Genomic DNA, 72,089 nt, shown 5'->3' with positions numbered 1-72,089 from the left:
TAAAGTCTAAAACGGGTTGCATTTCATAAAAAATCATTATTTTAGTGGGTGGTGTGTAAGTACTTCATCTCTTGATTTGATTACAAGTAGCAAACCAAGATCCTAACTTATCATTAGGTCAGCGCTATCTTAGATGGACCATACGACCAGGATGGCACCATTGAGAAACCCTAATCATTCTATTAGAGAAGACTGAAAATTGATGGCTAAAAGTATCAGAGTTGAATAATTCCTCCGACCAGTTTAGTTATGATTTTCAGTTCAGTATGATTTTCCCAAGTATTTCCTACCTGATGATCGGTTCAGATATGGGACATGTACTCTACGTGTGAAAATAATTAGCCGTTGGTAAGTTAAGAAAAATTAAGGGACGAATAATTGAGGTTTTCACCATATTTTAAGAGAGATGCTCCTGTGCTCTCAGAGCAAAATAAGTTATAGTACTCCTATTTGCATCAAAACACTTGGACAATCTATTCAATCGATCTAAACTGTCCATTAAGTCCGGAACACATTTAATAGGGTATCACAAAAAAATATTTCTGATTGAATGATCTAATCCGTCTTTGATTAATTTGGCTTTATTATCCACATCCATCGATCAATTTCTGAAGCCTTGGAGGGATGGTTACAATTGCCAAACAAAAGTGATTCTTTAGAATGGTAAGCAATTCATGACATCGCCTAACAAATAGATGGTTCGACTTGTCAAATGGACTTATTTTTGTGTAAATTATCTTGACCGTCCCCGTCCATCAAGTACGATGCCCCATGTAAGCCTTGTAACCTAAAAATCATCCAGAGATCAGGTAGGACATACCCTTGCAAAAAATTGGGACGGGACTCCCTGCACCATTGGTTTTGTACAGGGCCCACCGTGATTTTTATATGCCATCCAATCCTTTTACCCGATATGCCTCATCAGACTAAAAAATAGCCCAAAAATAACAGTATTTCAAAATCCAGGTAGGCTATGGATTTAAAGGCTTTTTAGTGCATTTTATGGGGTGGCTCATTTGAGTTTTGAATCAGCCTAATTTTTTAGATCAAGACCAACAAGCGGTGATGTGCCCGTTTAATTAATGGCGTGGATTTTATGCCCATTAAATCGTTTACCTAAGCTACCAACGTCAGTGGATCACTACTAATGGCTTATTGGTGGCCTCACAGGAGTTTCAACTCTAAGTTCTTCAGTTCGAATACCCATTGTGGTGCGTGTGTGTGTGCGGGTCTGATTGTGTAAGCGTAAGATTTTAAAAAATGTCCGCAATGGATCAGGTCCAGTGCGAAAAGGTTTATTTAGGGCGCGGCTTCAGTGACCATGGGACCCTGTGATATATGTTCCTTATATCCATGCTGTCCATCCCTCTTAAAAACTCATTTTAGTTAATTCCAAAAACGAAGCATATCCAAATCTCAAGTGGACCACAATACAGGAAACTATGGTAATCAATCATTAAAAAACTTATCATGGGCCATAAAAGTTTTGAATCGAACTGATATTCGTGTGGGCTGTTAATATAGATCTTTTTGACCTTATCAACATGTTGGATGGAAAATAAACATTCCAATAGCCCTCATGAAGTTTTCAATGGTGGGGATTCCATCACAATTGTTTCTTGTGGTATGGTCCACCTGAGATTTGGGTCCGCTTCATTTCTTATGATAATAACTTAAAATGAACTGTCAAAATAAACTAAAGTTGGGGATGTAAGTCAAGTACATCACAATGACCCATAGTTAGAGATGAGGATACCGACTACTGTTGGTCGCACATGCCTTGCATGCAGACGGAATTTTCTATTAGCGTGATGTAATGCCAGATGAGATATAGCACCTGCTGCAAGCAATCCTCACCCATTAGAATAAGTCCAATCAATGTGTATCCCCATCTGGTTGGACCTACGGTTATGATCCACCTAGTCGAATACTTACAACCTTTTAAGCCAATGCCATATCCAACCCTTTTAATAGGTTGGCCCCACAAGAAAGAACACCTAGTACAAAAATTATCTCCATCTACTCATAAGGAGGGTAATACCATATAAAACAATGTCTAGACATTGATAATTAACAAGATACAAACGTGGTCCACTCAATGAGTGGATGTGGCTGATTTTTGCAGAGGGCAACCTTATGGGGGGACCAACCTACTGGACGGATTGGATGTTGCAGGCACATGAAATTCTAGCAGATAACTTCCAATTTTTCTTGTGCTTGTAATATCCATTCTATATAATAAGTTGGTCCTATCGTAATAATTTCCTTATACAAAAATCACTGAGCATGTGACCGTTCTATATATTAATTTTGCTATTTTTTGGTGGTTACACATTATATTAAATTTACGTGTGACCCAAGGAAGAATAGACCGGGATTATTTTTGCATTGGGTAATTCTCATGGCGGGCTCCACCTATTTGAAGGATTGGGTTTCAGATTTACTTATATATATATATATATATATATATATATATATATATATATATATATATATATATATATATATATATATATATATAGGTTGTTAATTATTCACTGGACGGACAATAAGTTGTGGGTCAACTTGTTGTGGACCATAAGCAAAGTGATTCATGGGTTAGGTGGGCCCACTGTGATATATTTCCAAAATTTATGCCGACAATCAGATGTCAGCTTTTGGCCCAAAAATGAGCCATATCCATGATTGAGGTGGATGACACAAGTAGAAATAGTGTGCAGGGGTATATTTACACTCCAAATTTTCTCTTTGTGTGGCCACTTAAATCATGAATGGGCTTAATCACAATGGCCCTTGAGTCAGATAATGGTTGAAGTGGATTGAACATAATCATCATGATGGGCTTATAAAAAATTAAGGGTGGACGTCTCTCCCAACTATTTCCTTGGATGCGGCCCACTTGAATCACATGTCAACCTGATTCTTGGGTACTAGGCCTAATGACGGATGGAAAAACTTCCGGTCAAAGTGGATTTTATGTAATCATCATCACCGTGGGCCCCATAAAAATCCAGGTTGGGCATCCCCTCCCAACTGTTTCCTCAGTGCTGTCGAACTGAATTACCAATCTGGCTGGATTTTGTTCCGTAGGCCTAAAATGCAATAACTTACTACAATTATTTTTAAATATTTTATTTTCCGCTAGATATTCACAATAAAAATGTCAAAATTTGAAAATCTCCTAAAAATTTTCCATAAACCAGTTCTGAAACCATGCCTCTAGATAGAGCTGGGTAGAATTATCCAACTCGATTCGATCCGATCCGAACCGAAGGCCAGGATCGGTTCGAATCGAGTAGGCCCACTCAGATCCGACCGTACATCAAGTCGAGTTCTGATCAATGGCCAATTCGGATGAATCTGATCCAGGATTCGATCCGATCCGATCCGTACAATGTTCATTCAACACTGTTTTCTGTAATGTTGTCTGCTTGAGATTGGGATATACCTCATTTTTTGGTTTAATACCATAAAATGATCTAGAAAAATAGATGAATAGTATGGATGAAATAAATACATCATAGTGGGGTCCACAGAGCACCGACCACCAGCCATTAGTTAGTGGTAGGGGGGGTAGCCAATCCATCCTCTCAAGTCTCAACTCATAGCTCAAGGGGCATTGAGCAAGCATCTTTGCACAAGAAAAGGGACGTGGATTTCTAAGTTCTTGTATGGCATGCTAGGTGGGTCCCACATTGATGTTTGTGATAAATCCACACCGTCCATCTGTTTTGGGAGCTCATTTTAGGACATGCGGCCAAAAATGAAGTGTATCCAAAAATCAAGTAGCCCTTACAAGAGGAAATAGTGTAGATTCAATGACCACTGTTAGAAACATTCGCATGGCCACAGAGTTTAATATCAGAATAAGTTTTTGGTGTTTTCACTTTATTGGAGTGAGAATAACCTTATAAATAGTTTGGATGGCATATAAATATCAAGGTAGATAACAGGAAGGTTTCAATGGTAGGAAACTCTTTTCTCGGTTTTCCCTCTCATCCGGCACACTTGAGCTTTGGATCCACCTATTTTTTGGTATCATGTCCTAAAATGAGCTCCCACAACTGATGGACGGTATAGATTTCTTACAAATATCACTGTGGGCCCCACATAATAAAATAAGAATTAAAATTATAAAGAACAATTAAAAGATATTCGAAAGCAAATCAAGGTGTGGTTGAAAGGTGTCTAAAAGCAAACCAACTAGATAAGAGGTGTTTATAAGTAGACAAAACTTGGTCAAGAAAAGAGGAATAGCCGATAAGAAGAAATGCAATAAAAAGAATAACCTAGAAAAAAAAATCAATGGCTATAATTGTTGAACTAATGGAATAAGCATTTAGGAGAATAAGCTACGAGAGAAATCTACTAATAGCAAAAGAGAGTGTCAAAACAAGAATCCAATCCAACACAATCAAGTCACAACAAATCTATCTTTTATCTTTATTTATCTTATGAGCAACGATAATTCTAAGCTGATTGTCTTAGTTGCAATCCACATCTAAGCTCATTCGTTGGATTTATCTCATATTCAATATCACACAATTCTTTCAAGAAATGTGTTCTTGCAGTCGCTCTTAATGATTGATTGTGAGTTTTTCCTTTTGTTTAATTACACTGGTATTTTGAAAAATTCTTTCTTATGAAAGGACATACACAACTAACTTTTAGAGGAAGAACCTAACCCTTTAATTATTGCCTGATGATTACAAAATTCTACAAGCAATTGTTGAGTAAGCAACTAATCTACCCAAAATCTAGTCATATACGCTACATCAGTTGTATTTGCCTTCATCTAGGTGATCCTTGGGTGCTATAAAAGTTTTTAACCAAGCTAATCTTTGTTTTTCCCTTCATCTAGGTCTGTATGACCTAATAAACAGATTGGATGTCAAATAAACAGTACATTGGGCCTCAGGAGGATTTTAATGGTGGATGTCCAATCCCTCTAATTTTTGGTATAAAGCCCTAAAGTGATCTGTAAAAATGGATGAACATCGCGGATGAAACACATATATCATGGTGGGGCCCATGGAGCACCGACCACCAGCCACCGGGCTAGTGGCAGGGGTCGTAAAAACTATATCGCCTGCAGAACTTGGATATCAATCATCAGAGAGAGAGAGAGAGAGAGAGAGAGAGAGAGAGAGAGAGAGAGAGAGAGAGAGAGAGAGATGGGGTTCGTAGATGGGAAGATCGTGGAGGAGTTTTTCGAGGGAAAGGTCTTCCCAAAGACGCTCCTCCCCCGTAACACGTGCGATCTAGTTGAGATGGTGCGAAGTGACCGTGAGTGGCTCTCAGATCTACTGCAGCAGCACGGAGCAATCCTCTTCAGGGGCTTTAAGGTATCATCCGCCCAAGATTTCGCACGTGTGGTTGAAGCGTTCAAGTGGGACGACATGCCTTACATGGGCATCGCCTCCCGTGTAAAGGTGGACGACAGGATCTACACCGCCAATGAAGCCCCACTCCATCATTTCCTCAACTTTCATCACGAGATGTCCCTGGTCTCTCTCTCTCTCTCTCTCTCTCTCTCTCTCTCTCTCTCTCTCAAATCACCTTTAATCCCATGTTCGAGTTCAAGACTCGAAAGAACTCAAGGGAATTCCTTACTAGACTGAGTCTAGTTTCCGAGTTTTAAAACCTTGGTATACATGATCTAATTGCAGACCATCATCTTAGGTGGACCCCACTCGCAACTACTATCTCATCCTTATCCGACTCTGATATCGGCACCACCACACTGTGCCACGAATTCTATTACCAAAATCTGTTCACATGTTTTCCAAATTTTCATTCATGCAGTTAAAAGAGTTCCCTTCGAAAATCTTCTTCTGTTGTTTGGAACCATCGCCGGAAGGTGGTGAGACGTCGATATTGCCAAGCCACATTATAGTAGAGAAGATGGAGGAGCTTATGCCAGATTTCGTAGCGAAATTATCCCAGGTCGGGTTCATTTTCCGTATTAGAACTGCAACTGATGCGGATTCCGGCGACAAGGTCATTAGCAAGACATGGAAAGAGGTGCTAAAAACTAACGACCAAGTGGAAGCTGAAAAGAGGTACAAGGAATTTTTCATAAATATTATAGATCTGATCATGGGTCCCACTTTAGATGGGCCATAGGCCAATAATTACAATGAACTGGTGTTCTTCTAGTCGCTGATTGGTGGATAACTAATGGACAGCTAAAAATGAAAAAGTAGCCGTCTGCCAGAGTATCAAGTAATTCTTTAAGGAGGATTTATAAGATGCGTGGACAGCATCTTTGCATTGGATGAAGCCAAAGGATCCACCAATCAAATGATAGGGCCAACCATTTTCAACACATAGGTTCCCAATCGAAATTGGGTGGGACCCATCACTTCATCCAGTGGGGTTACAGAGTTTAAAAACTGATCACCTACAGGCAAGGTACCACAACTTGAGGTACCGTACCATTTTTCCCGCCAACGTGCCACTTTTGTAGGACATCAATACCATGAAAACAGTAGGATCCATCATGAAGATCATCTTAAACAAAAATCACACTGGTTTGATCATCAGATGGACCACAGCACTGGAGTGAATGGACAAAAATCTGATTCTACATATAGGCGTGGCCCAGATAGTGTTCAGATCAGCCTGAATTTTGAGAATGAATATCCTCATGGTGGGGACTATCGTTTTCATGGTACTGATTTCATACAAAAGTTGCATGCTGGCAGGAAAAATGATATTGAAGGTGTTAAGTTCAGAACCTCCCCTTGAACATTGTGCTGGAAAGCTGAGTTATATCGTATACTGTTTTGTAGGGCACTAGAGAAGCTGGCATGCGACTCCGTGGAATTCCACGCTGATGGAAGTGCCGAGTTCATATTCGGGCCGATGGACCCTATAAGGGAGTTGGGAGGAAGGAGAGTTTGGTTCAAGCCAATGTTGGGCTACACCAGCAATGATAAAGATGTTAAAATCAGCTTCGGCGATGGAAGTCCTTTCCCTCGGGAGGCTATCGAAGCCTACAAGAAAATCTTGGACAAGAACTACGTGGATCTGAGCTGGCAAAAGGGTGATGTCTTATTGGTCGATAATCTTAGCATCCAACATGCGAGGCGGCCTGGGAAGCCGCCGCGTGTAGTGTTGGTGTCAATATGTAAATGAATTGAGATGTGCGTATGGTCTTGTATTTCATCAAGTTTATAAGAAGTTTATGCTCTTTTTAGAAATGGTGTTGTACGTTCCAATCGATATCAGTCCGTTTTGAACTGCATACAACCGTGACAGCCAATTGATACTTCCGCTCTAAGAAAATTATAGTTGTTGTCAACGACGGGAAGATAAGATATACTAATTGTCTTGATGTTATAAAATGTAGAAGATAAAGAGAATCGACCGTATAGGTTCCTGCCCATGAGACAACGCCACGAGTTCGATTGTGGTTTGCGCATGGTTGCACCGAATATAATACGTCCGTCCCTCTCTCCACCGTTTGCCGTTCGATCTCTCACTTGAATAACGGTCCACACTGACTTTTGGTTCCTACGGTTAAAATTAGGTTATGCATCCGGTGATTTGGAGGGTTTCATTTAAAAATTACGATAGGGCCCACTATTTCTTGAAGTCAAATTTTAGATAATTTTCTTGCAAAAGTTACTACTTCAACACAATCATGCATGAATAGTTCTCACACATGCCAATTACAACGTTTATGTAAAATCCATCCCAACCACAGGTACACCGCTCCATTTCAATTGTATGGCCCAAAAATTAGCTCAGCTCGTGATTCAAGCATGTCATACAATTGGAAATAATACAGGGGCAGTTCTCTCCCAACTATTTCCCTTTGCATGGCTCATTGAATCATGGATTAATTGAACTGAATTTTTTGGTCCTTGGGGTGGATTTCACTTAAATATTATAGTGGGGTCCACTAATTCTTGAAGTCAAATTCAGGCCATTTTAATACAGAAATCCATTATCATAAACACACGTACATAAGCACACTTAAAAAAATTCTCACATATGGCCCACCATGATAGCTATGTAAAACTCACCCTGATTACTAGGTCCATCACACCATTTTAGCCATAGGGCCAAAAATTAACCCAACCCATGATTCAGATGAGCCATATTAAAAAATAAATAAATAAATAATTTTAAAAAAAAAATAGTAACACTTGCCCTCCAAACTGTCTGCTTTTGTGTGGCCTACCTGAATCAAGGATCGGCCTGAATTTTTGTTCTAAGATCTAAATTTCAGTATTGCATCTAATGGTTGAAGTGAATTTCAAATGATCATCAGTGAGCCCTGAAAATTCAAGATTGGGCATCCGTCTCTCGAGTCATTTTCCTTCATATGGCCCATTTAATGATATTCATTTTCCTTCATATGGCCCATTTAATTATATACCGGGCTGTTTGGTTTTTTTTTTTTTTTGTAGCCCTACAATTAAAATGGCCAACGTGCTGGTGATCGCGGTGGATTTCACTTAAACATTACAGTAAGGTCCACCAATATTTTAAGTCAAACATACTTGATTTTCATGCGACATGCATGGTGGTAATTGGGTGGCAGCGTGTCAAGTCTTGAAATCACCCCTTTAACTCAAGGATTTTAAAACAGGTGAATCAGTGACACCATTCAAGATGCCCCTGCTTTTTAGCTTAGCACTGGTCACCACCATTTCCATGCTGCCAAATGACTTAGGATGATCCAAAGATGGCAGTGTCCAGTTTATAACCATCCATGGTGGGTCCACTAAATGAACATTTTAGATTCCAGATCAATGAACATGGGCTTATTTGAACAAAAGTAGTGATGTAGAGTGGGTCGCGGACTGTTTCATGGCAAGATGGATCAGAGAAGGCCCAATCGGAGGCGGAAGTGATCCGGACCATCAAGGCCATCTCACAAACCGGAATGAGTTATCCGACGTGCCATATATGATTTTGGGGTAGGACGATCTACTTTAGGCACCCAACCCAGCACACGCTGAATCTGCGAAATACCATCAGATTGATGGTTGAATTATTGTTTAATTTCTGTTTCTACTATTTATAGTAAGTTTTAGTTAGGTAATTATAACTCTTCATCGGTTGGGCTTTAGGAGTTGCGCCCAACATGAAAAGTGCTTAGAATGATTAGGAGAACATCGTGGTAAAGACAAATAGGACACTTACTAGTTTTGGCTAAAGACCATGCACATTAATAGGAATCACCACCTTCTATAAATAGTAAGTTTACTATTTATAGTAAGTCTTCTATTTTCTTACTTTTTTCTCGTGGTTTTGAGAAGTCTATGTGAAGAGTTTAGAAAAGCTTTGTGGATTCGAAGCAGTTATCCTTGAGGAAGACAGAGATCGACCTCATCACGTCCATCCCTGCATCAAGTAGGAGTCAAGATACTATTTGCCTCGTGATGTTGAAGTTGACCTTATCATTTTTTTCAAGGAGTTTTTTAATACCATGGTAGAGTAAGACGATGGTTAATTTCTCAGGCGCTAAGAAATTGTGCAAGTGGATATATAAACTCAAATAAAAATGACTAAACTATGGATCCCACTATTACTAAGCCAAAGTTCCCCCAAATCAAATAGGTTGAACGACCATATCCTAAGATTCGTTAGCACTATTACCCATGCGAATACCAATATGATATGAGCCCAACCGGCCCATGGCCCAACCTGAGTCCATGGCCAAACGCACACGAAGCATAGGATTCAATCATTGGTTTGATTGCAGCTTATTTAACTAATGAACAAACAAACAAGCTACATAGAACGTTTACTGCCTTTTCTTAGCCATGGCCCATCCACGGTGTTGGCCCACTTGATCAGAAAGCCTCTTAAAACAGCACCAATGATCAGGTGCACAAAAACGTGAAATTTTTTTGCCTTGAAAAGAAAAGAAGATAATCACTTGATAAAACATGACCACATTTCAATGCGAATCAAAATCAATAGCTTCTCCTCCAGAGTAAGATTAGCCGAAATACCAACAATTCCATTTTTTTTATTCTTTCGGTTCTGTTTTATATTCTCAGATTTGAAAATCTTCTCCTCTGACAAGCACTTCTAAGGCAAGTATCACAAGCTAGGGCAACAGGAGTGTGTGCACGTGTAAAATGAAATGACCAGACTGCAATCTTCTTCCATGCACCAGTGATCCAGTGTATATTCTTTTCCATCACTTAAAAATTGTGGGCCCGGCTATAGATTAACCACAATCCAAAATGACAGCCGATCTGTAGATATTTAATTTATCATCATTATCTAAGCCTTATCTTAGTTAATTGAGGTAAGCTACATGAATCCTTTTTTGCGACTCCACTTTATTTGTGGCCATGACTTTAGTTAGACCATAAGTCATCAAGTCTCTTCTTACATCCACTCATGTTCATTTGAGCCTTTTCTTTACACTTTTAAAACCTTCAACCCATACTAACTCATAATGGTCTTCATTACACATGACCAACCATCTATCAATGGATAGATGATCAACAGTTAAAATAAAACACAATCAATAGTCCATATTTAACGGACCAATACCCATCTGATTGCACAATTCAATCAAACACAAGGCCGCAGTGTGATTAAGGGCATGTATTCGCTTTACATGACTGATTAGGAAGTAAGGGCGTGCCAAAGTTGTATTTGACTTAATATTTGATTGAACACAGGTGAACCTCGTGTTGAAATGGTTGAGTAAGACTGGATTCGGAAATCCAACTATCGAGCCAATCACAGGTTGTAATTAGCGATCAGGCAATTTACGAAAGAGTATGGGTGAGTCTTTCCTAATGGATTTTTTTTACCTTGTGTTTAAGGACTTGTTCTTTCACTAGTAATCATAGTCAATATATTACTTAAAAGAATAAAGAAAAATAAATAAATAAAAGAAAGCTAAAACAATAACAAGTTTATTAATATTTCAGTAAAGCTTATTACAATTGATAGAATGTCAAAATAAACTTAAGAAATAAACAAAACGATAGATAAATACATGATCCGTCTGTAAGAATATATGATCGAGGTAAGTGGTCAATAGAATATGACCAGAAAGATGATAATCCAAGTAAGAACTCAATTAATCAAGATCCAGCAACTTAGGGCTGTAGATATTTAATCTGATTCTATAATAATATAGCGATGGGGCTGGATAGTAGCGATCTATGCTAAGACTAAGTATAAGAAGATAAATGTAAAATAAATAAATAAATTTAAATTTAAAAAAAAAAAAAAAGATTGTAAGTCTGTGTGTAAGTCTCACCTCTGTCATCATCTTGTTGCAAACGTGTAAGGGTCATACATGTTGAGAATGCGTGTGCCCAGTGATCACACGACATTGGCGATGCTGATGGGCGTTGATCATGCGGTCAGGATCATTCAGGTGTGGGAGAGTGGTCCCTAGACACTTGTATCACTACTCCGTAAATGAATCTGCCTCATGCTCGAGTTTAGAGATATGAAAGAGAATGTATTGTTTCTCTTCTTATAAATATAATGGAATGTTAGCTTGATATTATCTTTTTTTCTTATTTGATCTAAATGAAGATTCATTAGCACTTTATAGCACCTTTTCATGCACTTGCTGAAGGACTCCGATCTAATGGTTAGGATTGATGGCTCATCATACGTTTTTTGCTATGCTCCATCTACAGTGGGTCCCAGAATTTGGATGTTAAAGGTTGTGTAAATGCATGCCAAAAACTGTAGTTGTGCGCATGAATGCAATCAGACGGTCAGGATTTTCCTTAAGAGGGTTTTGCGCGCTGATAACGTTGTTCTGGCAAATGATTACCACTGACCAGAGGCATGCCGCAAATGTGGTGGAGATTGGAGCATCAAACATTTGGAGTGCGTTCATTTTAACTGTTGGAGTGTGACCCCTCGGCCCAAAGAGCCTGACCCGGCTATCGACCTGTCAGCTTGGCCCATGGGCCGGTATGGGCCTAACTTGTATGGCCCGATCAATTCTCAAGCTGAGATTGGGCTCAAGACTTCATACGTACACATGTCGATATTATCTTTAATACAGACCATTTGTTTCATCCATCTTAAGTGTACTTGTTTGTGCATGTGTGGCCCACTTGATCAATAGATATGTCAGGAGCATTTAAGTGGGAAATAAGGATTTCATCAATAGAAGCATAAAAGAGATAACCGTGATTTTAACAATGTGAAGCCGGCAACGTATCTGATTGGCAAGACCGGCCACATACGGTGGGAATTAACGATTGGAAATACCAGTAACATATCAGATAGGCGAAGCTGGCTACGTACGGTGGGAATTATCAGAGAAGGTGGATCAGTGGATGGGATTGATGGTACGTGCAGCCAACACGGTGGCCAATGCTCCAATGCTTTGAGAGAGAAAGTTATGGTGCTCTTACTTGCATCGGGTCACTTGAACAGTCTAATTCATACGATGTGAACTGTCCATTAGAACACATTTCATAAGTAATCATACTTAAAAATAAATAAATAATGCATTTGGAATTATTTTTGGAGCCATGCCTTTTCTAAGACATGGATGTGATGGTTAGGAATGCCTTACAAAATTGACTCTTTTGGAATCATAACCAACCATGGTGGGCCCTTTCAACTAGATGGATCAAATTGCTGATTGTACCATTTTTGTGTAAATGATCTTCACCGTCCATATTAAAGTTTGTTGATCATATGGAAACAAAAATTTGAAGAAATGATATCCGTTTCCTGCCATGTAAGCCTCAATGCCTGTGTGCCTGTGTAAGCCTTACAGCGGCTTGCAAGGACCAAAGAAGACCATCTGTTGATCACATGACAAATTCTTTATATAAAGGTCAATTTCTACTATAAAGAAAGAAATTCACCAGGAGAAAACATATGAAAGATATATATATGAATTGAGCAGATAAAAGAGAGAAAAGAGAGGGTCAAAACAATGGGTCGTCCATGGGCTCCAAAAACATAATCAAAATCACTAATCATATTTAGTGGGCCATCCCAATTGTGGATCAAAGAGGTGGATTAGTTTCAACTCACTCACATAGTGTCTGGGCGGACTGCTAAACGACATCCATCTTCGGCTTTAAAAAGTCTATACAAATCATGTACATGCTCTTATTTCTTGTGGGCCCACCCATCCGGCCTTCGAGTAAATACTTATGGAAAACTAACAAAATACTTAAGAAATCGCAAATGCGGATTTGAAACATAGTTCTAGCACTTAGCTTGGACTTTAGAATTTGATTTTTCATAGAAATATTAAAAAGTTCATTTAAGCAGACACATGCCCTCCACATAGACCCCAGGTGGTATTTGCTGCACTTTTTTTTTATACATGCACTCATGAACCTGATTCCCTAAACCTAAACCTATGACCTAAACCTATAACGTAAACCTAAACCTATGACCTAAACCTAAACCTATAACTTATAACCTAAAACTAAAACTAAACCTAAACCCTAAACCTATAACCTAAACCTATAGCCTAAACCTAAACCTATGACCTAAACCTATAACCTAAACCTAAAACCTAAACCTACACCTTAACGTAAACCCGATTGTAAACCCGAACCCAATTTCCTAAACCTAAACCTTAACGTATTCTCAAATCCCTAAACCTAAACCTACACCTAATTCTAATCTCAAATCCCTAAACCTAAACTTACACCTAATCCTAATCTCAACCCCCTAACCTAAACCTAAACCTAAACTTGAAAACCCAAACCTTAACCCGATCTCGAACCCGAACCCTATTTCCTAAACTTAAACCTTAACCTATTCTCAATTCCTTAAAGCTATAACCTATAACCTAAACCTAAACTTATAACATTAACCTAAACCTATAACCTATAACCTATAACCTAACCTATAACTTAAACCTAACATAAACCTTAACCTATAACCTAACCTTATAACCTTAACCTAAACCTATTCTCAAATCCCAAAACCTATACTTATAACCTAAACATAAACCTAAACTTATAACCTAACCTAAACTTATAACCTTAACCTAAACCTATTCTCAAATCTCAAAACCTATACTTATAACATAAACCTAAACATATGCTTATAACCTAAACTTAAACTTATAACCTTAACCTAAACCTATTTTCAAATCCCAAAACCTATACTTATAACCTAAACCTATACTTATAACCTTAACCTAAACCTATTTTCAAATCCCAAAACCTATACTTATAACCTAAACCTGAACCTTAACTTATATAACCTAAACCTATACTTATAACCCAAACCTAAACTCGAACCCGATTTCCTAAACATAAACCTACACCTATTCTCAATGCCCTAAACCTTAACCTATAACCTAACCTTATAACCTTAACTTAAACCTATTCTCAAATTCCAAAACCTATACTTATAACTTAAACCTATTCTCAAATCCTAAAACCTATACTTATAACCTAAACCTAAACATTTACTTATAACCTAAACCTAAACTTATAATCTTAACCTAAACATATTCTCAAATCCCAAAACCTATACTTATAACCTAATCCTAATCTCAACTCCTTAACCTAAACCTAAACTTGAAAATCCAAACCTAAACCCGATCCCGAACCCGAAACCGATTTCCTAAACCTAAACCTTAACCTATTCTCAATTCCCTAAAGCTATAACCAAACCTATAACCTAAACCTAAACCTATAACCTAAATGTATTCTCAAATCCCTAAACCTATAACCTATAACCTAAATGTATTCTCAAATCCCTAAACCTAAACCTATAACCTAAACCTTAACCTATAACCTAAATCTATAACCTACAACATTAACTTAAACTTATAACCTACAACATTAACCTCATACTTATAACCTAAACTTATACTCAAATCCCAAAACCTATAACCTAAACCTATAACCTAAACTTAAACCTATAACCTAAACCTAAACCTATAACCATAACCTAAACCTAAAACCTAAATGTATTCTCAAATCCCTAAACCTAAACCTACACCTAATCCTAATCTCAACTCCCAAACCTAAACTTAAACCTAAACTTGAAAATCCAAACCTAAACCCGATCCCAAACCCGATTTCCTAAACCTAAACCTTAACCTATTCTCAATTCTCTAAAGCTATAACCTATAACTTAAACCTAAACCTATAACCTAAACCTATAACCTTAACCTAAACCTAAACCTAAAACGTAAATGTATTCTCAAATCCTTAAACCTAAACATACACCTAATCCTAATCTCAACTCCTTAACCTAAACCTAAATCTAAACCTAAATTTGAAAACACAAACCTAAACCTGATCCCGAACCCAAATTCGATTTCCTAAACTTAAACCTTAACCTATTATTAATTCTGTAAATCTATAACCTATAACCTATTCTCAATTCCCTAAAGCTATAACCTATAACCTAAACCTAAACCTATAACTTTAACCTAAACCTAAAACCTAAACCTAAACCTAAAACCTAAATGTATTCTCAGATCCCTAAACCTACACCTAATCACTATCTCAACTCCTTAATATAAACCTAAACTTGAAAACCCAACCCTAAACCCGAACCCGAACCCGATTTCCTAAACCTAAACTTATAACCTTAACCTAAACATATTCTCAATTCCCTAAACCTTAACCTACACCTAATCATAATCTCAACTCCCTAACCTAAACTTAAACCTAAACTTGAAAACTCAAACCTAAACCCGATCCTGAACCCGAACTCGATTTCCTAAACCTAAACTTATAACCTTCACCTAAACCTATTCTCAATTCCCAAAACCTATAACCTAAACTAAAACCTAAACCTAAACCTTAACTTATAACCTAAACTTAAAACCTAAACTCAATTCCCTAAACCTTAACTTATAACCTAAACATATCACCTACACTTATAACCTAAACCTAAACATATAAGTTAAACCTATAACCTTAACCTAAACATAAAACCTAAACTTAAACCTATACTTATAACCTAAACCTATTCCTATAACCTAAATCTATTCTCAAATCCCAAAACCTATAACCTAAACCTAAACCTTTAACCGAATGCCTATAACCTAAACATAAACCTACACTTATAACCTATAACCTAAACCTAAACTTAAAACCCAAACGTAAACTCGATCTCGAACCCGAACCCGATTTTCTAAACCTAAACCTTAACCTATTCTCAATTCCCTAAACCTTAACCTACACCTAATCCTAATCTCAATTCCCTAACCTAAACCTAAACCTAAACTTGAAAACCCAAACATAAACCCGATCCCGAACCCGAACCTGATTTTCTAAACATAAACTTATAACCTTCACCTAAACCTATTCTCAAATCCCAAAACCAACCTAAACTTAAGCCTAAACCTTAACCTAAACCTAAACCTTAACCTATAATGTACACCTATAACCTAAACTCAATTCCCTAAACCTTAACATATAATCTAACCTAAACCTAAACCTATAACCTACACTTATAACCTAAACCTAAACATATAACTTAAACCTATAACCTTAACCTAAACCTAAACCTAAACCTATACTTATAACCTAAACCTATTCTTATAACCAAAACCTATATTTATAACCTAAACATATTCTCAAATCCCAAAACCTATAACCTAAACCTAAACCTAAAACCTAAACCTAAGCCTACACTTATAACCTATAACCTAAACCTAAACCTAAAACCCAAACATAAACCCGATCTCAAATCCCATTCTCAATTCCCTAAACATAAACCTAAATCTTAACCTATAACCTAAACCTTAACCTATAACCTATAACCTAAATTTAATTCCCTAAACCTTAACCTATAACTTAACCTAAACCTAAACCTATAACCTATACTTATAACCTAAAACCTAAACCTAAACCTAAACCTGTAACCTTCACCTAAATGTAAAACCTAAACCTAAACCTAAACCTAAAACGTAAATGTATTCTAAAATCCCTAAACCTAAACCTATAACCTACAACATTAACATAAACTTATAACCTATAACATAAACATAAACCTATGCTTATAACCTAAACCTATTCTCAAATCCCAAAACTTATAACCTAACCCTAAACCTTTAACCTAAACCTAAACCTATAACCTAAACATAAACATTCACCTATAACGTATAACCTATAACCTAAAACCTAAACTCAATTCCCTAAACCTTAACCTATAACCTAACTTAAACCTAAAGTCAATTCCCTAAACCTTGACCTATAACATAACCTAAACCTAAACCTATAACTTATACTCATTTCATTGGATGCTTTTTCTTTTCTTTTTCCTCTTTCCTTTTCTTTCTATTAATAAACTCAAATTCATAACTGAAAATCAATGTGCATCATGCTTTCCTTATGATAACTCTTTTTAGTTTTACCTTTTTATTCCGCTTATTTTGGGTCTTCCAAGAGGCTCAACAGTTCATCCCAGCTCAACTACACATGCTTTTGACTGAGATTTGACAAGTAGGGATATCCTAACAGTTTTTTCACATATTATGCACATGTTTCACTTGGAGAAGATTTTCCATGTTAGTATTTTTAGAGTCTTTTACAGGAACTATGCAAGTTTAGAACTGCTCTAAATTAATCCTAATAAAGGATAGTTAGCTTCTATAGTCTTTGTACTAAGATTAGAGATAGATGGATTTTGGCTCAATGGATTGAGGTGATTTGTTAGAAAAGATCTACATTAGCTCACCAAAGTCAATCTACAACACGTGATTTGGATGAAGTATGATCATGAGCTATGCAGGTTCATTAAAATTGTGGCTTTGAGTGTGGCGGATCATTTTCAGATACAACGTATGTGCAGGGTCAAAGATTTAGCCAATACCTTCAAACCATAGCTTTTGGATCAAGGGATTGAGGGTGCTTCACTATACATTATCTACACTGGGCTCTAAACATGATTCATCTGTCATTTGGAGCATTTTTTTTCAAGAAAATAAAAAATAGAGCCAACAAAATATCAAGTTATGTTGGACAAAATGGACAGTCCAATCAACTTTTGAATAATTTTTTATATTTTATTTATGATGTTAAACTTATATGTATTTATGTGTGGATGAATGTGATGTGGATAAGATTGTTTGTGTTTGGATGGATGTAGTTTATGTTTGGATGGATTTACATAGTTTGGGTTTAGATGGATGTAAATGTGAATATGATGAAATATATTATATAACAGGTGTATATCAGGAAGAATATCTGTGAAATTTATTGTAACAGGTGTATATCAGGAATTTGTGCAGAATTTTGTGCTAGAATATATTTTTTTTTTTTTTTAAAAAGAGACTTTTACCTACGAAAATATTCGTCGCTAAAAGTTTTACGTGCTAAAAGTTTTGTAATTATTTTTAGCGAGCTTTCTAATTATTTTTAGCTACGAAAAAAATTCATCGCTAAAAGTTTAACACTTATTTTTTAGCGGCGAAAATATTCGTCGCTAAAAGTTTTCTAATTATTTTTAGAACAAAAAAATTCGTTGCTAAAAGTTTAACACTTATTTTTTAGCTACGAAAATATTCGTCGCTAAAAGTTTTCTAATTATTTTTAGCGACAAATATATTCCTCGCTAAAGTTTTTTAGCGATGAAAATTTTTATCGCTAAAAAGCTTACCTTTGGCAACAATTCAAATTTTTCGTTGTTAAAAAGTTTTTGCGTCGGTCTTTTAGCGGCGAAAATTTTCGTCGCTAAAAGTAGGATTTCTTGTAGTATTAATCAAGGATGAGTACGAAATTCTTACCATAAGCTTATAATTTTAAGTGAAAATTAATGCTTGGAGTGAATTATTGTAGCCAATAAAAATCAAATGGTGGAAGTCTCTCTCTCAACTTTTTATTTCAATGAAAATAGATTAGAAGCATTCTTCTTCTACCTAATATATATGCCACGAAAGATCTAATGATATGAGTGGATCTTACACAAGTATTATGGTGGGCCCCGTTAAAAATAAGAGGGCCCATCATAATTTGTATGCAAAATTCACTCTAACAATTAAATGTGTAATCTCAATTTAGGGACCATGTCAAAATAATAATTATTATTATTATGATAGGGCAGACTTATTGTAACGCTCATGAAATTTCAAATTTAATAATAATAAAGATTTTTATCTTATCTAATTTTTATCTATCTTATTTATTTATTTTTATCTTATCTTATCTAATTTTTATTTTTATCTTATCCATATCTTATAGTCTTATCTCTATCTTATCTTACCATTATCTTACCCATATCTCTAACTATTATCCCTTATATATACCCTTAACCATTTCATGTATCTCTCAAGTTTCAATCACTAAGTTAGTTTTCCTTTTCCTGAGTGTGTAAGAGTAATTTCACTTCAACAGAGAAATGAAGAAATGAAATTTTGGATAACTTAGAGCAGGTATGTATATTGTCATTCTTTTAGTATTTTTATACATTTAATGTAATTTGGTTCGATGTATGCAATGAAAGATGTGGATCGGCCATACGTTCATTACATTGAATTATGGACAAATACGATGTAAATGTGAGGGAAGTCTAAAATTTTGTGATTGTAATTGGTGTGCATCTGTTCAAATTAGATTAGATCTGTATGGATAATATGATCCCTATGACCAAAATATACACGGGCCCTAATTTTCAGATCAATCTGACCATCGGATGAGCCGCATTAGTTAGATATAAAAGTGTTTAATAAGAAAATCTTAGATTTTTACGCAAGTATTAGTATCACTTGGCGTAGAAGGTCGAGATGAGTCATTGGTGTATGTGTGGTTATGTAACACCTTGAAAATTGGGAGTCGTGCATACGCTCGACTCCCAAGTTCTCGGGTATCACTTATAACCAATTTTTACTAATTTGTGTTTAATCAGGTTTAAATGCGTAGCATGAAATTACTTGAAATATGAAGCACAATCACAACTAGTCTACTACAAATATATACAAGTCTAAAAGAATATAAATGGGTCGCACAAGGCGTTGCCCAATAAAACCACAAAAAGAATGATATGTCCAAAAAGAATAGAGCTGAATCCACCACTCAGCGATCCAAATCCTGCCTATCAAGCCGATAAAGAGTCACCCATCAATTGAAAGTAGAACAGCCCATCCTCCTCGCCAAGGCTCGTGCCGTCAGGTTCCTCCTACTCTTCGTCACCTGCAACTATAAAAGAGTCTGGTTGGTGTTCTAAAATACCATCCTAGATTGGGAGTGAGTGATCAACTCAGTGGGTGTTATTAGTCTTAAGTTGTAACAAGCATTAGTTTTATTATGAACTTAATGAAAAGCAATCATTCATAAATACCTAACTAATCTTGTTAATATATATGCATGATAGATGATATGATGCATGCCCTCGCCACAACACTCCATCGAGTGACTCCATATAACGATTGTGTATGACCAACACTGTAAGACCCGTATCCTAGCCTGTACTGTTCCGTAGGCTTCCACAGTCATCCCGGTCGAATTTCGGCGACCTCCGATCAGTTATCAGCATTTGCGCGTGACCCTATAATGTGTCCCGTATATCTGAGTTAGCTCAACCCGAGACTTGTACCAGTGGACCGCGTCGTCGCTGCGATTCTAATACCGCGTCTTGCATACCGATCCGGTACCCTGGCAGGGGATGTGGACCTGCATTCAGTTCAAGGAAAAATGCCGCGCGTTGCAATCCCAAGAGAATGTCCCATCAATCATATCAAAAGTTAAGTACTCCATCCCATCAAGTACAAGCAACATCCCTCTCTTACATCACCCTTACCTAAAGTCAACTTTCCCATCACCTCACCATCTCTCTCCCATCACTTCTCTTACATCACTTCCTCTCTCATCTCTTTTCCTCTAAGCAATCCCTCCATGGAGCAACCCACGTCCATGGCTCCCATGAGAGAGCTAGTGTGGCCCACCTCCCTATCTCCCATCTCCACCATCCAATGATCATCTCCACCATTGAAATTGCTTCTTTGGGACTCTATCACACATTGGCGGAAGAAGGAAGAAGAGATCTCGAGGTGGGTGAATTTATTTTGAGTAGATCTTGACCTTTGGATCATAGTTGGTGTTTTTCTAAGGTTTGATTTGTGTGATTTTGATGGTTTGAGGGGCCACTTGTGGTGGGACCCATCTTGATGTATGTTTTGTATCTATGAGGGGCCCTTAGTGGCGGGGTCCCTCCATCATCCGATCTCCCTATCTCTCTCTCTCTCTCTCTTTTTTATGGCCCACTTGATCCATGCCGTCCACGAGATGGACCCCACCTTGAAATGTGTGACTGGTGGGCCACATGTACGTGGACCCCACCTTGATAAAAATATAGCACTCAGACCGTCCAAGCTATGGAGCATCCAGTAGCAAAGGCTGCTGGACTACACCAAAGAAAGCAGAAATATCAGCTTGATTCAATTCCTGGTGGCTCACCCACGTGTGCCACCTTGATGCATGTATTCATCCCCACCGTTCAAGACAGCGTAGGACGTGTGGGTTCTGCTGTAATTTTGAGGTGATCCACACCACCCAAATCATGGGACCACCATGATACCAGTTATATCCAGGATGTCAGCAGGCCCCTGGGCGTGAGGGAACACAAACGGCAGGTTCATCCAACTATTGTGTTGGCACTGCAACATATGGGTTTTTAACCCATGCTGCCCGTCTGTTGTGGGGCCCACTCCACACGTGTTACACGTGTGGAGATGGGGTCCACCAGATGTATTCGCTGAACATTCAATGGACGGTGATTGGTGAGAGCCACCCTCCTGTACATGAACATCCAAGCCGTCCGTCCATTTTTACTATATTTGTGGGCCACGTGGGCTGGACCCCACCTGATGGTGGTTCTAATCTCACCGTCCATCTGAGGACAGTGGGAAATCAACTTGATGTTGTTTATCCCCACCGTACAATCTCTGGACGGTGGGAGTGGATCGGCTGATGTACCTTACTACCGCACGTCAGCAGGTCCTGTGGACCCCACTCATGATATATGTGATTTATCCATGCTGCAGAGCAGCTGTGGGACCCACGCACGTGTGGACTCCACATACATGAATGTGAATATCAAGTCGTCGATTTGTCCAGCGTCCAGGTCTGGACGCTGGAACCTATTTTCAAAAAAAAAAAAAGGGAAAAAGAAGATGGAAGAAAGGAAGATAAAGTAATATTATATAATATTATATATGTATATATATACACAACATATATATATGTCTGGTGGGCCCATGTGGGACCCACCTTGATGTACGAATTTTATATTCAAGACGTCCATCTGTTTGAGGACGTGGCCCACCATTTGATGTATTGTATCCAGCCGTCCATTCGAGGACGTGGATCAGCCATGATGTGTGTTTTATTCCACACCGTCCAGATAGGCTGGACGGTGGAGTGTGCATGATGTACGTGTATCCACACGTGGGATCCACCTTGATTTCATCCAGACCGTCCAAACCGGGGACGGTGGGTCCCACGCAGCTAGTGCAGCTGTTTGACATCAGCCAGTCATGTGGGTCTGATCAGATTTATGTGATTTATACCAGCCGTCCATTTGAGGACGTGGACCAGCCATGATGTATGTACTATATCTATACCGTGCACTTGGATGAGGTACATGCAACATCGTGGGTCCATAGGGCACCATTTTGAAGTGATATGGGCCCATGCCTTTTGTGGGTTACAGATTGCATGTATGCATGTCACGTTGAATGACTTGAATACATGACATGTGTGTATGTACACGTGAGATGCATGACTAGTTAGTACCTGTAATAGTAGTATGCATGCATACATGTATGATGGGTGTGCGATAAGGTTCATGACACTACATTATCTGTTATACATGCATGGATGCAAGTAATACATGCATGAGTGATAGGTTACGTTGAATGTATGTTGAATGTATACGTGACGTATATGGATGGACACCTGATCTGCACATGACCTAAACTATGGTAGAAAGGCACGTGTGAGGCTTGAGGTCGAGTAAGCACTCACTGGTAATATTATTTGAATGCATGCCTGCACAGGAGTTTAGCCGTACATGTGAGTGCATTGCATGCACCTTCACGGCCTTGTCAATGAGATGTATTTGAGGCCCACCTTGATATATTTGTGGCTGCCTATGAGGCCCGCCTTGATGTATTTATGGCCTATCCATGAGGCCCTCCTCGATGAATTTGAAGCCCGTCCATGAGGCCGGACGTGTTGCATAGGAGGCCCATGTAATGCGGCCCACTTGATACTTATATGGCCCATGTGATATGGCCCTTTGTGATGTATATTAGGCCCGTGTCTGAGGCCTGTTGCGATGTATATTGGGCCCATGAGTGAGGCCCGATGTGAAGCATATAAAGCTAGTGTGGGCGGCCCCTTATGATATATGTTGGCCCTTGCGTGTGTGGCTATGGGCTCACTTTATGTTTGGCTCTATGTGGGCCATTCCTTGGGAGCAATGTTGGTTAGATGTCCACATTGATGGGCAATGACGGTTAGATGTCCTTATTGTGACCTTCCCTTAGGCCTTGCTAGGCCATTCTCATCGATGTCGATTGCCAATTTCAATCATTGAGGCCGATTGCTGATCTCGATTGACGTGACCGATTTGCCGACTCTGACTATTGATCGACCCCGATTGTCGTGGCCGATTGCCGATTATCGATTAAGGCCGATTATCATGGCCGATTACCGAGTCTGATTTGTCGATTACTGATTCTGATTTGTCATGGCCAATTGTCGATTATCGATCAAGGCCTATTATCGTGATCGATTGCCGATTCTGATTGTCGTGACTAATTTACCGATGCTGATTATCGATCGATTCGATTGTCGTGACCGATTGTCGATGCCGATTATCGATCGATTCGATTGTCATGACCGATTTGCCGAATCTGATTATCGATCGATCCCGATTGTCATGACCGATTTGCCGATTCTGATTACCGATCGATTCGATTGCTGTGACCGATTTGCCGATTTTGATTAGCAATCGAGGCTGAGTATCATGACCGATTTACCGATTTTGATTATCGATCGATCCCGATTGTCGAGGCCGAGTATCGAAGCCGATCCCGATTGTCGAGGTCGATTGTATAGACCGCTTCCGATTGTTGAGGCCGATTTCGAGTGTCGATTCCGATTATCGAGACCTATATGATGTATATGCGAACCGTAGTCAAGGCCCATAGTGGTGTATTCATGGCCCATGGGTAAGGCCATTGTGGTATGTATTAGGCCCATGATGTATGACGCATTTGATGTATTCGTGACCCATGTGTAAGGCCCACATGTTATGTATTTGAAGCCCATGAGCAGGGCCCACCTGTTGTGTATATGTGTCCCTTGAGTAAGGCCCATGGTGTTATATAGTAGGTCCTTGTATGAGGCCATGAGTCTACTATATATTAGGCTTTATGTGGGTCATTCCTTGAGGGCAACGCTGGTTAAATGTCCACATTGTCGAGATCGATTGTCGATGCCGGTTATTGATACCGATTATGAGTATGTGACAGCATAGCATCATGATACATGCCCATACGCATCATCTGCATGTTTGTTATGAAATGTGGTTGATCATTGCATATGTCATTAAGCATGTTGTTATGAGACTCCCTGATAGGTGGAGGTTATCTCATATGAGTGCACGGTATGTGCAGGATTGATGCATGACTGGATTGTATGACTCATGCATCTTGCATTGTGTGTCCTAGCGACATCGAAGTTGTAGCCTCCACAGGCATATCGTGGATGGTCAGATGGGACACCGAAAATGTTTAATTCTAGCATACGGGCACCATAGATGTCCTTGGGTGAAAATCCCTAAACCTCCGAGGGCAGGAGACGCCCCAACGTCGAGACCGAGTGGATACATGAGCGCCCGAGTGTCGAATACCAGGAGGCCGCGTCTCCCACTATGTCGTGGTCGGTTAGGAGGGGGTGTGGCCTTACCCGCCCGAGGATAGGGGGCATTACTAGGCTGAGTTTGACCAGCTCGTGAATGGGTCCGCTATCGACTTGCCGGATAGGTATTGGCAGACTATTGGTCAGGCAGATAGTGAGGTTTCTTACGCTCACTTGGACTGTGCTGCTAGGAGAGAGACAGTGTCATTTGGAGTGTACTAAACCCCGGTGATGATCCCAGAGAAGAACTGTACTGATATATGGATTTAGTGAGCAGGAGTTGCATACTCATTCATGCATTGATTCATTCACTATCCACTCGGGTTGGTGGTGGGCAACTATTTGTTACGTGTGCTCTCGCAATGGCCAGTATTTCGGTTGGGGCGCGCGACTAACCTAAGATCAGGAGTTTACCACATTGAGTCTGACTATCCAAATTTAGGTATGAGACTGGTTTGGATAGAAGTCCCTTGTGATGGACCCCATAGCCCGCGATACTATGTACTATCATCCCGACTTCATATTCCAATATGGTCATTCCATTCACACCGCATATTGCATGACATTAGCGGCATACGACATTTTGGGTTATTGTATCCTTGCATTTATATGGTCTAGGTACGGCTGACGCTATTTGTGTTACTCATCAGGAATGTATATTGTATTGCATCCTCTGCATTTGATATTTGGCTATCTATGATTCCTCATTGCATAGTTGTTCTATATTGCGTATTTTGACATTGATTGACTCATGGACTTGTCCGTATTTTCGCTTACTCTGTTATCATATGATTTATGATCTTATCAATATTTTTGCTTACTTTGATAATTCATGATCTTATCAATATTTCTGCTTATTCCGATATTGTATGATTTATGGATTACCGGTGTTTCTGGTATTGTATGATGATGTCATTATGTTGAATACTTGACACTTACCTTATACACACTTACACCACCCTCTAAGCTTTCTATAAGCTTATGCACGATAGATGCGTGCAGATGATGATAAGTTGCAACAGTGTTGAGTTTGGAGCGTGCAGCGGTCTTCTTGGGCTTACCTTTCGATTTATGTATTTCCTTTTCAGTATTGTATTCAAATGTTTATATTAGTGGATATGTGATGATGATGTTGTCTTTGTAATTTGGGTATACTTGTGATTATGCTTATTACGAGTTAAACGTATGTTTAAAAAAAATCCTCCTTGTAGGATCCCAGGATCGGAATCTGGCGTATGAATGCTATGAGCCGAGAATGGGGTACTACGAAGGCTGTCGGCACCAAATTCGACGATCGGGATTCCTGTGAATCTGATTTTCGTGTTTGGGGCGTGACAAACACTCCCTCAGAGCGACCTTGACTGCCGAGTCGCCAACCTAACTAGTGCAATGCGATGATAATGTTAGTCAAGTTCTTAGTTAATTATATTCATCCAGTAGCTTAGGAAAACTGATACACCCCACGTATCAATGCCCTCAACTAGTTGCAATGCCAAGACCCATCAACGCGCGAGGCCAGGGCACTACGATCCTTGATCCCGTCGGGTTCCACATCCCCGACTTCAAGCACATGGAGAGTGCTGAGAACTGGGATCGCTCGCGGTCACTACGGGGAGGTTCATCACCCCAGCGTAGGTCGACATCTCGAACACAGTGTCTCATTCCACCATGCCCGGCTCACGAGTCAGTGAATCGGCTTCAATTTGGTTATCGATGAGCTACAATGGTTGTAGGGTATTTCAGGTTCCATACATAAGTGAGCAAACAGGGTTAACAAACAAGGTTGGTCAGTAAATGGGCTAGATCGCATGAGTTCAAGCAAGCACGTTACAGACGACATCAGGTATGAGCGACCCATGTAGTCTAACTACCGTCGCCCACACACACCCGCCCAAATTCATGGGTTTAACCTCAGGATAGCCCTACCAACGGGACCACCTTCACTCTCCTCATTTTCCCGACCAACCCAAGGGTTGAGGGTAACTTCATAATATGCCACAATCAGGGTTATCGTCTAATACAAGTACAAGCATACGTTAATATCTTCCAACATGAAATCTTAAATTTCTCTACCAAGCAAAGCTAATCATGATGTGAACTAAGGGTACAAGTGTGTTGTGAGGGTTACTGAGGAAGCTAAGCACTTCCTACACTTCATAGAACCAAATAGCACAAGAATTAAGGAACTATACATGTTATAAAGTAATACCTTATGAGAAAATCAAGCACTTCCTACACTTCATAGAACCAAATAGCACAAGAATTAAGGAACTATACATGTTATAAAACAATACCTTATGAGAAAATCAAACAAGACATGAACATATAATCAACCATTGTAGCAAATCATGTGAAAGGTAAGAACAACATCATGTGAGAACTAAACAAAACATACCATTCCGTGCAATTCCAAATAAAACATACAATTCCTAGGTTTTCTCTAGAGTTTTCAAATACATCATTCAAGCAATCAAAATCATTAGGCTTATAGTATAGTTGGTACTAGGCCACCTAAGGATAATATTCTGCACCTATGGATCGTTGAAGACTTGAAAAATGACTTAAGAGCGCCGAACTCGGTGTCAATCGGTCGGAATCCTAAGACAATGTACTTGCATGTTAGAATCTCATGTCAATCCACCCTCAACATGAGGAGTTTCTAAGAGATGAGGGATTTACCTTCCCAAACGGCGGAGAGGGGTTCTACCGGTGGTGGGTGAAGGATTTGTTGAGGAAGAAGTGATGAGTTGCAAGAATCGGACTCCCTTTGGGCCCCACCTCGATCTATGATCCACTTTCCCCCCTCTTCTTCACTCTCCCTTCCTCTCTTCTTCCTTTCTTCTTTCTCCCATTTCTCTCTTCTCTCTTTCCTTTCTCTAGGGCAAATTCGTATGGGGAGAGGGGTGCCCAAAAGAAGTCCCTTTTATAATGCCAGATTTGGTGCAAATGGACCCAAGTGTTGAGTTTTTACTATACTAACCCTATGGGAGGGTTTTTCTAACCTCTAGGGCCCACTATGGCATGTACATATTGATGTACACCGTACGATAGTTAACCCTAATGATAATCTATGTATGGATATGATCAGCCCGCCAATTGGATGCGCCGATTGACAGATATGATTAGAAGTCTATTCAACCATCACTAATAGTCGATCGGGGCCACGGCTATACGGATATGAGCGGAAAAATATTTTTACTCCACGTGTGAAGTTTAGTTGTAAACCGACGGTCCGAAATCCTTAACTTTACATAAGAGTTGATAACCCAATTCACTTAAGTTTCAGCTTCTTCTTTTGTGGCATTTGCACTCGTCCTTTAGCTCAAGTTAACTGGTTCTAGACAGTACTTAGGTCCGACTCCCGCGATGGACATCAAGCCCAATAAGACGGACATTATCCTATAGTTTTAGAACTAGTGACCCACCAACGAGGGGTATAAATCTTGTTTGGAAAATCGGGGCATTTCTAGAATAAATTAGGCATTGAGATTTCTCGTGGGCAATGATTAGGGTTTGGATTAATTATGTTTATAGTGTGGCCTATTTATAACCAGTGGAAGTGGAGATTTAGTCATGATTACCCTAAACTGTCGGTTTTAGGCAAAAAGGGTAAAGGGGTTGATTTGGTCTATTAGCCAAGATCCGGGCTTTATCTGACTCGGCTTCAGTTAGATCTTCAATTTAGTTATGATTATCTTGATTAGTTAGCGATGGATCGGTTAGATTTGGACCCTACGTGAGTAAATCATGGGGTTAAACTTGATGTTCAAGTGATCAGGCGGATTCGCGGGCTTCCTACGGTTGATTAATCGAACTTATGTGGTTTTATATATATATATATATACTGGTATCACCTGTATATAAACTAGCATTGAGTACCAATGGTCAATAAGTGATAATATAAGTCAATTACACAAAAAAAAAATTTAAGGATTTTTTGGAAATCCAAAACAGTAAAAATTCAGGATGTTACAATAGATCAACACCATCCATCTAATGTGTAAAGGCAAAACATGATAATACCTCAAGAATTTGAATGATCTAATCATCCAATGGGTCACCTCGATCAAACAAATTTCATTCAATTTTATCTTTAAAATGAAATAAAAGATAAAAATCTAAATAGAAATTTTAATTATTTGATCATTTATGATTTGGCCACCTTGGATGTTAATCAAAGGTAGGCCTCACCATGTAATAAAACTAGATGAATAATAATATCATTGATATAATTAATAAGACCTCGGAATTCAAACCAACCTAATTACCTTGCAGAGTCTATACTACCAGACTCAGGTGAGTAACCCAACATGCCTCATGATTCATTGAAATTAAAATAAATCGTTTGTGATAGTTTGATTAATTGATATACCGACTTGAGTATTTTGTTACGATAATTGTACGTTAAATTCGTATGTGAATATTCTGATCAAGACAATTATGTCAAATATGAAAATGATATATTCATATATCATCCATCTTTCATTACATTTACATAATGCATGGTCAATCCTATGGGCTCTACTTGGAAGAAATGTCAATCCTGATAGAGCATTACCAGATGCGGGGTATGCCCAATCCTACCGAAAGGTGGAAGCCTACCCAACCGGTGGATGTGGGTTTATGACCTCCAACACAAGCAGATGGACGATCATCCCATCTGATGTATTCATACACTATTTGCATCCATATCATTATACATACATTTTTTGTATTATTTTAATTATTATGATTATGAAACATGCTGGGTTATTTCACTAAGAGTATGGCATTATTATTTCACTAAGCGTACGCCAACTTACCTTTTTATTGATAGAAAAACCGTACAGAGAAGCCATTGGCAAATGATGTGGCCTAAGAACCGGAAGGATCTACTGCACCTGAACACGACCCATGTGAAATGTAGCCATACTTATCCGAAGATGAAGTGGCAGCATTAGATCATTTCTAATTATGTAATTTATTTGCTTGAATAGTTTGATTAGCGTATAATGCATATTAGTATTGATTTTAAGATTTTAAGAAATTGTTTAGATTTATCTCATTAAAACAATGTTAGTCTGTAATAAACATATTTATAGTATGATGATATAATAAATAAATGATTTTTAAGATTTATATTATTTTAAGGGTCGTCAAGATTTATATATGCTTGGTTGATTGGTACTAAGTGTTATGTATATGTGATTGGAGTTGGGATGGAACTTAGATTGAATGTAATTATCACCTCTGATTAAACTGATTAAGGAATTGAGTTAATACACTTTGTGTACAAGTTATGACTCAAAACTCAGGTCTGAGGGTGCACACTCTATACTCGAATTTCGGGGCGTGATACTTATTACTCAGGTGGAACACACCAAAGAAAACACTTGCGAGAGAAATATCCACCATTGGATTTTTAACGGGCCAACTTTGATGATCATGTGAAATCCATACGAAATACTAGATGTCACACTAAAATTTATAGGGCTGGGGATTAGAAATCAGAGCCATTTGTGATGCTGGGGTTGCACAAAGGAAAAGAGTCCAGATGATAAAAGTTGCCCCGTATATTATTTCCAATCATATAGTCCACCTTAATCCAAACCTGGGTGCTCTTGGGACCTTAGCATAACATGTGGAGACACACCTGATCGCCGGGATGGATTTTTACATAAACGGATTGCATCTGGCACCACCTAGATGATAATTCATCTAGGCAGGGCTCTGTGAGTCCGACCATAATATATGGGTTTTATCTATGTTGTCCATCCATTTTTCCGGATCATTTTAGTATATAAACCCAAAAATGGCTCAAGTGGACCACACAACGGTGATTGAACTCTCACCATTAGAAACTTATTGTGACCAGCAGAAGTTTTGGATCAATCTGATATTTATGTTTTCCCTTAATCCATGTCTACATGACCTCATGAACAGGTTGGATGGAAAACAAACATCACGGTTGCCCCATGGAAGGTCTCCGCTGCTTCCTGTGGTAAGGTCCGCTTCAGCATTGAACCTCTTTAACTTGTACTCATACATTAAAATGATCTTTTAGAAAAAAAAAAAAAGAAGATGGATGACGTGGATAAAACTCATACATTACGGTGGGTCCCACAGAGCCCCTACCTAATGCGTCAAGGAGGCGGACGCAATCATTTCCTTGCAAGCCCGCAAACCGCCGATAAAGCATTGCAACGAAAGACAGTGGAATGAGGTAAATTTTTTAAAAACCTCTTTTGTGAAGAAGATAAGAGAATGTAAATCCCATCTTTTATAGAATCCCCATCTTTTATTACTTTCACCCCTCGAGTTTGTGGCAATACAAATAAAATAAATGAATCGCTAAAGATTCAACACTTCCGCTCGCAACTATCACCTCCGTTAATTGAACTTACACGGGTTGAGTATCTTGAAGTGACGAGGAACCTCAAGGCTCTTATAGTATATTGCTTGAGGAAAGAAAGCCCATATGCACCCTTTACCCACGCAATCGTTGTAATCACGGTGGACGGCCCAGATGGTGATTTCACACGCCTGCTTCTTCTCATAAAACCGTAGTTGGCATTTTAGATCGAAATAGGTTACTCGGTTGCTAAACCAATCATACCCCAGATCCCGCTGCATTCCAGGCATTATTATATCTTTTATATCGTAATTTCTATTAAGCGGATTCGAGCAAAGGATAAGCAATGGCTGGGGTAAATGGTTCTTTAAGATTATCTTACTTGAGGAGAAGACTTTTGCGGATTCGGATATGTTGATGTTGAAGAGTAGCAAGAGCGCCATCAGAGTGGGAATCCATGAGTTTCGCAGCATCTTCTTCTTCTTCTTCCTTGAAAGAAAAAGAAGAGGCAAGCTACTTAAATATATGTGCGCAGCATCTTCTTCTTCTTCTTCCTTGAAAGAAAAAGAAGAGGCGAGCTACTTAGATATATGTGTGTATGTGCACGAGGGAATAGGCAATCTTCATCGAGCATTCTCGCAAGCTCCGCGAGAGGGCCTCAGCCTATTTATAGGCAACATTCCTTTCGATTGCTCCTCTGTATATCTGTGGACGAAAATGCCCACCAATGCGGAGCCTTCAACAGGAGGCGCGCGGATGCATATGGTGCACTGTAGGCCCCCCATGATATATTTGTTTAATCCACTCTGTCCATCTAATTGGAAAAATCATTTTACTATATAAGCCCAAAAATATGGCAAATCCAAATCTCAGGTGGACCACACTAAAGGAAATATATAGTAGTAACGCACACCATTAAAACTTTCTTGTGGGAGACAAAAGTTTTGAATCAAGTTGAGATTTTCTTTTTCCCTTCACCCAGGTCCGTGTGTCCTTATCTACAGTTTGTTTTTATTTTTTTTATTTTTTTATTTTTTATTTTTTTTTTAAATCTACAGGTTGGATGGAAAGCAAATATTACAGTGGGCATTACCGTCAATAACCACTGTTTCTTGTGGCATGGTCCAGTTGAGTTTTGGATCCGCTTAATTTTTGTGATCATGACAAATACATAGCATAAATCATACATACATCAAGGTGGCCCCACGGTGTTAGGCTGCACTTAGTCCGGAAACCAGGACTTCACGTAGTCGGAAGTGTGGAGCGATAGAGATTTTCGTAACAAATCCACTTCGTTTATCAGTCTTGTAAGACAACAAAAGTCCATGAGGTAGTCATGCCAGGCTCTCGCATGAAAAATAAATAAATTTGTAGAAGACAAAATCACCCCCAGTTGAAGATTGGAATACATTTGATATCGCTTTGGAACATAAAGTTTATAAATTCTCCTATGATTAATCGTGTGGGTAAAATAGTCCAAAATCTACTGATGTTACCCACAACAGAGATTAATCGCAGCCTCATGAATGACAGCACAAGTTACAGTTTACCACCATTGTCAACTTGTGGTGTCTGACCACTTGCAAGCATTCATGGTAACCTGATAGGTCGAATTCCGACTGATTGAGTAATCCTGACCGTCTATTTTTGTTTGTTCATTTTGTGGGACGTGGGGTCAATGGATCATTGTGATCAACGGTCCATTTCCACCCAATATGGGCCCTATGATTTGGACATACTAGATCGATGTGCTTCTATGCTTGGATGCGACACCACAGCTTAAGAAATATTGACCAATTAACTATCACCTGTCTCTGTCCGGTGTGAAGGTTGAAACAGTAGGGAAGTAAATGAGAAGAAAGACAACATTCATGGGATTAAAGAAACCTAAACATGTTAATCTGATCCCTCGCCTGTAAAACATGGTTAAGAGATTCGATGAATCGGACGGACTCAATCGGTCCTGAGTTGAGTTGGGTGCTACCGAGTCTGAGTCAACTCACCCATGCTATCAAGGCACTGCTTGTTCATGTCTACCGATCCCTTATCATGAATATATAGGGGTGTTAATGGGCCAGGATCAGGCCAGACAAATTTAAAATTTCAATAGGCCTGGACTGAGAAGTTCAAAATCAAAACCAAAGCCAACACCCAGCCCAGCCCGCTGACAATTAGGGGCGTCAATGGGCTGGGCTCAGGCCTGAAAAATCAGAATTTTGAATAGGGCCAGCCTGACCTGAAACACTTCAAAATCCGAGCCAAGACCTACTCTAGGCCCAGCCCATTAACAGCCCTACTAACCATGTACCCATCCTTTTACATGCATGATGATCTCAAGGCATTCTTGGGGCGTCATTGATTGGTCACTGATAAAAAAATTATTTATGATTTATGTCCTTTAATATCATTTATATACTGATGATTAAAGAGAGATCCACTGGGTGGTCCACCTAATGAACCATCCAGATCTCACACATGACAATCGGCATGTACGGTCATAAATGAATGGTTAAAGAGGGGTCAAACATCTATATACTTATGTATGACCACCTGATGACTCAATCAGCCTTTTTTTTTCATGAAAGATTTTTGAAGTGGCTTACCGTTGGATATATATAGGCCTGTGGGCTCGCTTGTAGGCAACCACTTGTGGATGGGTCCCACAGAAGTTTCCCTCGTTTGTCCTTTCTGAGCTCTCCTCAGTTTAAAAGGTTTAATTTCAAACTTCAATGTTTCCCAATGGGTTCTCTTGATAATCACAGCAAAAAGCCATCAATAATCAAAGAGAAGAAAAATGAGAGATGATGAATGCCATTGGTTGTAATCCAAGGCTATTTTAAACATAGAATCAGAGGAGTAATCACACACACAACCAACACATGCAAATTAGTTGGACATGTAACATCACCAGGATAAGTAGGTTTTAACGTTTTTTTAGAATCACTTCAACTCTTCAAGGTTAATAAAATTTAGATAATTTATTCCTATTTTTGTTTTATCTTTATGAAATAAGTAGTAGACAAGCCTTGCACCATGTTTAAAAAGGCATCAAATAATTAGGACAAAGCTACAATGACGCAATGACTCACCAAAGTGATTTTTGAGCCATGGGAGATGCATGCAATGACCCACCTGATCAGTAACTTGGATCTCAAGCACATGTTCTTTTTTGGGTGGAGAGTAGGATTGCTAGTGATCCCTATTGATGTAGAGCAAGCTGCATATGCATTCGGCTGATGGCATGGCGAGGGAGGGTAGCAAGGGGCAGAAGACTATGATCTTTGATCAAATTAAGGATCTTCCACTTTGTGTTCGAGGTCTATTGTTTCTAGACAAAGAGGGGTTAGGTGCTGTTAGAACGCACCATGTAAAGTTGCAAAGCTTTTGAGTTTTGTTCTTGGTGGTCACCTGTGACCGCCTATATGATAGGTGTCCCTGTTTTGTGTCCCAAGGGCACCCGAAATCCCTGTGCTGTATAGGTCGTTCTTAATGAAAGTTCCTCTTTAAAAAAATTTTAAAATTTTTTTTACAAAAAAAAGAAAGCTGCATATGCATTCTTGGTACAGCTATACAAAAGGAAGCCCAAATGTATGCGGAAGTATTTAGTTTGTCAGATCCAGGCTTAGTCCTACTTAGGGCATGATATAACTAGGCCCATGTGTGTTTAAATCGGAAAATTTTATTTCAAATGTGGGAGAAATTGACATTCAAAGTTTGGACAGTGAATTAGTTGTAACTTTTTATCCGAGCATCGTCACAAAATGTACCATTTATCGATCTTTATATAGCGGGCCATCTAGGGTCAACTGATCTCCATAGCAAGTAGCATCCTTCTGTTTCACAAGAAAGCGCACCATTCCATTATTTAAAATTGTGATTTTTAAAAAAAATGGTTTTAGTCATTTTTATTTTTGTCATATCATCTTAGAGTTTTAGAATTTGCGTCTTGTATAATATATTTATAATTATGCTAAGAATTCCTTGATAAGGTTAATCTAAACTTTTTATTTTTGGCAAATTAGACTTAAGAGTTTTGCTATTTCAGTTAATTAAGAGTTTTGCTATATTTTGCTATATTGGATAATTTTGAATTAGAAATTGAGTTATTATTATTATTATTATTATTATTATTAGCTGTGTAATTGAATATTTTGGATAATTTCGAAATAGAGTATGGATTTTTTTTTTATTTTATTTTATTTTTTTTTAAATAATGGCGGATTCAAGGAAGAGGGTGATCTTCTTCGATGCCCTTCCAGCGTCACGCGTGGATTGATCAACCACGATATTATTTACGGTGGTAGTATGCCCGCGCATGACAAAAGCGAGCCTGTGGACATCTTTTTGACTTCCAAACGTATATAGATGGACCTGCCAGAAACCATCGCTCCTAAATCTGCCACGTATCATATCCACGTCCAAAACCAGAAGATGAGGCCCCTCATCCACGAACCCAAGAAAACGTAAGAACTTTCTCTCTTGGACCTTGCATAAACGAGAAAAAAAAAAAAAGCAAAAAAACAAAAACAAAAAGCTCCCTCAGGATAAGCCACTTGGGGAGAACTCGTGCTTCAAACGTTCCCACGCTTATAGGTGGGGCCCACCTACATATGGACCATCCGATGAACCCCATACCTCAATCTCATCCTCCATCCAACGGCTCTCATTCGGTTGCATGAATGTGAGTTATATATCACCACACCCGTGCACATTGCTCTCTGAGTTACAACCACTAAAAAAAAAAAAAAAAAAGGACAGAAGAGAGAAGTAGAGATTGAAATGGCTTCTTTCACTGTAGCTTTCGGGCCGGCAGCTGCTACCGGGAGAGTGTTTGCTGCCACAGCTGCAAAGGGCGGCAGCAGCGAAGGGAAGAGTCTTCTTGATTTTATTCTCGGAGGATTGCAGAAGGAAGATCAGTTGCTGGAGACGGACCCAATCCTCAAGAAGGTCGAGGAGAAGAACGGTGGAGGTGGGACAGGTAAGAACTCCGTCACCGTGCCACCCAAGAATAAGTCAGGCGGCTTTGGGGGACTCTTCGCCAAGAAATGACCAGCATGTGGGTCAGTTTCCGGCGAGTCATTGTGGTCGTCTTTCTCTCTTTCTACGTTGTCTGATTAAAGCTATGTTTTCTGTCTTTGCCATCTTCTCATCTGAATTCTTAGCTCATGTGGAACTTTAAAATGAAATTTAATTAAAGAGATCTACCATTGTTTTAGCAAATTCGCTGAAACCACGCTCAAAGATCTGAAATTACAAAGAGAACCTCCTTGACAACATTCCAAGGGCATTATATATGGTCATTTTGTTGGGGTCAATATCCTTGTATCAGGGACTCCTGATGTCGTCTCCAATCCACAAGTGAGGCCCACCAGACCATCGGACTGGATCACCGAACCATGGCCCACCTGAAGAGATGCAATAGGAAACTTTATACCGCACTGCATCAGGACCATGGTCGGTCTATCAGGTATCGTATCGCCCATGTGTCGCCCGCTATCGGGCCGGACCGTGCATGGACGATACGGTTACGTATCTGACGATATCTAACGGTCTCGGACGATACGTTAAACCTTGAACAGGACACAATACTTCCTTTCCTTCAGTATAAGGCCATCAGACCGTTAATTTGCTGAACGCTAACATGCATGTGAAATATCCCAAAGATGGGACGGTAGAGATTATTCTAGCCGGCCAATGAGAGGAGTGTTTACTTCTAGTTAGGCTGCTTTACTGAACCATCTATACGTAATAATTCTCCAACTGTCATCAACCAATGGCTAGGATGATACGATTGCAATTTCCAGTGCAGTCTGAATGGACCAGTCTGATCTTTCACATGCATAAAACGTGTACAGAAGTGAATACATGCGTGGATTAAAAATTTCAGCGACTTGGACAGACTCCTCTGGTGTTGAGTCGCGTAGGAACTCAGCCGACTCGGCCGAGTTGGGCCACGTTGGGTATATTTATATTTATGGCTTTGAGTCGATGTTTAGCTGGGTCAAGTTGATTTGAAGACTTGACTCGAATTGACTCAATATTAAAAATTATAATACTGAAATAAATTGGTTTGTAATTTTTATAAGTATTTAAAAAAGAAAAAAAGAAAAAAAGAAAAACTAAAATAAGAAACAATTCAATGTAAGCTAATTTCATGCACTTGCTTCTCTACCTATAGGTTCTGGGTTCAAAACCTGTTAATCCCTCCCACAAAACAAGTGACTCGGATCGAGCTGTGTTGAGTCGACTGAGTCAGAACCAAGTCCATTGCAGGACTGACTTTTCTGATGACTTGGCTTGAAATCTTGTCAAATCGAGTTGACTCGGCCAAGTTTCAAGTAGAGAAACCAAGTCTTAGAACTATGGTTGTAAGCTTTTCATGATCCACAGACTCATCAAATAATAATAATAATAATAATTTGTGAATCAGTAGAGATCCTATTTCAGACAAATGGTGACAATTTGCAATTGGGGGTGTTAAATCTAAAAGGCCTTAATATCATTATTTCGATTGCTTTTTTTTTTTGTGCATTTGCATTTGAGGGCGTCATAGACATATGATGATACATTTTGTTTACCTGGGAACCATTTGGGCAGTCTGCTGAATCATCAGGACTTCTCTGTTTTTTGTTCTGCCTTTTCCATTGGTAATTGACAAATTCTCGTGTTTGGATAGCAGGCCTTTTCTCGTTTGGAAACCAAAAAGGACATTTCTTGTCATCAGGCAATAGATATCGTTGCTATGGTGATTTGGGCGGCACATGTCGCTCCACCCACTCTGCCCAAACGGGCCCTCAAATCCTAGTAAGGAAAAAGAAAGATAACCCATGATTTCTTTACCACCACCAAAAAAAAGGATAAATTATATTAAATTAAAGAAGACCATCATTGAGTTTACTACATTTTCCTTCATCAAGATAAATTTCAATTCTGGACTTCACGGAATGATTGTCCCGTGGATCTGCATTTCCTGGGTCCTGCAAATGAAAGCTGTAATCCCTACTCCACCAGATACATGTCATCCTTAATGCCAGCATGGAAATCCAAAACTCGTGGTGGTGCACATCAGAAACTGAAACAACACCAAGAAAACCTTGCCACTGCAAGAAAAGTTATTTATTTATTTATTTTTATTTATTTTTTAAAGCAGAAAAGAAGAAGAAGAATGATCACCTACAACCAGTTGCATGTGAACTTCATATGAAATCCAGATCATGTGCTAACATGTCACCTCTGTAGGACATTAGAGACATGCGAGTCAACCCATTGGGGGTGCCACCTTGTATGAAACAATAGGCAGTTTAAATGAGATTTGTTAACAGTCAGATTCAATTCACACACGTGGCTTGCTGATGAGTGGACTGGCCAGATTTTTCTGCTAGCAGATTTTCATGGTGGGGTCCATGCATCTTGTGCACAGCTCAGATGTCCTACACATGTGACACCATGAACACGAGATGGGTAGCATGTCCGATTTAGGTGATCATTCCTCATCAAAGAATAGCTTCCGGCACTAATAATAGGATGATCGTAACATTCTTTTTTCCACATGGGCCATGCACTTTGAATTAATAGTTCACCAGCGCATCACATTAAATTTGAATTAGTTGGTAACTACATAACAACCACCTGAGGTTAATTTGAGGAAAGAAATGACCTCACAGATGGCCAAGATCAATCTATTCACAAGCATCAGTCATTGTATCTGAATTCGACCAAGGCATGCTAATCCCTACCAAGAAGTCTAACAAGATTTCAACTACGTGTCAATCTCTACCAACCATGGAGCCATGAGTAGCCAGAAGCAAACAAGCTAAAACCAAGCTCGAAGGTGACCATTTCACAAGAAAGCTGCATCTCCATCATATTTCTCCTTCAGCTTCAGCTCAAACAAATAGTCTGGAAATGGCCACACATCATTCCCTTCTTGAAAGAATGGATCTTGAATATCTTCATTACCTGAACTTGAGAGTGAAGTGTTCATGAGAGGAAGGACTTCTGGTTCTGGCTCCAGCTTTGTAAATTCCTCAGATTCTTTTCCAACATCCTGAAACAGAAGAATCAGGATACAGTTGAATATGAAAGTTCATTTCTATACCAAACAAGAAACAATATGATGATGACAAGCATCAGCCGGAAAAAACAAAAAAAAAATCATTTTTTCTACTGATTCTTCTTCTTTCTTTTGATGTGTTACAAATTTAATACCTTTGATGATGGAGAATGGGATTTATGGGTGCAGATACATAAGCAAATGAACAAACTTAGGATATGACGTGTCAAATATGGCAACATGAAAAGCTCGATGTGTTGAGACATCATTATGTATAAATAGCATATCTCGATATCTAGAAATGATAAATTTCATGAATAATTCTTTTTCAAGAACCATGTGGGTGAAAGTCTAACATCACACATTTCCAACATTTATGCCAAACGATATCAATCTGTCAAAAATGTGGTGTCTTTTTTGGATAGAATAAGACATATAAAGTAGAAAGCACAACTTAAAATGTGAGCATAGACTTGTATAGAGAGAGGAGCCTTGGATATAAGGGCAATAATGTGGCAGAGCCAGTAGAATCAGAATATTATAGATCCCTATCCTTAGTGAAAATGACAATGGAACATATCAATCAGCACCACCCATCTAGTAGCATGTATCATGGAAGTGTCATCATTCAAAAATACACCTATCAGGTAGTCCGAGTCATCTCTGCCCAGCACTTCTCTCTCCTCTGGTGATTCCCAGCCATTAAACATTTTTGAAGGATACTAATTGTATGGCTAGGATCATCCAGTCGTTATGCTTATTTTAAACATCTACCATCCACAGTAGGTGCCACCAAATGGATGGTGCCAACTGATCATGCCACATGTATGGTGGATTGGGGCTCTAGTTCTCTACCATATTCCAGTTCTACTGGCTCGACTGTGTCATTTCTCCTAAAAACATATTGATGCAACTAAAAGCACAGATAGAAAAACTGAAGTAACTCAATAACTCAGATGCATTGAAGAACAATAACCTCCAACAGTTGGGAGTAAAGAAGCCCAGAACCCAAGGTTGGGAAATGGAGCAGTGCCATGGTCTAACCACCAAACCTGAGTAAGTCAATGGCAACATGAGGTACTAAGTGATAATTTGCAGGTCATATTACAATTTTTAAATAAGCATATTTCATGGCAAAGTTTGAAAGCTCGACACCGGAACAAGTCATATGTCTAGGTAAATTCATTTTGGTGACGGATTGACCACCAACTCCTAGATGGTATTGACCTCTAAAGAAAAATTGACTTTGTCTGGAATAGAAAAACTGAATGGCTTCCGGCTTCTCTCGTTTTGCTATCAGAAGATCCCAACAAAATAAGTTTATTGATTATTAGTTTTCTCCTTCCTTTCTTCCTAAACCTAAAATAGATCGGCCCACATGTACTCTTCTATTCTCCTCTTTCCTTATCCTTTGTGTTAGTTCTCTTCCATCATCTAAAAATGGAACCTCAATACCCTCATCCTTAGGACCTCAACAAACCTGAGACCAAACCCTAACTTACCAACCTATTCAATAAATTCAAGTTATCATATTAAGTAAATCCACCTATTGAATAAATTGAAGCTACAGAGTTCTCAACATTTCCCCAATCTTTCTATTATTTCTACACATTCATACTTCTTTTCATTGTTCCCATTTATTACTCCAAGTTCAAGCTTTCTAAAAATTGGCTTGCAAAATGCATAAACCTTTCATTCTTCCGAAAAAGAAAATTAATAATAGTAATAATAATAATAATAAAATAAACCTTTCCACAAAAGGAGATAGGATACAGATCACATACTGCTGCCTATAGCATTGCTTTTCTAACAAATCAAAGAGGCGACAATACCACAATTTAGATATACACCTTCGTTGGCCTTTCAAAACCATAGGAAATTTGAGTCCATTCCCTCAATGCAGACATTACTTTATCAACTTTCTTCTTCACACCTGATGAAAAAAAAGAAAGAAAGAAAGAAAGAAAGAAAGAAAGAAGAAGAAGAAGAAGAAATAAAGCATTAGGACATGACGATAAGAAATTATAAAAGAAAACACATGAAAATTCAAAGTTTACAAACCATGATTGAAAGTTCACTAGGGTGGCATGAAAATACATGACTTGACCAGGTTAAATCAACTACTCATGCAAGTCATAATTGTTTTTACTTGGAAAAATTAAAAATATAGAAACGCAAATGAAAAATTAAGCAAAAATAAAATAAAAATAAAATTGTACAAAAACTAGAGAAAACAAAAAAGAAAGACTAAAGATCATAATACACTTTCCTGTAGAATGAGTATATACAAGGAACCTGCTCAAAAGATTTACATATTAAAGAATAATAGAGAACAAAAAAAATTTCATGCTGTATTTTATTGTGTAGCTCTTTTCCCCAAGGAATTATCATATTTTATTTTTGATTAAGTTAATTCATGAAGAGAGGTTTCTAGTATTATAAATTTCGAATATGTAGATGAGAAAAATATTTAACTGGATAATGGAAGTATTATCTTCGAAATGAATTGATAGCAAATTCCACCATGTGGGTACCACACATTGAGAAATTGTAACAATGTTAGCAGGTCTAGAGGGTGTTAATGTATGTTGATGACAATGCTGATGATGATGATCAAAGAAAAAGAAGATGATGATGATAATGATGAAAGAAGTTCACAATTTGGTTTTGGAGAGTGCCGGTGTTTGTTTTCCTTTCTCTCTTTCCGTTTTTTTTTTCTTGAAGAAAAGAAAAATAAATTTAATGGGCCAAGTAACCTTCCAATCAAATGATAAATCTAAATAATTGCATGGATTGAACCATTCAAGGAAAAATTATTGTTAACATCCAATTTAAGGCCAAGTTATGGCTATTTATAACTATTGTTTTGGGCATTGAAGTTAACTCAAGTGGTTCCCAAGATAACAAAGTGATTCCAAAACATTTTTTTAGAAATGAAGTTGAAACGTAAGAAAGGAAACAAGTGAACAGAATTCAGGATAGACTAGCAACTTACGTTCCTCTGCAATATCTTTCTCAATGGCATGGGCATCGTTTCCTGAAAAATGCACATGCTCTCTCCCTTCCTTCGCCCATTCATTGCATCTCTTTATTTCCTCTTCAGTCAATCCGTAGCTTTGTGGGATGCTCTCGGGTTTCCCATTGCCGCATACTGCAGATTTCCCCTTTACAGAACATACCTTTGCTGCACTGGGTAGTGAAGCATTTCCAACCTTTGAAATGTCTGCTAATGCCTTTCGGACCTTCTGACCTTTCTGCTCAGATTTGGGCACATCTGCCTTTGCCCCAACGGCACCTTTTCCTGAACTTAACAATTAAGGCTTGTCAAGATATCATAAAGCTTCTGACCTGTTCAAACACTCATTATCGACTCAGAAATTAGTCTTTCAGATTCTTGGTATGACTTGACCAAGTCAAAGAAAGATCACTAATTAATTATACAACCATTATCTGGACTCAACACTCAAAGATCAGCCAAATAGAGTCAACCTTGTTGAGTTCTGAGTTGAACTGCCAATTTTTAATCTCACAATCAATTTCAGTGGTCCAACAATTATATCCAAAGTACAAAAGTGAAACAAAACTACCTGTATGGATGCGTGAATTTTCATTCTGAACTGCAGCAGTTGTCAAAGAGGTCATTTAAAGTTTCTCAGACAATCCAATGTCCCAAACTGTAGAAACATTGCCATATGACACAGATCAGACAGGGCATAAATGTAAAATCAGTATAGAAGAAGGTCATGCCACATAACCGATTACCTAAACACAGGTTATCCATGCCTAAAACATAACAAAGAATGCATAATAATTTAACCAAGAAGCAGAAATATAGTTGAGAATTTCACATTTTCATTTCTACAGGAAGCACTTACATTTACAGTTATATTCCTGAACTAGTTCATTCAAATGTTTTTGGAGTTACATAAGCTAACAGAATAGCAAGGGAGGTATAGGGAGAAAGATCGAAAAATACACCCAGCAATGTGTAATGGTCGGCATTTCATATCATGGTTTTAAACATTGTCTGATTCGACTCAGTAAAACCAATTCGTATTGGTTTGGGTGGGAACTGAGATGTGTTGGGCTTTTGATACATGCATTAGACCCATCTCAGCCTAACTCAGTCCAACAAGGGGAAAGTTGTAATGAGTCTGGGTCATTTGTGTCATTTTGGAAAGGTTTAAAAATAGTGTAGTCCTTTGATACTCTGGAATAGTGTGATGTATGATAGGCATGCACTAAAAATTCCACACATAGCACATATTTACTCAAATTAGACCATTCAAATCATGGGATCCACTGGCCACTGTGGAGTGTGGATTGGTCATCACACTAAAATCAGATCAAATTGAGTGATGTTAAACTCTGATTAATTGACATCATTTTAGTAAATGTGAACCATTTGCTATACTCATTTCAGCTATCTTGTTAATGTCCACCAATTGGGCAGTTAGAATTTGGATCAATGACCTTTGGTCTATCATCAATTTAATTTAAATCTCACAATTTATCCAGTTTATTGAATTGGATATACACCACATGTACAATTTCTTCGAGTCTGTGCATCAACAATCACACTTTGCCGGTGACTGGCATTATCAAAGCTTTTCTCTTTGGGTAGGTAAAGGAATAAGGTTTGATAATCCCACACTTTGCAATAAGCAGCACCAGGTACCTTTCTTTCTATTGTCATATCCACATGCGTTTGAGCACAAATTGAGTTACTATGCATTCAAGCTGTGGGGCCCACCTGAGATGTGTATGTGGTATGATTTCAATGGCCTGATTTTTGGTGAGTCCCTTCATCCTAGTGGTTTGCTCCTGCCAAATGGTTTGGTTGGTATATCCAAAACATGGCAGACACAATATTCCATCTTGAAGTTTTTACAGTAGGGGTTGCCCTCCTCAATGTCCTCCCTAGTTGCCTTTGGTGTGACTGTGACTTAAGTTCTGGGTTAGGCTGGATTTTGGAACCAGGCTTCATTATGGAGGACATTGAGGAGGGCGACCCCTACGGTAAAAACTTGCAAGATGGAATATGGTGTCCATGTTTTGTATATGCCAGCCAACACATTCGGTACGCGCGAACCACTAGGATGGAGGGACACACCAAAAATCAAACCACTGGTACATGGAAGCTATGGCCTTATAGTCATGCTTCATTGATCAGCCTGACATTTGAATCTTGAATTTGAATACCAACCATTAAATATTCTTCTTCATATACAATCACTCGTTCTTACTGCGGCTCGGGTAACATCGAAACCAGACCATGAACGGTTCAGATCTTCATACAAGATGCACCCTGGGTTGGAAACTAGCCCCTTACCCGATCAAAACCCCTTGCCATAAGATTAGTCGTGATCTCAGCCTGGCTCACACCGAGTGAATTAGGTAGCAGTCGTGATTTTATATTGTTCTCGTTGTGTGGCCCAGCTGATTTACGGAGTGAATGTCAGACATTCATCACGGTAGGCCTCGTATAGCTCAGGGTTTTGCAGGCGCTTTCTGTCAGTTATCCAAACAGCTTGAAAGAGGAACCCTCTTTCTTTTCCTACAATTTCCCTTAACCCAAACAGCCACTACGACCACAAACCAGAGAAGATCTTGATTTTTTTCCTTCAGATCAGAGAGAGAAAGGGGGGCGAACCTGTTTAAGGCCTCTGCTGCAATGGCCACAGCTCCGTGTCTGTTGGTCCAGTTGGAGAGAGAGAGAGAGAGAGAGAGAGAGAGGTGAGGAGGAATGAAGCAGTAGCAGGAAGGAAATGAGGATTTTTCCTCGGGCGCTGTCCCGACGGGCCAGCCCGGCCCATTAACTGCCCTGCGGATACTCCGGGTCTACATTAGTTTTGGAACTGCCTCACTTTTAGGCCCATGCCATAAAATGAGCTTACAAAACAAATGAACGGTTTAGATATAACACATGTGTGTTATTTTAAATAGTTTCAAATGATGTTAGGAAATACTTAGAAATTGCATAATTAGAATCCAATCAATTAAAATTAAACAGTCCAGATTGTGGATCCCACTTTAGATGTATCATGACCCAAACGTTAAGCTTATTTGATTATGATCGATGGACGATTATAAGACGGTTCAAATTTGAAAAAAGAAAATCCAATGGTGCTCTTTAAACAGAAAGTGTCCACCAATCAGGGTTTAAGATAATCAAAACAATCTGATTTTGGGAACGTGACTTATCCACAGTGAGTTTTGCAAATTGGTCGGTTTAATTTTAGTTAAAATACGCCAGGTATACCATTTATTAGTTCATGCGTATCAACCTTCATAATGTGCCCGAGTATGAAAAAACTCTCCAGTGAAGTAAATCGCTAGGATCCCTCGCGATAGGTTACTTTTGTTAACAGACCCACCTGAATGGAACTTCCGTAAGATCCGTCCCGTCCATTGGATACGCTGACTCATGTTCACCATGTCATATAAAAATCCTTGTGATCCCAAACTCAGGTGGGCCATAACACAGGAAAGCGTTGAGATGAGACTACCACCATTGGTTCTGAACTGGCCCGTTTGTACGCCATCCAATCCATTCGTCCAGCAGCATAAAAGAATTACCCAAAAACAAAATCACAGTATACCAAAACTCAGCAGGCGATATGATGTGATTTTATAGGTTTAATTTTATGGTGTGGCCCACTTTAGTGTTGAATCATCCTGATTTTTGGAATAAAGACCATATAAATTGTGATTTGCTTGATGGACGGAATGGATTTCACGTATATGAAGTCTCTTACACACGTTAGAGGGGTGCGGTCTTGGATCTAAGAAAAGTTTTGGATCAAGCTTATATTCATGTGGTCATACGTCAGGTCAACATGTTGCATGCTGGATGACAAATAGACATTCATGGGCCCCAAGAAGCTTTTAATAGTGGGTATTCAATCGTCACTTTTTTCCTGCGGTGTGGTCCACCTGATATTTTTTATCACTTAATTTTTGGGATAGCGCACTAAAATGAGTTTTCAAAACAGATAGACGGCGTGGATGAAAGAAAAATACATTAAGGTGGGCCCCGCAGTCAGCGATCCACCCACCTCGGTGGGTCCGTGGATCGTACCTTGCCTCTATAAAATGGGAACGGATTGGCTACTCCCCATGACACCAGCCATTGGCTGGTGGTCGGTGCTCTGTGGGGCCCACCATGATGTATGTATGTCATCCATGCCGTCCATCTATTTCTATATATCATTTTATGATATGTTAAAAAAAATAAAATATATCTAAATCTCAAGTGGACTACATTACAGGAAACAATGTTGAATGAATTTTGACCATTAAAAACGTTCTGGGGGCCATAAAAGTTTTGGATCAAGCTAATATTTATTTTTTTCCCTTCGTCTTTATGCCCAAATCAACAGATTGGATGTCAAATAAACAGTAGGCATTAGGAGGATTTTAATTGTGAATATCCATTCATTATTTTTATTATGTGGTGTGGCCCAACTAAATTTATATCCCTATAATGTTTTGTATCAAGCACTAAAATGATCTGTAAAAATGGATGAACGGAATGGATGAAATACTTACATCATGGTGGGGCCCACAGAGCACCGACCATCAGCCACGGGGCTGGTGTCAGGGGGGGTAGCTAATCCGTTCCCAAAATGCGGACGCGGATGCGCAAGGATGCTGGGTGGGGCCCAACAACATGTTTGTGAGAAATCTACTCCGTTAATCCGTTTGTAGAGCTTATTTTATGGAAATGGACAAAATTAGATGGATCCAAAACTCAAGTGGGCCACACAAGAGGAAACAGTGGGGATTCAGTGAGAACCGTTGAAACATTCTTATGGCCATAAAAGCTTTGTTTCAGGCTAAATTTTTTATATTTTCACTTCATCCCAGTGCTAGTGACCTTATAAACTGTTTGGATGGCATATAAACATCAAGGTGGAGCCCAGGAAGGTTTCAACGGTAGTTATTTCTTTTCCCACTGTTTCCTCTCGTGTGGCCTACTTGAGCTTTGGATCCACTACAGTTCTTTTCTCTTGTCCTAAAATGATCTCGAAAAACGGATTAACAGAGTAGATTTTTCACAAACATGTTTTTGGGCCCCACCCAGCATCTCTGCGCAGGAACTTCCTGCCAAAGGCTTTCGCAGGAAATCCACGTCCCGCCTGGTTTCGTGTCGAGGCGTTTTTCTTTTGGCCTCTCCAAAACCCCTCATCGAGAGAGAGAGAGAGAGAGAGAGAGAGAGAGAGCCGTTGATCTCACCTCGGAATGGACGTCATCAAGACGCAGCAGATCTCATCGAGGCCCATCGAGAAGGTTATCGTGCACCCCCTGGTGCTGCTTAGCATCGTCGACAACTACAACCGAGTTGCGAGGGATACTCGGAAGCGAGTCATCGGCGTCCTCCTCGGCAGCTCCTTCAAAGGGACCGTCGACGTCACCAACAGCTACGCCGGTTAGAACCTTCTAAAACTCTCTTCAAAACAGCTCACAGAAGATTTCGAGCTGCTTCTTTCAATTTCTCTCTCTTCCTATTCAGTTTTAATCCCGACCATTAGATCTGAATTCTTCGCTGCAGCATCACCGATTAGGGTTTTGAATCTTGAATTTTCTTGTATTTTTATATAATTGGGATTGTTCCGAATGATTGCCGTGTTTCGAAACATATGTATGTCAATTAGGGCTAGGGTTTTTACATTATGGTTTGGGGCTTATATTGCTGGTTAAGTAGTGATAGTTGGATGAATGCTGCTTACAGAAACGCGTCTGCAAGTGCCAAACATGGGCATGGCACACATGTGAAAGATCCGGACCATTAATCTGGTACTCAGTTTTTGTAAATTTTCCCTAGCCCAAAAATAGGACGGTCCACTCTCTAGGTGCGCCACATGGTGGAATGTGATCAGTTCTGCATATTTGACTGCCCAATCGCTTCTTTCGTGTGTGGTACTCTTGAATTTTGGGCTGGTGCTAATCTGCTGTGGGGGCACACCTGATAAACTGCTCTTGTATCTGTTGCCCATGCAATGCTTGTATTTTGGTTTGCAGAGAGGTGTTTGGTATCAAGCTTCGTCTATTCTAAATCACAGATATGCTAACTTGTTTGCCAGTCATGCAATGGACTGCTTCTTGAGCTGAAATTTCTATACTAATGCCATCACCTTTTGAAGCCTCCTCTCCAACAAAACACTTAGGGATTGTCTGGATGCCTAATAACATTTTAAGTTGTAATTTGTAAACAAGTTACACCTGAAAGTGAGTTTCAGGTGTAAGTTGTTTACAGGTAAGTGAAGTCACTTCTCTTTCTCAGGATTTCAAATGCTTTTGAGAATTGTAAGTGAGTTACAAGCAAGTGACTTACAGCTTGTAACTCACTTACAGGTGAAATTTCCACCTGTAAGTGAGTTACATGCAAACCCTTTACAACTAATAAAACTTACAGGCATCCAGATGACTCCTTACTTGCAGTGTTTAGAGTATCAATATCTTTACATGTATGACCTGGGATAAAATATCATTGTTTGAGGGAACACTAGGAAAATGCTGAAATTTTTCATTGAATCTTTAGAAGATGCTAAAAGGCATGATTACATACTTGGAACTTAAATATTACCAAAAAAAAAAAAACAATTATACATAATAGGTTTCCACTGTATAAGGTCCCAACTTATATGTTAATGAACTACTTTAAAAAAAAAATGCGATTATTCAGCACATATAATGCACTAATTTAAAACCCATGGGAAAGATCCGTAAAAGAACTTTTAAAAATAAAATTGAGTGTTTCTTATTTTTTGTATTTTTTATTATCTAGAATTTTGCAGGTTTTAATGCCAGTATTGTTGATAATATCAATGATCTCCATGATATCAATGATACGGTATATTTTTTCAAGGGGATGTTGCCGATATCTCTCTTTGGCACATGTGATAATACCAATGATGTTATCGACATTATCAAAGATATCTTGCAAATTTTGTTTTACCCTTTGCATGTATCTCTGGCTTTGTGATACCAAAAATATTGCGATATTAGGAACACCACTTGATAATTTGTATGTGATTTGCACCCCATTATTGCCATAGTAAAAGTTGGAGACAATTCATCTTCAAGGGGGAAAAACCTTGATGTAGATACCACAGGCCCCATTTGATCCTCTTCTCACTTTATATACACCGCCATTAACATCTATTCCGTATCCCAACTAATTGGGGTTAGCTAGTCAGGAGAAAAGCTGTGGCCAAAATCTGACACTAGTTGCCAATCTAATGCAACCCTCCCTTGTACAAGTTTGGGACCAGCAATAAGAACACAAAACACCCATTGGTAGAGTTGTTTCACATACAACAAAGCATGGAAGTTATTGGTGTGGATGGTGTTTTTGACATTACTAGCATGCAATAACTTCACTTTCTTCCACTGTATTGGCTACAATGTCATGTTGAACTGTTTTAGGAGTATCTTAGAATTTAATAACAGATTCTTAAGGAATTTTAACATATGTTGCTTTCTGTCATTTGGTATTTTTGTTTTTTGTTTTTCGAAAGATTATTCCATTGGGATTTCATTCATAAGCTAACCAAAGTCCAAACATACATACATACAAGATTGAAACCCACACAGACTGATTTAACAGTTTTTAAGCTTTAACCCCTACCATGCTACTCGTTTGTAACATGATTTGCTTCTTGTGTGTGTGTGTACTCACGCATGCACATACATGTGTGAAATTTCTTGGCATTCAAGTGATGAGAGCTCTCTCTTCATGCAATGAATTATTATTAAGGACTCATCCTCATTTGTCAGTCCAAATGGAGTAACAATGAGCTCGAGAAAAGCAATTAACCCATTCAAGTGTGATCCATAGGCCTAATTATGCATTCAAGAATTTGCACAGCTGTTCAGAACACTTACCATAGTCCACTCCCCTTAAATCCTTCTGTTGCTTTCATCAAACTTTACTTCAAATAAAATATTAGATTTTCCTTATTGATTTTTTTTTTAAAAAAAACATTAATTTTTATTTATTTTTTTTATTTAAAAGCAAAGGGATTGCTTCAATATTTTGGAAAGGGGTTGCTTCTATGAAATCATGCTTTTAGTAAAGGGGTTGGATTTGCACTAGGGGATGGGGAGAAGATAAGGTTTTGGAAAGATGTGTGGATTGGTGAAGAGCTTGCATATTTTATGTCCTAGAATTGCTCGTGTATCTATGGCTGAAAATGTTCGATTGGCTCAATGCTTCTCTCAATGGTGATTCTATGGTGGTCCTCCCCCCCCCAAAAAAAACATCATGTCATCTATTCCTTTTGGATGATGAGGTGCTAGAATTGGCATCTCTCCTTAATCTCATCCATGTATGCTGCTTGGTTATCGGAGAGAAGGACAAGATTGTTTGGCGTACGGATAAATCTGGTTGTTTCTTGGTGCGTTCTTATTATAAGATGATGCATCAACAAAGTCTAAGAGGGGAATCTATATATACCGAGCATGTTTGGCACTATGGTGTTCCTCTTAAGGTAGTTGCCTTTGCCTGGCTTGTTGGTAGAGGAAGGGTGTTGACTCTGGACAATCTCTAGAAACAAGGTATGATATTGCCAAATGTCTATCTAGTTTGCATGGCTAGCTCAGAATCAATCAACCACTTGTTCATCTATTGCTCGTTTGCTTCTTCTGTTTGGAACGGTATATTCTCCAAGTTCTGTATCTCTTGGGTTTCATCGAACTCTGTTGGGCAGTTCCTTATGAGGTGGCATGGTGTGGTGGTTTGAAAGAACTTCTCGGTACTTGGTGTCTCTGCTTGCTGGCTGGTGTATGGGCATCATGGGAACATAGAAATGGAAGATGCTTTCAAAATTGGAGCCGCAATCTGAGCTAGGTTGTGTTCACAGTTGTGGGTCTTGTTAGCGAATGGCTATCAAGCTTGGGGGGATGTAGATTGTAATTTTCTGCTGTAAATTTTGTGATGTTTGTTTTTTCCTTTCCTTTGTATAGTTTTTGTGCTGCCTATCTTTCAAAAAAAAAACAAAAAAAGATCAAATGATTAGATTTTGCCATTTTGGAAAACATTCCAAAAGACAAGGACAAATATGCATGACCATGTCAACCCAACACTCGCAAAGCAAGGCCAAAAGTGCTCTCTCTAACAACTCCTTTTCATGTATTTGTCTCCAAGTAAATCAGCCAGTTACTTGCCAAGTCACTAAAAGAAGCCCTATCCATCCTTTATTAGGAAAAAAAATGGTGAGAACCATAACTATTTGGCAAGTAAGGAGGTTGTTTCAAGACGCCAAGAGAGGGCAGGCGAGGGCTAGTGTGATTCTTCCGGAGTAGAGATTAGGTCCTTTGGATGGGGGCCAGAGAGATTCTAAGAGTTGACAAGCAGGTCATGGAGATCAAGGTATTTAATAATGGTTACTGTGGCCGTAATTAACATTACAATATGGACCGTAACGGCCTTTACAGCCAATTAAAAAAGAAAGCAAAAGAAAGTAAAAAATGAATCCCTGTACAGGCCCTTTTTTTCAGTGGCTGTTCTGACCCCATAACACGTATCAGTCCCAACAATGATGGCCGTAACAGCCACTGTAATTACCATTACGATTGTTACGGCCAATTAAAAAAATGCATCAGCCCTGTTATGGTCCATTTTTTTATGACAACACCGATTGCTCATAACGCGTAACGGTTCCTACTGTTACCGTTGCATAACCATTTCTAAATACCTTGGTGGAGATTGAAGGAGAATCCATTAATATAATTCATTATGCTAGGCCTATGGAACCGTATCATTGGCAGGTGGAAAATTGGATGGAGGAAATCAGGGAGCTCTGTTGGGTTCAGTCTGTTCCTCACACCCTGAGGTGGATTCCTCAGCCAGGGATATATATATATATTATCTCCAATGTGTGAAGTATCACTTTTGTTGAGCTTGTTTCATAGTAAACTCTTTTTATCGATAAAAAAATTCACCCCCCAATACTCCTTTCTAATTCACATTGTCTACAAAAACATTCCAATAAGGACCAAATGAAGTCCAGACCTATCTTCTAGCAAGTTTTCCCTTGTGCCTGTGTTCCTACATTCTGCCAATGAACCCTATTCTTCTCTTCAATCCTGTTCTATAAGAAGTCTTGATGAATCTTCTTAGTTCTGTCAGGGCGTGTTTGGGCGGTGGGATTAGAAGGGATTAGGTGGAATGGGATTCAAAAAACATAATTATTACCCATGGCAGGGATTGTCCCCTGTTGCCATGGGATAAGATTAATGCCATGCTTTGTTGATAATACGGTGGTACATTGAATGGATATACCCACCATCATTTGAAATTACTGAGAATAACACACGTGTTATATCTAAACCATTCATTTGTTTTGTAACCTCATTTTATGGCATGGGCCTAAAAATGAGGTAGATCCAAAACTTATGTGGCCCCAAAGAAGTTTTCAACGGTAAGTATTCAATCCCCGTTGCTTTCTATGGTGGGATCCACTTGAGCTTTAGATTTACCTGATTTTTTGGCCCATGCTCTAAAATAATCTCAAAAAATGGGTGGACGGTGTGGATATAGCCCGCACATCATGGTGGGGCCTACACAACTCGCTAACATTGAGTGAAATTGACACAGGACCCAATGCAATTCCATCTTATCTAATTTCAAGCTTTTCCATTCTTCCCAAACATGGAGTGGAATTGGCACAGGACCAGATGAATCCCATCCCACCTAATCCCTTCTAATCCCACTGCCCAAACACGCCCTCAACTTGACAGAATTCCTGCTGAAATTGTAATTCGAAGATTAGAATTGCAGTTTTTTTTTTTTTTTTTTTTTTTTCTGGTTGCATTTCTAGCGTTGCAGATTATTCATGCATATTCCTCCATGCTGGCAGTATTGCATATTGAGTTCAAGTTATAAATTGCATTTTCTTCTTTCCAATTTCATTTGTGAGCTATCTTCTTCTTCTTCTTCTTCTTCTTTTTCCATTTGTAGTCTATCTTAAACTTTAGATCATTAAGCAGTTGATGTGAATTCATCATTAAGGTTTGTCAATGTGCTGCATGCTAAGTTACCTTGTCTTGTGCTTCCCTAAGTTATTTCTCTGCCTTGTCCCTGCAATTGCATAATGCCTTTGTTTAAGTTAGAGTGCATTTGTGACATATGATGTAACGTACATTCTCATATGAGGATTAGGTGTGTGTACTTAAAAAGAGCTGGAAACATGAAACTCCAAGAGTGTAAATAATGAAATATATTCAGTTACAGAGCAGTTCTATTTGTTTTTTTGTTTTTATGTTTTTTTTTTTTGGCCAACTATGGTAGCTTGTTCTCAAAAAATAAATAAAACTAAACTATGGTAGCTTGTTTGAAGAAGAGAATAATAGTACGTTATTTAATATTTTCACCTATTAATTGCTGATCTGCTTGTGTTGTTGAGTATTGCCATCTGATTTGTGTTTACTTACTGGCGTATTCTCTTTACTAAACCATGATCTGGGTCCTGGAAGTAGCTAATGTACAAGATGAGGTCAATCAATCAGCATTGCTGATATATTTCTGAATGTCAAAATTTACAGTTCCTTTTGAAGAAGATGACAAAGATCCTAGTATCTGGTTTCTTGACCACAACTACCATGAATCAATGTTTGCCATGTTCAAGAGAATAAATGGTATTATTTGTTTTGTTCTATGTTTTCTATTGCTCTCGATACCTCCAGCGTTGACATCTGCCATCTCTCCTTTTTTCCATGACATTTGATATTTGTGTTTCAGCCAAGGAACATGTCGTGGGTTGGTACAGCACAGGCCCAAAGCTGCGGGAGAATGACCTAGATGTTCATGGGTTATTTCATGAGTAAGATTGCAACTTAATGTTACTTTACAAAAAGAAAACCAGGGCACTGTTAAAAACCTTCATCATGCGTTGCCTCATGCCTTTTACTGTTTTGTGCAGCTTTCTCACATTCTTAGTCCATTTATACTAGTCGTCTCCATTTACATCTGCTTTGTGCATCCTTCTTGGTGGTCTGCATCTGTTGAACATAAATGTGAAACTTGTTTGCATGGTACAACTGCACACATTCTAAAGTGCAGGCTGTGCAGCTGATTCGTTGGCTATGTTTGATCACATTGGAGTCTGCAGAAAATGGGATTTAATGACTATTCTTCTGTTTGAGGCCTGCATACTCTTTAATTTTGTGTTAAGGGAGGTTGGCATCTTATAGCCGGTGCCATTGTTGGTGCTGGTCTTCAGTTGTTTTCTTCACTGGATCCTGTCTTTTATTGTGCTTCTACTAACAACCATTTTCTTGTCTTTACGAAAAATAAATAAAATTAACTTCTTCAATTTCTTCAAATCACATATCATTCTACAAACCCGATGCATGTCTGATTTCAAGTTTCCTGCCTATTTTCTAAGTGATTTTTTGCATTAGTGCTTACTGTTATTCTGTGAATGAGTGCTTTATTGTATTATTACCATGTATTAATAAATGAAACAAACCTACTCTGGTATTTGGTTTTGATGCCCCCATGTTGAGGGCTTCTGTTTTTAATTGGCAATTATTGTCTTTACTTTATTCACCAAAAAAACTATGGACTTAACTTTCAATAGTAATTTGACTTAAATGTGGGGATTGCAGTTATGTTCCTAATCCTGTCCTTGTCATTATTGATGTCCAACCTAAAGAGCTGGGAATACCTACCAAAGCCTACTATGCTGTTGAGGAGGTCAAAGAGGTACGAAAATCTTGTCATCTCCATTGCTGTGTTGCGCAGTGTACGTAGCTTTTCCAAGGAAAATATGTTACATGGAGACTTGAATATAAATATCACGATGTCATGTCTCCTATAGTTCTAGTAATGTCAAGAAAAAAAAAATTGTAATTGGTTAACTGTATACTCACCTTGGACTGGGCAAGCCGGCAAGGACCCCAATCTCAGTCAACTTGAAGCTTGGTTGAATAATTGGTCATGTTTTCAAATTCCGAGAGCTTTTGTAATATTCTGATTTATTTATTTATTTATTTTCTGACACCCAATGAGCTTTTTGAGTCTTTTGATTACTCTGCCAAGTTCTTTCTGTAGATTGATGTGATGCCCAATATACTTAGCTTTTCTAAGGAATATGTGTTACATGGAGACTTGAATAACGTGTCATGATGCTGTAATGTCTACAATACTTACTAGTAATGTGAGGAAAAGAAAAAGTTTGTAAAGTCGATACTCAACCTGGTCTGGATGAGGGCCCAAATCAGAGTCGACTTGAAGCTTGGTTGAAGGCTTGGCATGTTTTGAATTTCATAATGCTTTTGCAATAAGATATTTATTTTTTTATTTTTTGAATTTCCAACACCCAATGGTCCTTTTTGCCTTTTGATTACATAACCAAGTCCCTGTACTGGGTTGAGTTTTTACTATTATTAGTATTAAATAAATGCCGAGGTTGCTCCATTAAATCAGCTTGCACCTTGATCTAGTTGATTCAATATGGTGATCTTTTCTTTCTTAGGCATTTAACGATATGTCCATAGACTCTGGCCCTAAAGCATGTTACCTAGTCCAATCCTAGTCTAAAAGTGGAAATATTCTCCTCATTTGAACTATATCTATGTTCTTCTTTGTTTAGGTCATATGTATACTAGACCTACTTTAGCTAACATTGGCTTATTGTGGCAGAATGCTACTCAGAAAAGCCAGAAGGTGTTCGTGCATGTACCTTCAGAAATCGCTGCTCATGAAGTCGAGGAAATTGGTATGCCTGTTCTTTGCATGGAAACTGGAATTTCTGGACAGGCCTGCTTTGCAATTTTCATTGAGTCTAGGTTCTGAACAAAAATCTGATTTGGCATGTATGATTCATTTGATTTTGTTATGAACCCTCCATTCCCAATCTGTATAGATGCACAGTTATGCAACCCAGTATATGAATGACATATTGGCACGTATTGCTTTGTTTTCCCGTAGGAGTGGAACACTTGCTGAGAGATGTGAAGGACACAACAATTAGCACACTCGCCACAGAGGTTGTTTATCCACAGATCCGGTCATCAAATTGCAGTCTATTTGATCTTTTGATTCCATTTCGTTTCCAAGGAAGTAAAGCATATAATTAACTTGACCTTTTGGGAAAAAAGAAAACTAACATATAGTTAAATTGGCATTTTGTACAGGTCACTGGGAAGTTGGCAGCCTTGAAGGGGCTTGATGCACGTCTAAGAGAGATACGTGGTTATCTAGATCTTGTAGTTGATGGGAAGCTCCCATTAAATCATGAGATTCTTTACCATTTGCAGGTAACATATGATGTAGAATACAACTTTAAATCATTCTTCATTATCATCATTTTCTAAGCCAACTTTAAATCATTCTTCATTATCATCATCATCTAAGCCTTATCCCAACTAATTGGGGTCAACTACAGCCTACATGAATCAATTTCTGCCATTCTACTCTATCTGGAATGTCATGTTGTTTGGATTGATGTTGGATGTTATGGGATGAGTTTGATGCCAGCTGCCAACCTAACGCAACCCGCCTCCTTTTTCCAGGCTGGGGACCAGAAATGAGAGCATAAAACTCCCACTGGCGTAATTTAGTAGACTGTTACATAGGTTAATTACAATTGAGCGGTATCTAATAATCTATTACATAGGTTTATTACAATCAACAAGTTTATAACTCTACATTATACTTGTGTTAAGTCACTTGTGTTATGTTCAGTAAAAGAAGAGCCCCTTGTTATTCATCAAGCCTTCTGTATTTTTTCAACCGAATTTTGCTGCTATGGGTGTTATATTGAATTATTAATCAACTCACTTTTCCTGTGATTTGGGGGAAGGAGGATGCTTTCCCGGAGTTCCTTCTGTAAAGTTGGCTCAAATGCATGAAAAGCAATTAGTCTCATTTGTTGAAAATCCCTCTGTGATGGTTGGACAATCCCAAGTTAAGTGAGCAGCCTCTTTTTTGACAGTACCCAGTTTGTTGTTGGTCAGTGGAAACGTGGTCCAGTTTTGGAAGGATGTGCAGCTAGTCAGGATTCCTTTTGCTAGCTCTTTCCCCTCTATTCTCCTTAGCGATTAGACAAGATTCTACGGTAGAAGAGTGTTAGGAGATCATTAGAGCTCCATTGTGTGGAACATGGTTCTTCAACGGAATATAAATAATGAAGAAATGAAGGCATTTGCTTTGTTGATGGACAAACTCCATGAGATTAACATTGATACCTTGGTTGAAGACATTTTTGGAAGTGGACAGCAAGTCGACGTTTCTGTGCTAAGTTTGTGCCACACCAAATTAATTCTCACAGCCAACAATCTTAAGAGGATTTTATTTTTTTTGCAAGATAAGAATATTATTAAAAGCCCAAAGAAGGCAAAACTCCTATGGATATTTGTCATCAACATTCTAGGTGTGTTTGGGATCCATCCTGTGGCTCAGTGGCAGACAAAGTGCGTTTCGACACTGAAGTCATGGGTTTGAGCAAATGGGTCGCCTAATGGTTATTTTTGGGATTCAAGAGGACTAAAGGGGATCCACTTTCACCCCTCTTATTTGTAGTAGTGGCCAAGGCACTGTTTTTTGGTTGTCGGTGTGTAGGCTTGTTTCAGTTTTTCTTTCTTTGCTGTTGGTTCGTGGTTGGGTCCTTGTGGAGTTACCATATGGTCACCTTCTCAAAAAGTCTCTTTTCTTTAACAAGGTCTTACAACTAAAACAACTTTATCTAGGACATTTAACGAGGTCCTTATTCTGAGGCTACCTGATGCTACATAAAAATAATAATAATAAATAAAATCACTTTTTATCTAAAAGTAAAGGACATTATGAGATACTTTTTGTAGCCCCCAAAATATAATATCTTTTTCTGTTTTTTAATGGAGAACCAAACTTGCTAAAGAAAAGGGGGGAAAACAGACGAAAAAGCCTATTGAGTTCCTCGTTTAATCGATTCAGATTTGGGGTGCCAGATTGCTTTTTTAACCCCTTTCTTGGTTTTGAAAATCTTATAAAACCTTTTTTGGACTGACACCTTTAATGGTCCGTGTCTCGATCAATCCAAGTGGCATTATTCAAGTTTTTGAATGTTGTTCCTCAAGACAATCACTTGCTTTTATGGCAGGACATCAATGTTGTCAAATCGCATAAAATTGCATAAGCCATCAGCCTAGGCTGATTGCTTATGCCACCACATAATTGCATAAGCAATCACTCAAGCTGATGGCTTTATTTATTTATTTACAAGTTAAAAGAAAAAATCGTTAAAAATAGAAAAAAAATCGTAAAAAATTCTAAAATATTAATAGAAGCTATGTCTAATTACAACAGGTCATTAGATTGGGTTTATTTACCTATTTCATTGTAGTTTGACTATTAGGCCATCTATATGTTGAGTTATATTATATTACATTATATATAACAATACAAATTTAAATAATTAACAGGTTACACTAAGAAAGAATTAATTATTGAAAACTACAAACATGAAAATTGTATTCATAACTTGAATCTTGATGAGTTGATGCATACAATACAAGTTACAACTTATTACAATCTACAAGAAACTGATCGTTGGCCATTATGCCATGGCATGCTAGAGTATGTCATGATTATGCGATTATGCTATCCCATAACCATGGCATACTTCCTGCATGGCATATGCGATCTGAGCCAGTATATGTGATTATGCAGGGCATCTCCTTTGAAATAGATGCACCCACAAATGCTTCTCAGTCACTTCCGTATTTTCTCCATTTCAAATTTCTAGTGTCACTATCATTGGATCCTTACAAAACCATTCCCTGCAGGATGTATTCAATCTACTTCCGAATCTCAATGTGGCTGAACTTATCAAGGCTTTTGCTGGTAACACTATTAATGTCACACGACTTATTTTAGCTGGCATGCTTTTAATTGTTAGAACTAACCTTCTACCCCTTTGCAGTGAAAACAAACGATATGATGCTGGTCATCTACCTTTCTTCCCTTATTCGGAGTGTAATTGCACTACACAACCTTATAAACAACAAGGTAAGGTGTATTTTCTCTAGAATTGTTGCCTTGTTTAAGGACACGTATAGCTCAAAATATCGTCCTTTAAATGGTATATCATTGGACATGTAGTGAACTTTGGAGCTTATTTATGCAATAAGAATATCCAAGTTTGAATTGTGTAATTTTGACTTCAGATGCTGAACAAAGAACATGAGAAGGCTGAAGATGCAAAGCCGACGACTATTCCATCTGCAGCTGGAAGTTAGGAGGATGCCTTCACCCACCGTGTCAGCATTTCAGCCGTAAGGGGTAAGAGCTCGAGGCACTGACCTAGCTAGTGTTCCATGGGCTCCCATCTGAGAATTCTCATGGTGTTGATTAGAGTTTGCAGGGTTTGACATGAGAAACCCCTGTGCTTTTCTAAAGTATTTTCTTTTGATATTTATAATTGTTGTTTTTCATCTTGTTTTGCAAGATATTCTCCCATGCTAATTGAGACATCTAGACTAGGTTTGGATACACTAATTAATTGAATTGAATTGAGATTTTATTAGTTTGATAAAGTTGAAATGACTAAATAGTAGTTACCTCCCTCTGTTTGATATTGAGGATCATGTTCCAATTGGCAGTCAGTTTTCATTCATGTTACAAGTCAGGCTCAGAAGGAACAGAACTGCCATTTGAAGGCCAGTTCCACACCAAGTAATAGGAAATTCCCTTATAATTTGGTCATTTCCCTTTAGTGAACTGAATGTTTACAATTCAATTCAGCTTTGCATCCAAATGCACTATTCATTCAGTTTGTAGTTAATATTTAGCTGAAAATCATTGCAGGGACTAGGGAGAGAGTAGAGGGGAGGAATTGCTTGATAAGAGATACAACACAACTACACGCAAGTTGTGTTGACATGAAACCCTAAAATGTTGTAACAGTCACTAGTTTCATCGGCTAACTTGCATTACTACAAAGTACCATTACCGAAAGTTATGTAAGAGTATGTGAGAATGAAGAAACCGAAGAAACATGAACTTCAAATCATTTGTTGGCTTGGCCCCGAATGGGTGATTAGATTTCATCCATGTATGCCACATGTGCAGCAATGACATGGAGGTAAGAGGCACTGGATGGACTACCATGTTCCGGAATTTAAATCGACTAAGGTACTACCTTGTTCCTCTTGGCAAGATAAGTATCTGAGAGGGTGGATCCTTACTATTGCTTCGGTGGTAGACTCTTAGGAGTTTCAACACCCGGTCAAGGGTTCGAGCATCCATAGGTGGTGAAATCCCACTATAATGTGAGTGTGTGGGTGCGGTGGATCCTTACTCTTGCTTTGGTGGTAGACTCTTAGGAGTTTCAACACCCGGTCAAGGGTTCGAGCATCCACAGGTGGGAAATCCCACTATGGCGTGAGTGTGTGGGTGTGTACAGGCGTGTTTTATATATATATATATATATATATAATTAAAATTAAAAAGTATCTGAGAGGGTCTGGTGCAACCTTGTTATCTAAGGTAAGTGCATGAAGCATCCAACATCTGTAGACACATTACATGTACAACTTCAGGACCTTTATCTTTTGGGCCCTATGATGGACTCAAGTATACTTCAAAACTTTCACCATTTGAATGATCCTGACCACTGATTGGAGGAACTCTTAAGTTTCCATGGATCAGGACCACCTAACTATGAGCTCTCCTTGGATGGCCCATGAAAATGTTGGCCATCCCTTACCTCCCTGAATTGCAACCACCAACTCCTTTTTTAATTAGTTTCTTAATCATTTTCATCCATTTCATGGCCACAAATCTTAGTAGGAACATCTTTTTTATGATTTTCAGATAATGGGTCATCCACGGTTTAAAAACACAAGCTCAACTAGACTCGGAACTCAAGCAGTGCCCAGCTGAGTTGAGTTGAGCTGGGTTCTGCTCGGTTTTCTCAAGTCGAATCAAGGTTTTTTATTTGACCCATGTTATAACAGCTCGAGTTTTTCTTGGTGTGATCAGGTTGTGTCGAGTCAGCTTGGTAGGATTCAGTTTTGAGTGTTTTTTTTTTTTTGAACTCTGTGACTATCTGGGAAGATTCTGTGAGGTATATAGTTCCTATCCACCGTTTTTACCCAGCCATTTCAGTATTTAAGCCTGGTCCACATAGCATAACCTCAATAAAATGTATATAAAATATAAACAATTCATCTAATGGGACCCATCACAGGTGGCAGTTTGGCAAAATCACCTCCATCGGATTACCAAAGCCTAAAGTTAGCATATGTTTCTTGTTGTAATTTTTATTCGTGTTGGTTCCGTCTCATTTTCATTAATAAGAGTATAGGTGGGTAGCGCAGTTGATGGAAACACATGCTATTTCCAGGGAGGAATTAAATTATACATGACCCTCATGTTTGAACGATGCATACGCTTTTTCAGTCATCATAACTGGGGGCCACGGTTCCCGTGATCCAGACCATTGGTCTGTTTGAGTCCTACCATGGATTGAGAATTCCCCTCAAGCCTACCGTCATTAGGACCTTCTCTAATTAAATATTGAGCGCTGTTGTGTTTCTTCACTGTCTATCTGTACGTCACATGTCGAAAGGTTAAGATTGTCCTACACACCTTCTGTGGGACAGCACACCAAAGGTACTTGATTTTCTTTTCACAAACCCAGACCCTCACTGGAAGCTGCAAATGGGTTTGGGTGGGTTTAGTCATACCTAAATTTTAAACTCGAATGATGTTTGCATGTAGAGTCAATGCATGCATATCTCCCACCGTTGAATTTACAACTTATTCCAAAATTGAATTTTGAAAATCCCATTCTGAAACACTCGGGATTCCCATGAATCAGATGGTTGGGATCATCTGATTGTATGATGTGGAATGCATCCATCCACGAAAGGGTGCAGTATATGAACCATGGTTCACCAAGCCCGCATGTTGATTCAGTACTGGGTGGGGTGACTGGGTGCAGTTGCATCCAGTTTGCATTAACTTGGAATTGACTCACCCCATTCTCATTCTAGCCTCTCTATCCATTACGAGTTGTTGGGACTTAGGGACTCATCTAAGGGGAGAAAAGTAAGCTGTGAACTGTCCAACCAGAGCCAGACATTAGGAGTTGTTGGGACTTAGGGACTCATCTAAGGGGAGAAAAGTAAGCTGTGAACTGTCCAACCAAAGCCAGACATCCTTTCCTCGTCTTAGGATATGCCTCAGGTTTTTCGGTTTATAAATCCACAAACCCCAAGGAGCGGATGATCCTGGCCATTAACCTAACCATTGGATGGGAGGAATTGGAAGTAAATGGAGGTAAATGACATTTGAAGTATGTTTGGATGGGAGTAAATGCATGGAAATGAAATGAAATCGGAGTAAATGGGCTTGCAAATGAATTCATCCCTAAAGGATTTGGAAGTAAATGTGGGGAATGCATTTTTTGGGCTCCTTAAGAGTTGCACAAGGAAACAAAAGTGCCACTAAGTGCATGCCCACCATAAATGTGGCATGCTAATGATACTCCAAAACAATTTAATTATTGGCTACATCACTAAAATCACACCAACAAAATTATCCAAACCATTCAAAAGTTGACCATTTAATAGATGGTTAAAAAATGTTGGCAAGTTGCTTGTTTGTAATCCCTAAAGTTGTGGCCCACCCAATGCTCAAATTTTATTCTGTTTTGGCTAAAGTATATATTTCAATGGGCTTATTATAATCATTCTATTGCATATTACATATGTACATTGATTTGATATGTTAATGCTGATTGAGGATATCATATACGTTCTTGTGAATGTATTGAAAAATTCCAATGTATTCCAATTTGGAACACAATTGGTAAACCATTCACTACCTATTCATTTACCTCTAATTCCATTTCCCATATTTACCTCCATCTACAAGTATGTTTTCTCAGCCGAATGTGGAACATTTGCTATATTTGCACCAGCATCTCAATTTGCTGGCCCCAAATGAAATTTGGGGATTGTCTTTTGTGTTACTGATCCTATCCATCTGATTTATGGACAGTTAAAAACTATAGAATGCCTTACGATTTACAGTCCAATCCATTTCATCACAATAGTTTGGGTTATATTTAGAATAAAAAGTGGATAGTCCGTGGTCTATCCACGGTGTGCCCCAAATCCTGAAGTGAAGAAATAAATACCCAATTTTAACTATGTTTGTAGCCTGTTTGGATGCACTTGCACAAAAGAGAGTTTCCAGAGAAGGGATTTTCAAGCCTGCTTTTTTTTTTTTTGTTTCCTTTTTTCCATCGAGTCAGCATTTTTGCAGCTACTTTTGTCGATGGGGATGGAGAAAAGGGGTTTGCAAAGTGCATCTAAATACACCACAAAAACGGTGGTTTGGTTTAAAAGGGGGTTTACACCTCGAACGCCCTTTTGGAGGCTGCGTGCAAACGGGCCCTTAGGAATGTTAACAAATGTGTCAGACCTGAACCAAGCCCAAGCCCCAACCGGTAATGCAATGCTCGAACGTGAATCCTTCAATTTCTACTTACTAATCAGAGCGAACTTTTAGACCCGACTCGACGGGCAAGGGCAGATCTTCTCTAGTGGGCCCTGCCTGAATAATTCGAAATCTAGACTGAAGCTGACCCCAGGCACGTGTTGTTGGCAGCCATAAATATAGTGAGATTTCTTCTATGGGCTCAAGTTGACCCATCTCTAATCAATACATGTTATTGGATAAGTGTAATCACAGAGATTTCACAGGACCCAACATTAGTTTGATTAGATAATCACAGCTAGATGACTAAGGACATTGCAAATGGACAGTACAAGAGTAAAAAATGATCCCAGTTAATGGAAGTGATTGTCCATTCAAGGTGCAGTTGAACCCCCTCCTATGCAATGGTTTGCCATGATCATAAGCAGCCCCACATGTGGGTCCCAACATACAAATTTGCACGTAACAAGCTAGGAAGATCTGGCAGTGACGATCATAGCACTTGCATTTTATTCATGCGTGTAGGAATGCTATTCCAGGCTATATAGCTTTGTAGGTTAAGCTTAACCTGTAACGTGTTATGGGGGTCCACTGTGATGTGTGCATGACATCCAATCCGTTCATCGTGTGTACCCCGTCATGTTCTCCTCATATTCCAAAAATCAGGCCCATCCAAAACAAAGGTGGGCCACACCATGTGAAACCCACCTCAGTTTTTTATTTTTGGGGTCTCCATTAATCCCGGTGGGTTACATCTGAGTAGATTGGACGACATAAGAAAAACTCTCTGGCTCATACATAATCTGGAAGATTTTTAGTGGTGTGTCCCCATCCCAACTCTTCATGTGCGGTGACCCTCTTGAATGGCTTGAACCTTGCACGTGTGCACCACGTTCGCACGTCGGTAGCTAAGCGCCTCTTATGAATGGAGCCTAGGTGAATGCATCCTTGCTTAAAAGATAGGCCATCCCACTCTTCCTAAGAGCTTCACATGCATGTTGAATGTGGATCATTGGTTATCCATTTTCAGTGTGACCCACCTGATGAGTGGTCCGACCCAAATGTTGGGCCAGGCTACACTCAGCACATGCAAACCTGATGGCAAGGATGCTTCACATGTGATAAATTGGCACGTGTGATACGCTTGATTTCTGTGTGTGCATTTTGTTGTAACACTCCAACTTACTCTCAATTAAAATAAAAATAGAATGATCATTCACATAACGTACATCACTAAATTAAATAAATAAATAAAAGCTACACCACTAAATACATCTTTTTGGAGTAGACCATATTTCTTTCTCCTGCTCTTTACACCGTACGCGTGGCATATCTTCCTGACGATTTGAACAGTTCATTTATCGAGACAACCACCAATAGATCATATGGTGGATAAAATTTCATTGGAATCCAGTTTGCTATTTTGTACGACATTTTTCACGTGACCTGACCACTGTATTTTTTCTCTATGGTCCATCATGGATCCTTGTGACAATTGAACGGACAAGATCATCGTACGCCTACACCACGTGGAAAGCGCAAACATTCGCGGACATAATCTATGTCCACCGCGGCGGACCGGATTCCTGCAGTATGTTTCTGTTTTATGCTTTTCCATCGAATCTAATACCATGAAGTGTTCGTTTCGCCTCCGTCGCGACCTAGGGTCCAGCGTATATCAATGAACAGTGGTGCCCCCATGCTGACTAAAAATATCATCAGAACCGTCCATTTTGTGTTATCTATGCCAGAAGGGCTACTATAAGAAATTTACACTGATTGGATGATTTCGATCGTTACTATCTGCAGATGAATTTATAACCATGAAAATAAAAAATTTCAATGGATCCCATTCAACTTCAGAAATCAAAGGTGAGTATTATCAATGAAGTGTGGTCATGGATTAATAGCATATATATGGTAGCGTAGAGAATATGGACGGTCCAAATCATCAGAGAATCTTAGCATGTGGGCCCGGGTGGGTGGCGACAGAGGCAAAGCACTACCTACCATGAACTCGCCGAAACTGAATTCGACCGCTCTAGCGAACACGAGGAGTTAATGAACTCGATGCAGTCTTCAATGTCCTCCGACCGATGCGAATCATGCGGAGAAACGGACGGCCGAGATCTCGAGCTGGGGCAAGCCTTGGGCGACACCCTCCGCACCGAGAAGAAACGAACGGTTCTTACAACACTCGTGCCGAGTCGCCGGAGAAACTTCGCAGGCGAGGATCCTGTGCTCCTGGGCAGCCGGAAACTGAATTTCGCAGCGACCCTTTTCCGGTTTCCGGCAGCTCTCGTACCGGTGTCGGGTTTGAGCGAGAGTTTCGGCTTTTCGGTGATATCGGGGCTGAAGCTGACTCGTTTGCTTGTTTTCCGGGACATGTTTGGGAAATGTATCGGGTCGAGAGAGAGAGAGAGAGAGAGAGAGAGAGAGAGAGAGAGAGGAATCTGAAATGGAGTGAATGTGAAGTTGGGTGCGTGTGTGTGTGTTTGAGAGAGAGGAATTTGAAATGGGGTGAAAGTGAAGTTGTGTGTGTGTTAGAGAGAGAGAGAGAGAGAGAGAGAGAGAGAGAGGTGAAATGGGTGAGAGTGAAGTGAGGTGAGTGTATATTTATTCGGAAAAAGAGGCCGGATCCAATACAAACATATGCAGGATAAGTTAAAGGAAAAAGTGGAAGTGTGGGGTCCACCGTTTCGTTTTAATGAGATCCAATCCGTCCAGCATAAGCCCCCTCTTATTCTCCTTAGATCACAGAAACTCAGGTTGATCCAAAACTCAGGTGGACCGCACCATGTAAAATCATTCATGAAACCTCTAAAATCACGTCTTACAGCCCACCTGAGTATTCGAATCGAAAAGATATTCCGGGGGTCATTTAATCCTGGCTCGATGCATTTACGAATGGATTAGATGGAATATAAAAAACGCTCCGGGCCCCACATACAATACGAAACGTTTTTAATAATAAGTGTCTCCATTGTAACTGTTCTCTGTAATGTGGCCCACCTGAGATTTCAATCAGTCGGATTTTTGTTTAACAACGAGAACATTAGGGAGAGCACATGATGGACGGATGGATTTCACTAAGACTTCACCGTGGGTCCCACACATCGATTTATAAATTAAGCTTATCCTAGAAACTTCTCTGCGGATCCGGGCACGGAAAGACAACGTGAGAAAAATGACAAAAAAATAAAGCGAATGAAAAAGAAAAAGATATACAGACAAAAGAACGTAGGAGAATATAGGCTATGATCGTCTCTGTAAGTGAGGGAAAAAGAATGGCTAGGATCATTCCTTTTTTTGTGTGTTATTTTCTATTCATAGCTACCACTGATGAGGACCGTTAGATGAACTGTCTCGATCGACATATCACCCTCCCACGCGTGCTGTACAAATAGATGTCTCTACCATATTCCACTTCTTCCGATTCCACTGTATCACTTTAAGAGATACAATACTACAACTAGTACCATAAGCTACGGTACTTCACCTTTTTACTGTAAATTCTTATTACTTCTTTATGATATCCAAGCCGTTCAAAACATTGATCTTATCATTGGACTTGAAAATAAGTTAATTCAATTATCAATGAATTATACCTAATGAAATCAATTACCAGACGTTGATCTCACAAATGAGACATTTGGCCTAATTAATAAATTCATTAGCTGATTTTCTTACCAGATAATAAAAAGGATGGGGCCAACATTTTGAACGGATGGGATTTCTTATACATGCGATAAATTAGCATAAAAGAAAATTTTGCAGTACGCTTTTCTCATGATACAGGCGATCTCGAGAACCCAAGGGAATCACGTCATCTCATACTGATATTCGGCGATGTCGTGTGCCAGCTGGCATAAGAATTGCATACGTGGCATTAATTTAACTCTCGTTGAATTGTTCCAATGGCCCCTCATTTTAGGGTAGTAGTAGCTAGAGATTATACATATATCGAACATGTGGACATCTAGTGGACGGTTATATGAAAGTTATCAACGGTGTAAATCTCACACATGGGAGTCCATCCAGAGTATATATATCAAATAACTCCACGTAGTTGAACTCTAACGTACGGATACAGGACATTTTGGGATACTCCAAACCGTTTATATCCTAGGCCTCACCTCGGATGAGGATAGACAGGAAGGCAAAACTGCTGCGTTGGTGTATTTCAACCCTTTATCGATGCTTCCACTCTCTTTTTCTTATCAATATTGACTGTCCCTTAAGCCTTTGTATGATCAAGGGCTTTTAGATTCCAGCCTTAAAGAGTTCTTTTGGATATTTCATTACAAGGTTATACCTATTATATAACGGTTTAGGTATTTGACAGTGACCCTTATCCTTCGGATGCTGACTTATCCTATTGCAATAAGTAGGCATGTATTCCACATCCTTGGACAATAACCCACCTACAACCCTGTATTTATTGATGGTTGTCCATCTTTTCTGCTCATGATTATACTGTAGACACCCCACTCCAACTGTGCATCTTATCTTGGATTATGAGATGAACTATCAGCTTTGAGAATTTTTTAAAATAGCATAGTTAACTCTCATAACCTTAAAAAACTACAATAAGGCCTGGTGGCCAAAACAAGCTAGTGAATTTCATGTGTAATTTGCAATACAAATCACGATGGAGATGACCTATGTCACCCCACACCCTTCAAGATGGACAACGACCCATCAAAGGCTCATTAATGACAGGCAAGTCCTTTTCTGAGTCCATTCCAACAAGTTCACATGAGGAGGCCCCAAGGCTCTAAGGTTCGTTATAATCAAAAGTGCAAAGGACGAGGTGAACGGAAAATCATGAGATGACTGCCTGAGTCTTTGCAAATTTTAACAAATCCGAGGGAACTCTCCTGAGATCTTCCTAAATAGTAGTTTAAGAAAACCAACGGCTATGCGGCCATATGATCTCCGCCCTTGGGTAAAATGAGCATTTCAGCCTCATAAGAGCTGAAATTAATTATTTTACCACTTATCTAAATGAATCTATGGTGTTAATTATCCTCCAGCCGTTCAAATTATGCAATGCGACGATGTTTTCCTTCCAAATTATTAGAATTTACTAAAATATTGAGCCAATTATCTATAAATAGAGGTGTTGGGGATAAAAAATACAAGTCCGCAGACTCGGACTTAATGCCTCGGATCACAAAAGGATGTGTCAAGTCCGAGGCATGGTGCGCTAAACCGAGACAAAGGTTGAGTCGGTTCGGACGACTCATCAGCGTCCCGGGCATGCGTCGGGCGGACCACCCTGCCAGACCGACCATCGCTAGGACGAGCCTCATCCCGGATATCTTGGGATAAGATCTCCGACCCCGAAGCTCACGGGATCGGATGAAGGCTCAAGATGGGCACGATCTTATCCCCGTGATCCCAGGAGAAGATCCCGCGCTCAATATCGGGAAGAGAATCCTCGTGCGACACACGCCCCAGTAGCTATAAAAGAAGGACCCCTGTCACCTTGAGAGGTACGGAACAAATCCTCTCTAAAAAGCTCCTCAATACTCTTAGACCTAGAATCCAGGCCTGACTTTGGCATCGGAGGGTCCCCTGCTCAAGCCAGGGTCTCCTTTGTCCCTTTTTCTTTTGTGCAGGTACACGAAGGTCCAAGAGGAGGAATCGGACATTTGCATCAACAGCTTGGCGCCGTCTGTGGGAAACGTACAAAAAGCCATCTCGTATCTCTATACCGATTTCAATGGTGATGACTAGAAGGACGGTCCCAGAAGAAGATTTGAATGAGAATGCGATTACAGGGCCAGCGGGTCCAATCGCGGTTCCCGCAGCCCAGAACCCACCTAACAACCGCCGACGAGGGGCGACCGGAACAAGCAACAATCAGCGGGGTCGCGACGATGGGCGGTTGGACAAGGAGGTTTAAGAAATCCGCTCCGATATGAATATGATGAAGCAGATGCTGGAACGAATGTATCAGCAGCAAATGCAGCCACTCCCGCATCCTCAATGGGAGACAGCGCACGTACCGGCGGCGGCGGTTGATCCTCAACCTTCCGCTCCGCAGTCTTTCCGGCCGAGCCAACCCCAAGGCGGATCAGAACCATCTCCAGCGCAGTCAGCCAACGCTTCCCTCCCCCCGACTGATCTTCGGCACGAGATAGAACGAAGAAGGCGCAATCGCCCATCCATGGAAGGCACGGCAGAGAGCAGTGAACCTTGGAAAGCCGACATTCAAAATTTTAAAAGAGAAGTGCGGGAAGAAATGGCGAAAGAGATGGCGGACATAAAGCACGACCGGAATGTATATCCAACCGGATCCGAAGCGAAGGCGTCCCCCTTTGTGGACTCGGTACTGAAGGCCCGGTTGCCCGAGAGATTTCGATTACCTCAAATCACTCCTTTCGCCGGCAAGACCGACCCAACGGAGCACATCGAATGCTTAAGAACCTATATGGAGCTTCACGATGCCTCGGACGCAGTAATGTGTCGGGCCTTTTCTCTTACATTGACCGATGTAGCTCGACTGTGGTTCAAACAGTTGAAACCAAAGTCCGTCAGTTCATTCGCTGAGCTGAGTGACGCCTTCCTCACCAATTTCATCGGCGGGAAGAAGAAATTGAAGCCCCCTGCACATCTGAACAACGTAGTTCAAAAGCAGGGAGAGCTACTGAAAGATTACATCAAGCGTTTTAATTTCGAATCCCTTCAGGTTCGAAAACATTCGGAAGAAACGGCTCTCAATGCGCTCATGTAAGGAGTTAGAGATAAGTCATTCCTGGCATCTCTAGACAAAACTCCGCCCGATACTCTGGCAGAATTTATGGCACGGTCGGATAAGTACGCGAATGCCGAGGAAGCGCGAATCCTGCGTGAAACTAAAACCTTAGCCAAAGAGTCAACCAAAAAGGAAGCCGACTCGGCCGGAGGAAGGAAACGCAAGGATGATCAAGCGCGCGATGAGCGAAGGTCGGGAAAGCGGCCGCACCGAAGATTTTCCGCGTATACTTCCTTGAACAAGACTCAGGAAGAGGTATTGATGGAAATAAAAAACGAAGGCTTTGTTAACTGGCCCAGTAAGCTCAGGAGTAATCCTATTCGGCGGGACAAGGATAAATACTGTCATTATCACCGTGATCACGGACATAACACAAGTAATTGCCGTCACCTAAAAGAAGAGATCGAACGACTCATAAAAGACGGCCGACTCAGGGAACATATGGTTAAAGCTAGGCCGGCTGAGGCACGCCCGACCGAGAGCCAGCCTATGGAAGAAATCCGGACGATTATCGGCGGTCCACAAGGTGGGGGTGACTCAAACAATGCACGAAGGAATCATGCAAGAAAACTTACTCAGCCTCAGTCCGAGCTCATGATCATAGATCGGCCACCAAAGGAGAAGAAAAGAGAAAGATATTGCATCTCTTTCACGGACGAAGATGCCCGAGGCATCTATCACCCCCACGATGACGCATTGATTGTCACCCTGGCTATCGCTAACCGAAAGGTGTTTCAGATACTCGTCGATACGGGGTCATCTGCAGACGTGTTATTTACCCAGGCGTTCGACAAAATGGGGATCGAACGGTCCACACTACGCCCAGTTCGGACCCCATTGACCGGTTTTTCCGGAGGACAGGTACTGCCTGAAGGGATTGTCTCGTTGCCGCTCACCGCTGGTAGTGCCCCATGTCAGACGACGATGATGGTTGACTTCTTGGTCGTCGATCAACCCTCAGTATACAACGCAATACTCGGCCGACCTTCATTGAGTCTCCTCCAGGCCGTGATATCCACATACCACCTTTCAATGAAGTTCCCGACCGAGTCGGGAGTCGGAATTGTCAAAGGAGACCAGCAGGATGCAAGGCGATGTTACATGATAGCCGTAAAAGGAGCCGCCGATAAAAGTCCGACCAACATATTAACGATTGAATCATTGGACCCTCGGGGCAAGAATTATGAACGAGGACAGCCGGTCGAGGATCTTGTCTCGGTCCCCTTGGCCGAGACAGATGGATCCAAGACGGTACGAATTGGCTCGTCTCTGCAGTCCCCTTTGAAAGAAAAGCTGACAGCCCTGCTCCGTAGGTACGCCGACGTCTTTGCCTGGAGTCATGAAGATATGCCCGGGATCGACCCCTCTGTGGTAACTCACCGACTCAACATCGATCCGTCGTATCGACCGATCCGACAGAAGCGGCGACCGCTCGGCCCTGAACGATACGCTATCATTGAGGAAGAAGTCGACAAACTCCTCCAGGCTAATTTCATAGAAGAAGTATACTATCCAGAGTGGGTCGCGAATGTCGTGCTCGTAAAGAAATCCAACGGGAAGTGGCGGGTCTGTATTGACTATACTGACTTAAATAAAGCCTGCCCAAAGGATAGCTTTCCGCTTCCAAGGATAGACCAACTAGTAGATAGCACCGCCGGACATGAGCTCCTTAGCTTCATGGA

General features: G+C 39.6%; 4 protein-coding genes across 8 annotated transcripts; 2 read left to right on the top strand and 2 right to left on the bottom strand.

Moving 5' to 3' along the window:
• Positions 1–5,167: 5,167 nt before the first annotated feature.
• Positions 5,168–7,204, top strand: LOC131244392 (clavaminate synthase-like protein At3g21360). The gene is made up of 3 exons (XM_058244005.1): positions 5,168–5,507; positions 5,806–6,062; positions 6,795–7,204. The coding sequence occupies exons 1-3, from the start codon at positions 5,175–5,177 to the stop codon at positions 7,138–7,140; spliced, it is 936 nt and encodes a 311-aa protein (XP_058099988.1). The 5' UTR covers positions 5,168–5,174; the 3' UTR covers positions 7,141–7,204.
• A 30,048-nt stretch (positions 7,205–37,252) lies between these two features.
• LOC131242656 (uncharacterized) lies at positions 37,253–45,013 on the bottom strand. Of its 5 annotated transcripts, none has more exons than XM_058241434.1 (7): positions 44,859–45,013; positions 42,793–42,879; positions 42,201–42,506; positions 41,056–41,138; positions 39,112–39,199; positions 38,054–38,224; positions 37,253–37,953 (listed from the first exon to the last, which is right to left on the bottom strand). In XM_058241434.1, coding segments are annotated over exons 2-7 (705 nt in total). In that variant the 5' UTR covers positions 42,848–42,879; positions 44,859–45,013; the 3' UTR covers positions 37,253–37,951. The 5 variants fall into 5 exon arrangements, with proteins under 5 accessions (XP_058097417.1, XP_058097416.1, XP_058097420.1 ...); XM_058241435.1 differs by lacking the exon at positions 37,253–37,953 and adding an exon at positions 38,326–38,431 and having other exon boundaries at positions 38,115–38,252; XM_058241436.1 differs by lacking the exon at positions 37,253–37,953 and adding an exon at positions 38,326–38,431 and having other exon boundaries at positions 38,117–38,224.
• Positions 45,014–47,348: 2,335 nt separating this feature from the next.
• On the top strand, positions 47,349–59,677 carry LOC131242655 (26S proteasome non-ATPase regulatory subunit 7 homolog A). Its single transcript, XM_058241431.1, has 10 exons — positions 47,349–47,636; positions 53,756–53,848; positions 53,952–54,033; positions 54,821–54,917; positions 55,857–55,932; positions 56,145–56,203; positions 56,351–56,473; positions 58,982–59,039; positions 59,119–59,204; positions 59,363–59,677. Exons 1-10 carry the CDS (start codon positions 47,450–47,452, stop codon positions 59,432–59,434), a joined length of 933 nt encoding a protein of 310 aa, XP_058097414.1. The 5' UTR covers positions 47,349–47,449; the 3' UTR covers positions 59,435–59,677.
• Positions 59,678–64,837: 5,160 nt separating this feature from the next.
• Positions 64,838–66,218, bottom strand: LOC131244391 (josephin-like protein). Its single transcript, XM_058244004.1, has one exon. The coding sequence runs from the start codon at positions 66,029–66,031 to the stop codon at positions 65,651–65,653; it is 381 nt and encodes a 126-aa protein (XP_058099987.1). The 5' UTR covers positions 66,032–66,218; the 3' UTR covers positions 64,838–65,650.
• Positions 66,219–72,089: the final 5,871 nt, after the last annotated feature.

The sequence above is a fragment of the Magnolia sinica genome, chromosome 4 (assembly GCF_029962835.1).
Source record: "Magnolia sinica isolate HGM2019 chromosome 4, MsV1, whole genome shotgun sequence".
NCBI lineage: Eukaryota > Viridiplantae > Streptophyta > Magnoliopsida > Magnoliales > Magnoliaceae > Magnolia > Magnolia sinica.
Note: the sequence above shows the minus strand (reverse complement) of the source record. Positions and strands in the feature narration are given on the sequence as shown.

Excerpts from the sequence above, each read along its gene's own strand:
- LOC131244392 (XM_058244005.1), top strand. The coding sequence starts at position 5,175 with ATGGGGTTCGTAGATGGGAAGATCGTGGAGGAGTTTTTCGAGGGAAAG. Across the intron at positions 5,508-5,805 it reads TTCATCACGAGATGTCCCTG|TTAAAAGAGTTCCCTTCGAA; the intron begins GTCTCTCTCTCT and ends TCATTCATGCAG. Across the intron at positions 6,063-6,794 it reads CAAGTGGAAGCTGAAAAGAG|GGCACTAGAGAAGCTGGCAT; the intron begins GTACAAGGAATT and ends ACTGTTTTGTAG.
- LOC131244391 (XM_058244004.1), bottom strand. The coding sequence starts at position 66,031 with ATGTCCCGGAAAACAAGCAAACGAGTCAGCTTCAGCCCCGATATCACC.
- LOC131242656 (XM_058241433.1), bottom strand. The coding sequence starts at position 42,847 with ATGACCTCTTTGACAACTGCTGCAGTTCAGAATGAAAATTCACGCATC. Across the intron at positions 41,139-42,200 it reads GAAAGATATTGCAGAGGAAC|GTGTGAAGAAGAAAGTTGAT; the intron begins GTAAGTTGCTAG and ends TTTTTTCATCAG. Across the intron at positions 39,200-41,055 it reads GTTTTGAAAGGCCAACGAAG|GATGTTGGAAAAGAATCTGA; the intron begins GTGTATATCTAA and ends CTTCTGTTTCAG.
- LOC131242655 (XM_058241431.1), top strand. The coding sequence starts at position 47,450 with ATGGACGTCATCAAGACGCAGCAGATCTCATCGAGGCCCATCGAGAAG. Across the intron at positions 47,637-53,755 it reads CGTCACCAACAGCTACGCCG|TTCCTTTTGAAGAAGATGAC; the intron begins GTTAGAACCTTC and ends CAAAATTTACAG. Across the intron at positions 56,204-56,350 it reads TTAGCACACTCGCCACAGAG|GTCACTGGGAAGTTGGCAGC; the intron begins GTTGTTTATCCA and ends CATTTTGTACAG.